This window comes from Esox lucius, chromosome 22 (assembly GCF_011004845.1).
Source record: "Esox lucius isolate fEsoLuc1 chromosome 22, fEsoLuc1.pri, whole genome shotgun sequence".
In the NCBI taxonomy this organism is placed as follows: Eukaryota; Metazoa; Chordata; class Actinopteri; order Esociformes; family Esocidae; genus Esox; species Esox lucius.
In genome coordinates, this window is record NC_047590.1 from 23,059,124 (window position 1) to 23,131,212 (window position 72,089).

The 72,089-nt window shown below is 42.1% G+C and overlaps 1 protein-coding gene across 6 annotated transcripts; it reads left to right on the forward strand.

Annotated features, from left to right (window-relative positions):
• The first annotated feature begins 30,930 nt into the window (after window positions 1-30,930).
• On the forward strand, window positions 30,931-55,214 carry LOC105006626 (protein phosphatase 1 regulatory subunit 1C). 6 transcript variants are annotated; one of them, XM_010865256.3, is made up of 6 exons: window positions 30,931-31,143; window positions 31,514-31,598; window positions 32,250-32,313; window positions 40,238-40,278; window positions 40,902-40,968; window positions 54,244-55,214. In XM_010865256.3, the coding sequence occupies exons 2-6, from the start codon at window positions 31,518-31,520 to the stop codon at window positions 54,312-54,314; spliced, it is 324 nt and encodes a 107-aa protein (XP_010863558.1). In that variant the 5' UTR covers window positions 30,931-31,143; window positions 31,514-31,517; the 3' UTR covers window positions 54,315-55,214. The 6 variants fall into 6 exon arrangements, with proteins under 6 accessions (XP_010863558.1, XP_019900002.1, XP_019900001.1 ...); XM_020044443.2 differs by lacking the exon at window positions 30,931-31,143 and having other exon boundaries at window positions 31,387-31,598; window positions 54,219-55,214; XM_020044442.2 differs by lacking the exon at window positions 30,931-31,143 and having other exon boundaries at window positions 31,387-31,598.
• The last annotated feature ends 16,875 nt before the right edge of the window (window positions 55,215-72,089 follow it).

Consider the following 72,089-nt stretch of genomic DNA (forward strand, 5'->3'; position numbering starts at 1 on the left):
CCAATTGTGCAAGTTCCCCCACTTAAAAAGATGAGAGAGGCCTGTAATTTTCATCATAGGTACACCTCAACAATGAGAGACGTAATTAGAAAAGAAAATCCAGAAAACCACATTGGAGTATTTTTTATGAATTTATTGGTAAATTCCTCTGGAAAATAAGTATTTGGTCACCTACAAAGAAGCAAGATTTCTGGCTCTCACAGACCTAACTTCTTCTTTAAGAGGCTCCTCTGTCCTCCACTCGTTACCTGTATTAATGGCACCTGTATGAACTTGTTATCAGTATAAAATACATCTGTCCACAAAGACACCTGTCCACAACCTCAAATAGTCACACTCCAAACTCCACTATGGCCAAGACCAAAGAGCTGTCAATGGACACCAGAAACCAAATTGTAGACCTGCACCAGGCTGTGAAGACTGAATCTGCAATAGGTAAGCAGCTTGGTGTGAAGAAATCAACTGTGGGAGCAATTATAAGAAAATGGAAGACATACAAGACCACTGATAATCTCCCTTGATCCGGGGCTCCACGCAAGATCTCACCCCGTGGGTTCAAAATGATAACAAGAACGGTGAGCAAAAATCCCAGAACCACATGGGGGGACCTAGTGTCCCCCTGCTTAAGCCAGTACATGTCCAGGTCATCTGAGGTTTGCTAGAGAGCATTTGGATGGTCCAGAAGAGGATTAGGAGAATGTCATATGGTCAGATGAAACCAAAATAGAACTTTTTGGTAAAAACTCAACTCGTCGTGTTTGTTGGAGAAAGAATGCTTAGTTGCATCCAAAGAACACCATACCTACTGTGAAGCATGGGGGTGGAAACATCATGTTTTGGGGCTGTTTTTCTGCAAAGGGACCAGGACGACTGATCTGTGTAAAGGAAAGAATGAATGGGGCCATGTATCGTGAGATTTTTGAGTGAAAACCTCCTTCCATCAGCAAGGGCATTTAAGGTGAAATGTGGCTGGGTCTTTCAGCATGACAATGATTCCAAACACACCGCCCGGGCAACGAAGGAGTGGCTTAGTAAGAAGCATTTCAAGGTCCTGGAGTGGCCTAGCCAGTCACCAGATCTCAACCCCATAGAAATTCTTTGGAGGGAGTTGAAAGTCTGTGTTGCCCAGCGACAGCCCCTAAACATCACTGCTCTAGAGGAGATCTGCATGGAGGAATGGGCCAAAATACCAGCAACAGTGTGTGAAAACCTTGTGAAGACTTACAGAAAACGTTTGACCTCTGTCATTGCCAACAAAGGGAATATAACAAAGTATTATTTTTCTCATTTTGTCTCTCATAGGTACATAGAAGTGTACCTCTGATGGAAATTACAGGCTCATCTTTTTATGTGGGAGAACTTGCACAATTGGTGGCTGACTAAATACTTTTTTGCCCCACTGTATTTGCGTTGTCGTGCTTGTTGGTCAACAATAAAAATGAACCTTTGGTCAGAGCATGGGCCAAGCCGGTATAAATGTACATTTGTTTTTGCTTTGGGTCACTCTGATTTGGAGCAATTGTTAGGGAGATGCTTTGGTGATCCATGCATATTTTTTTTAATAAAACCAACTGCATTAAGTAATAGCTACATGTACTTAAATGTTTATTGGATATTACCTGATTTTGTGCCTAACAATAGGCTCAAATTATGTATAATCTGTGGATGAAATGTATCAATAACTTGTAACACTACAATGCATATCAATTGTTTGTGTAGATCTTGTATTGCCCTTAAGAAGCAAATTAGTTTTAGTAAGCACCGAACAGACAAAATGAAAGATTCAACAGCATGGTAATGTAATACAGAAGATATACATTTATTAATAAATATGAACTGTTATTTCTTGAACTGTATAAATGATACACATTAAAATGTATTCTTCATACAATCCATATTAGCTTTTTCTTTATGGGAACACTAATACTTGAACATCGGTTCCGCTACATGGTCAGTGGATGTCTCCCCTGGTACATGGCAAACCTCTGGGAAATGTGAGGATGTTATTCTCCTTTTCCTAAGGTGATGCCATTCGGTGCTACAGCTCTGTTCCCTTGTACCAGCCTGGATTTTGTCTTGGTGTCGTGGCTTTGTCGTGGAGCTGCTCTTGATGAGTAAGGACGTAGACACAGAGAAGACTGAAGCCTGCAGCAATCTAATGGAAGTGTTGGTGTAGAAGGGACATTAGGTATCTTCACAATTTCATGGGTTTTTGGCTGTGAAGGTTGATAAGACAGTACACTGCCAGCTGGCACTGGCCCAAAGGCAGACTAAACCAAGGAAACGTTGGCTGGCATGTCCACGGTTGTCACATGAGGGGCATTAAGTGGAGTAAAGTTAGCATATGTTTCTGAGATGTGGAGAAGGTCGATGTCAGGCATTTGTCTGTGGAGTGCTTTGTAGAGGGAACTCCAGCAAAACATGTTAAGCTTTTTTTGGCATAATTGATGGCTTAAAGGTGTAAAAGCAGTTATATGATAATCTAGTGATTAAGATTACATATAAACACTGTTTCCTACATATGTTGACCAGAATTACAGTGTCCTACAGAATAGGTTTTCTTAGCAATGTTGCTAATATCTTAAGTATCTATCATCTTTCCCTACTCACATGCTGTGCAGCTTTATTCTCTTCCTCATGGTCCTGCGACAGGCAGCCTTTCCTGTCAGTGTATATTTGTTAGATACTGTGCAGAATATATGAAATAAAACGTATTGTTATGATTATAGCTCGCTAGCATAATTATACTGCAAGCACAAATACAATCATTTTCAGCTAGATTCCCTGTAAGATAGTTAACATGAACTAGCTAAAATATATGTTACATTCACTGACTAGTTTAGTAGTTGAATGTATGATTGCAAATCTGTCATCACCCGGCACAGCCAGAAGAGGACTGGTCACCCCTCTGAGCCTGGGTCCTCTCTAGGTTTCTTCCTAAAATTCGGCCTTCTTAGGGACTAGCCACTGAAATTCAACACTACTGTTGTTTGCTCCTTGGGGTTTAAGGCTGTGTGTCTCTGTAAAAGCACTTTGTGACAACTGCTGTTGTAAAAAGGGCTTTATAAATACATTTGAATGATTGATTGGCACTTACCTTCATTGTTGTCTATGTAGTTTCCTATATAGATCTTGAACCCGTTTTCCTTCCTGCTAGATGGAGTCTCTGAGGCAGATTTAACTATTCGATGTACATCATTAATGTTAAGTTTAGGCAAGCCCTGGAGACACCTTGTAAAAAAAGCTGCGACATAGTGCCAGCAATATTATCTCTACTGGTTTGTAATATGCGGGACCGGAAACTGGCAAACTGGTAGGAAGATGGCATGGAACATTTGGTCATGCAATGTGCATAAGGCCTATGTGAAATAATCCCAACCAAAAAGAACGCAATTTAAATTCAATAATGTATGTTTTTCTATTATAGTTTATTAGAATCTTACGTTGAGTGACTTCACTTGATTTTTAGACCAAAGGTAAAACCCCCAAAACATCCCTTTCCACTGCCCCTAGTGGTCTGGAGCGCTTCTGCTTTGAGCAACTTGAAATGCAGCATTTCTGCAAATGTTGCTGTGTTTTGGGCTAATGCTGTTGTGTTCTGCGCTGATGCTGTTGTGGTATGAGGCAATTCTGTTGTGTTGTAAGCTAATGATGTTGTGTTGTCACTTAACGTTATTGTGTAGTGAGTAGTTAATTGTTTTCTGAAATGCAGCGTTTTTATAAAGGTTTCATTTAAGTTAATGTTGTTGTGTTTTCAACTTTTGTTTGCATCGCTAATGTGGTTGTGTTTCTTTTTTTTAATGTTGTTGTGTAGTGTGTTAATGTTGTTGTGTTTTCTACTTTTGTTTGCATTGCTAATGTTGCTGTGTTTTGCACCTGTGGGCCACCGTAAAAAGTTCAAAATCTTTTTCTTGAGATGGGGAAAGAAAGTATTGGACACCCAGATGAAGACACTGTTTGAATACACACCCAGATGTGCTTCGCCATTGTTCAAAACAGAATCTGTGAAATAAGGTGGTATATACCTTGTTGCAGGTGTGTTGGCAGCATCTTTATAGGCCAGATAGTTGTGCAGTGCAACACAGGCCTTCACAACACCTGTACATTTGTCTGATAGGAATTCCAAAGGTCTGCCTATAATTCTCCATGAATGTCGCTAGTTGTGCGTCCTCTTGCTGTCGTCCATATTAGGACTTGGTAAAATTGAAATTTAAAGTAACATAATCTAAAATGTTTTCTGCTGATGATTTATCCCTCCAAATATTTTGAGAATATTAATAAATAATCGCTTACTTTGAAATGGCTTCATCAGATTTACATGCAATGGAAAAGCAGCATCTCCAGTGATGACTTGGTGGATGGTGACTCCTGTGCCGGGGAGGTTTGTAGGTTGAGGGATAGCAACTGTCCCCTGAAGCAGGATTGCGTGAAGTGGGTGGCTTGATGTGTAATAAAGGGTTCCAAGCAAGGCAAAAGATTGTTGAAACAATTAGCAGACATCCTAAAAAGAAATGTAATGGCCGCACAACTATAAATGCTGAGCACGTCTCCGCGTACCCACACATTAACAACGGTTTGAATATATTGTTTGTATAGTGGTTACTTTATCAAGAACGTACTTCTTATTAAGACCTTTATTAAAAGCCTCGCAGCAGATTTGTCTGATGTTACATGTTCAATCGAACTCACTGTAAAGATGATTGCTAGCGGTTATATTCATTGAAGGGCGTATCTACCTAAGAACCCCATACTAAAATGTAAACATTCCACATTCCTAAAGTTGGCAGAGCGTGACATACAAAGAGAGAATCTAAACACAGAGGTTTCTCATTATCTAGGCACAAAATAAATAAATAATTGAAACTACACAATGCAGATCTGCAGTATAAGCCAGGTTTTAGATATGGCAGACATGGCATTCTAGCCTCAGTAATGCACAAATAGCCCAAATCATCAGTTTCTATTAAGTAGAATGTTCAGTTGGGCATCTCAAGCAATAAACAGTCCATAGAACAAGCTAACATACTTGAAATGTAGCTCTCACATTGTAATGCAGTGTTATAACATTGCATGAATAAAAAATATTTAAGTTGGTGCGTACGTTTATGTGTTTGCAATAAATGGGTTTGAGAGATTAAAGTTCTCTTCTGTTCCACTTCTTTTTGGAGAGACCTTCAATAGATAACCAACTGCAAGTCTAAATCCCCTCACTCCATTAATGACCTGTGACTTGCCAATGACCTGAATGAGTTCTACTCCAGATTTGAAAGACAAAAGGGCAGTCCTGACAACATACCTTCTCCCTGTGTGTCCAGCCATCAACACCAACCCTCCACCATCAGGGCTCATACACAATCACCCATCCCAATCATCCCCACCTCTGCCACAACAATGGAACTTTCAATCCAGGAGGGGGACGTTAACAGACTATTCAAGAGACAGAACCCCCGAAAAGCAGCAGGTTTAGGATAGCTGGGGAGACGGCCTGTCTGTGTCTCCCCAGCTATCCTAAACCACACTGTGCAGAAAAGCTTTCTGCTGTATAGGCATACATCTTCTAGACCTCACTGGAGACATGCTGCATCCCGGCCTATTTCCTCCATCATCATCTCAGTCCCCAAGAAGCCAAGTATCACAGGACTTAACGATAACAGACACGTCGCCCTGACCTCTGTGATTATGAATTTATTTCAGCACCTTGTGCTGTCCCACCTCAAGACCATCAGCGACCCTTTACTAGACCCACTGCGGTATGCCCACAGAGCCAACAGGTCTGTGGACGATGCGGTCATGGCTCTTCACTTCATCCTCCAGCATCTGTACTCCCCTGGAACCTATGCCAGAATCCTGTTTGTTGACTTCAGTTCTGCATTCAACACCATCCCAACTGGGATTGCCCGAGTTCACATGCAGGTGGATCACAGCCATCCTGTTTAAAAGGAGGCAACATCTGTCTGACCCCTTGACCATCAGCACTGGCTCCCCTCAAAGTTGCGTCCTGTCCCCTTTACTCTTCCCCCTGTACACCAACAGCTGCACCTCCAGTCACCACTCTGTCAAGCTCCTGAAGTTTGCAGATGACACCACCCTCATCTGACTTATCTCTGATGGAGACGAGTCCACCTAGTGGTGGAAGATTGGCCATTTGGTGTCCTGGTGCAGTCAGAACAACTTGGAGCTCAACGCCCTAAAGACAGTGGAGATGATAGTGGAGTTCAGGAGAAGCCCAGCTGCCCTTCCCCCGATCGCCCTGGGTGACTCCCCAGTCAACTCTGTGGAGTCCTTTTGCTTTCTGGGCACCACCATTGCCCAGGACCTCAACTGGGAGCTGAACAACACCTCACCCACAAAAAAAGCTCAGCAGAGGATGTACTTCTTGAAAAAGATAAACCTGCCAAAGTCTATGATGGTGCATTTCTAGACTGCCATCATAGAGTCTATCCTGACCTCCTCCATCACTGTCTGCAACTCTGCAGGCACTGCCAAAGACAAAGGCAGGTAAGCAGTGCATCATCCGCTCGGCAGAGAGGGTGATTGGTTGCAATCTGCCATCTCTATACGACCTACACCTCTCCACGATGCGGAGGCAAGCAGCAAAGTTTGGGGCTGATCCCTCTCACACTGGAAATGTACCATTCAGAACTCTCCCTTTTAGTAGAAGGTTGAGGTTTATCAGGACCAAAACCTCTCACCAAAAGAACAGTCTTTCCTACAGCAGCAGGCCTCAGTAACATGCCTCAGGAGCCAAACTAACAATAGCCTGCTCCCCACATACACACTCAACCATCAACTACACAAATCTATGACCCCTCCCCACATATACACACAACGACATCTGGACAAATCTATAACCCCTCCAAACATTCTCACACAACCCTCAACTGGACAATTCTTGCACCTTACATATTTTTTGGATATATTAATAATTTATTAATGCTCAGTGTGAGGTTATGTTTGGTTCTGTGTGCTTCTGTTTTTGTACATAGCCTATTTTGTTTGGTTTTTGTCTTTTGTCTCTGAATGTGTCCTGTCCCTTTAGGTCCTGATTGATTTAATCTGTTTGTTGTTTAGACCTCATTAGCTCCCTATATAGTTTGCCCTCTTCTGTTAGCCCTTTGTCAGTCATTGCTTTGTGTGTCTTTGTGTTGATACCTGCCACCAGTCCGTGTTTTTGCCTGCCTGCCATTTTCTTGTTTTTACTTGCCTTCCTATGTAGTTAGATATCTGCCAAAAGGTTAAGTGTACATATTGTTAGGATTGTAAGAAAATCCATATACGTAAATTGGCGTGACCATAAAAAAGTAATATGTAAAACATGAAATGTAAGCGTGAAATTAGATCTGTGAATGTACAAACACCCTGTTACGAAGACGGACTAATATTTTTTGCTTGTACAAATCTAGTTTTACAATTCTAAAATACAGCATCACGGTCTGGAGTTTTGGCAGTTCCATCTCATCCTCCCAAAAAACGTAATTGAAATATTCCGGGATGAGTGCTAATATAACAAGCAAAGGCATTGTGAACAACAGGGAATCAGGGAACTGGAAATAGGTATCCTGAGAAGATTTAAATTTAAAAGTCTCTTCTTCCTTCATGCATGCATAGTGAATGCTGATTTTCATGTGTGTAACTGCTTTGTTTGTGCAGAAGTTTCATGTGTAATAAAAATCACGTAAACATATAGAAATTGTATTATTGTGTAGGCTTACACACTTGTTGTGATCCTAAATACTCAAACAGCGTTGCTTTATGGGTCTTCGATTTTTCCCTCTGGGTTGTTGCTGTTAAAATACTGAATAACTGAAACTAAATGTTAAGCAATTACTAAAGATGTCCCAGGCCACACACAGCCATCATAAATAGAATGGACAGCTATTAAATAGCACATGCCAGACTGTAATAGAATATCTTGAAGAATATCTTGACTTAAATCACGTCTTAAAATTTTACAGCTCAGAAGGATATTCTAAGCAAGGGTATACAGTGTCCTTGTCATTTTCACAAATTTATTTTTACCTAACGCCCAAATGCTTGTTAGCCTACTGGTGTAATGTCATTATGCAGCCTTAAAATCCAGCTATGAACTTTTTTTTTAACATAACATCCGGAATGGCCATGCTATGGTTGAACACTGGGTAGCGGTCCAATCTATTGTTGCTAGCTTTACAGTTTCAAAGAGCTATGTTCGGGTGATATCTTTGCAGATGCCAGATCACTGACAAAAGTTTGTATGTAGATCAATGATTTGTAAACAAATAAACGGATACGTATTGTAAGAATTTAACGTGTGAAATGTCATAAAAGGGTGTTTGTACGTTCACAGATCTTATTTCACGCTTACGTTTCATGTTTTACGTCTGACCTTTTTTACGATCATACCAATTTACAAATGTATTTTCTTACGATCCCAACAATACGTACGCTTAACCATTTGGCAGATATCTAACTCCATACCTTCCGTTCCCTCGTTAAAGAATCTCTTTGTTGCATTTCGTGTCCACGCTTGGGTCCTGGCTATCCCAAATCATTACGCTCAGTCTACTGTTTTTTTGCTCAGTCTGCCTTTCTTATTTGTTTTTATTTCTTTTGTACAAAATTGCTGCGCTAATGGACACAAACAAATTCCCAGTTTGATGTGAAACTTACTTGGCAATTGAACTCTTTCTGATTCTGTGGATATCCTCCACTTGTGGCCTAAGGAATGATAAACCAGCAAATACTTAGACGTTGGTTTCTACTGTATTTTACAGTGCAAACACATTCAGAAACAAGTATAATTTAGGAACCATATTTTAGACTTAGATGTTGTGATGTGGTAAACAACAATAATCTGAAAATCCTTAGATTGTTGTCTTTGTTTTTATAATTATGTATACTATTAACTTTCTACAGTATGTAAATATTTTCAATACAGGGCATTAGTTACAGTATACTGTAGCAATGTCTTTGGCAATATTTTTATGTAATGATGCAAATCCTTCAAAACACTCTGGTTAGTTTTTTACCAACATATTATGTTTATTTGTGTAGAACAAAATCGGCAGGCAATAACCCAGCAAGCAACACACCAGTGGCCCACCGGCGGCCCACTAGCTTTTTGCTGCTGTAGCCACCGAGTGTTTCTGCAAAGCGTCCGGCCAGTGGGCCGCCATTTTTTTTATAGCGCATGTTGCAGGCCGCTGGTGGGCCACTTTCATGACAATGCCTTCTAACAATACCCTGATCAGCGGCCCGACGACGGCTAGCCGCTTTTTTTAAACCCAGCGGGATGCCTCACGCCCCAATATTAGGTTTTATTTATAATAATCCTTTATAATAATTTTGGTCATATCACAAATGACAATGAACTGAATAAAATCTAAATTTATTTCAAATAGTGCAAGATGCATACAAAAAAAACATGTATTATACAACAAGCATACAAAATAATCAAAATACATCAGTGCAATAAGCTTATGAATGGTGGAGCTATAAACATTCACACAGAGCTATAAAAATATTAAGAGGACAATGCAATCATATATATAACATTGTACATAGCAGCAGTAAAAAAGAAATAAAAAAAAAGAAATACAGTATTGCAGCTTAGCAGCAATATTGTTTGTGTTGGAGTTGTCATTCATATTCACGGCAGGTCCCTTGAACCGCCGCGACATCTCCTGCTGGCACGGTCAGCTGCCCCTTTCTGGTACCTGGGGACCTGATTCTGGACAGCCTCATCAGTGGCATCCCGATTGGAAGGAGTCTTCCTTATGGCTCCTGTAATACAGTAATCAGATATTGTACTTAAATGGTCTGACATGATTCTGAGAATTGCATGACATTCAAGACAAATGAAATTTTTCATGAAGACAACATGCTAGCGCAACTATGACATTCTTTTCAGTCAGACGTTTATCAGAAGCTAGAAAGCCCAACGAAATGTCAATAGCTTAACAGTGAAATAAACAAAACTGCCATATACATGTAATTTCAGAAAGGCTGTACAGTATTGCATTTCAGTAAAGGGCACACGTTCAGACAAATGCAGTTTCATTAAGACAAGATGCTAGCGTAACTATAGTCTTGTTTTCGCCTGATTGTAGAGCCAGCTGTGCCCTCAGCTCGACCTTCTCTTCAGTCAGCCACTTGATTTTCTCCAAATGTTCTGAAAGTAAAGACAAACAGTTAATTATTCAGTCCTAAATATCTGGTTATTTTACAATCAGAACTAAAATCGCAGTGTCCGCCAAAATGTTAATTATTATCTTCATGTGCAGAGCTAAAACTTCCCCCTACCTCTGCCTTCTTGCCCTTAAAAAATTAAAATTGGAAGCAACATGCTTTAATAACAAGTTAAGCATCTGGGTTAAGTGAATGAACCCACACTTACTTATGTAGCCATTTTCTGCATGGTGACGTGGAGTACCTCTGGTGCCTTGGAGTACCAGAGAAAAATAAACATAAAAGTTGGTGAACAGATAAATATGGTGAAACCAAGTAAACATTGCAGCAATTATGAGATCAACATGTAATTCACATACCTGGCGTGGAACTACTGCCACACAGTCATCCGCCTCCGGTAACAAAACTACAGAAAATGTCATCACCTGAAAGCAGTGTTTAGAAAATAAATTTTTAAAATGTCAGCATAAGACACACACATGCTAGCTAAGAACAATGTGGATACACAGACACCTCAGTAACGGAATTGCAACCCTTCGTTACCCTTGACTCTGACCTCTCCTTTGAAGAACATGTAGATGTAGTGATTGTATGAGTTAGTGAACTGTTGTAAGCTGTTGTAACCAATGTAGATGTATTGATTATATAAGTTAGTGAATTGTTATAAGCTGTTGTAACCAATGAAACAAAATATTAAATGTTTGTGATATGAGCTGAAACTGAAGGAGCAAGTAGGAGAATAGGAAACCCTGTTTAAGCAGTTGCCGGGGAGAGAAAGATTTAGTATGTCTGTCTTTTGAGAAACAGGACACAGGTTAGAGACACACACACATAGTCTGACAGGCCAGACAGAAACCAGGAGGGGACAAGAAGATGTTTGCGTTTATCCTTATAAGGAATAGAACTGGAACTGGACCAATAGCACACTTGTTCTGTGAATTTAACGACTATCTTTTGGAGCGTAGTAGAAGTATAAAATGATCTGTTGAATGTTAATCCTTAGACATTGTGTGGCGACACGTGTCTCCAGAAGCTTCTGTAATAAATGGACATATGATACGGTAATTGACCTGACTCCTGGTGTTTTATTCTCCTTTCCAACAAACCAACTCGGGGAAGTGTTAGACTTCAACAATTTTGGGGGCTCGGTCCGGGATTGGAAAGAGGAGAAGGAATTCGATCTGGTCCAGACAACCTACGCGAGATTCACAGGTTCCGAGCCGGCTCATGATAAAGGTAAGCAGAGCCTGTTATATCTAAATCTGCATATTGGCTGTGAACTAAATTGTGGACCTGTGAAAAACGTAGTGGGACTGGTTTAAATTCAGGGGGTCAGAGGAACGGTCTGTGAGTTAGAGTCTCACTATAAGTCGGGTTAGAGGCCCGTTACCGGTGTGTGAGTTAGAGTCTCACTGTAAGTCGGGTTAGAGGCCCGTTAATCGTTCTAGGGTTGACTACCCTACGCCACTTCACGATGGGGACGGTGGAGAGTTGCGAGTTAGAGTCTTGGCAACCAGTCGGGTTAGAGGCCCGAGGACTTAGGGGCACCTTGAAATACTTATTGTGTGTAAAGGTTCAGCTGGGTTAGAGGCCCAGGGAGTTCGGAACTCCCCGAATTTTTATAAGAGAACTGGGTTTAAGTCCCAAAAAGTGTTGACCCGTTAATCATTTGTTAATTATTCTGAGTCTGGGACTCACAGTAACGTAAGTCAGGTTGAAATGGACGAGGAGTTTGAGAGAGAAGTTGATGACGATGGGTGGGGTCCAGGCACGGGAAAGTGGAAACAATTGGGGATACAGGTGGCAAATGTAATGACTGTTGTAGGCAGGATGGACCCAATTCAGAAAGAAAAAGAAGGGATAGAAGAGAAATTGCGACAAGTGGTGAGTGAGGCAGGATTAAGGATGGAGGAAAGGAGACCATTACATGTTATTTTGTGGAATAAGGAGAAGGAGTGTTCCAAAAATCGAGATGGAGTTAGAGACAAGAAGGAAACAGCAAATTTGGTCAAGAGAGGGAGATATAGAGAAAAGGAGAAGGAATGGGAAAAGCACAGAAAAGAATGGTGTAAATTAGCAGTGTGGTGTCAGGGCGTAGACCATTTGAACAAAGAGAAAAAGGGACAGAAAATTAAGGAGGAGAAAAAGGGAGGAGAGATAGAACCCCCAGCATATGAAGATGACTTGAGGCTTGGTACAGACCGGGGCACCATTATATCCAGTGTTACGTTTAGAGAGTGGTATATTGTCTTTAGACACACAGAATAGCAAGCCCATGGAAACTCAAGTCACAGGAAAGCAATATAAGAGAAGGTTGAGTAGCAAGGCGGAGTCACAGAGCGAAACAGACACTGAGGGGGAGGTGAAACCGTTCAAGGCAAGGGCAGTAAGAGAGTACGGGAGATACGAAGAAAGGAGTGAGAAGGGGAGGCGACTAGGAAAGAATAAACAGGATGAGATTACAGGGGCCATAAAGAGAAGGTCAGGCCGTACTAAAGGCAGGTTAGGTGAGGACTCAAGGTCGGGGTCGGACGATAGTGACACAGTGAGAAGGACCAGAACTAGGCAGAACAAAGGGAATTCACATAGAGGACGGGTGGTACTCACGGGCAATGCAGTAGGGAGATGGACTGACTCAGACGAAGACCCCGACGCAGACAGTAGTGGAGACGGGAGTAAGGGGGACGTAGACGTATACCCTCTGCCGCGTACGCCCCCACCAGAACATAAACTACACCATGACGCAGTAGAATCAATTCAAAAGACGCAAAATAAAATGTATACGCGGTCACAAGCAGGGGAAGCTGGTTGTGCTGGGTTTCAGCTGCCTCTCTTTAGAGTGGGAGGCGGGGAACCGCGATATAAAATATTGGGGCTGGGAGACGTACAGGCACTGGTAGATAAATTACCCCCGATGGGAGAGGGAGGTGGACTATGGTTGTCACAATTTGATAAACTCACAGCTGGTCAAATGTTGGCACTGGGGGACTGGAGGGCAGTAGCCACCCGAGCCGTGTCCGCCCAGGCTATGACTGAGATAGAAAAAGGGGCCGCCACTAGGCGGAGCCCTGACGACACTCCTTTCAGTCAGGTGGTCGGGCGCATAGCCACGGCCCTCAGGGAACGATTTCCCTTGCCCGCTGGGGCCCCGATGCCCAAGTTACCTTGGGAAAAAGAGCAACACCCTAGACAGTATCTAGAAGCATGTAAAGAAACATGGGCCAAACACACAGGGCACCACCCGGGGAAGGGGGGTCTGTAGCAGGAGTGGTTTAGAAGGGCGGTCTTAGAGGGACTTCCAGAGAAAATAAAAGAGGCAATGATGGCAAATCCTGACTTGCCGGGTAGCGAATCACATGTATGGGAAAGACACATAGTGTATCATTTACAGAGGGCTAAAGATGAGGAGACAGAGAAAGACAAACAGATACAGGGACTGAAAGAGAACCTGTTGCGCTTACAGCTGGGTGAAGCCAAAGGGAGGCTCAATGAAGGGAAAAAGAAACACAGACAGATGGCAGCCCTAGGCTCAGGAGAACCTGACACACCCGATTTATACCCTGTTCCCACATGGGCACCCCAACCTCACAGTGGACGGGGGGCATTCACCACGCCCAAATTAATCAGGGAGGGGAGGTTATGGTAGGGGGAGGGGGCGGGGTAGAGGCAGAGGGGCTCCAGGAGCCTAAGTCCCATACGGAGCCTGCTTTACGTGTGGTGACCCGAACCACTGGTCCAGAGAGTACCCACAGAACACTGCAGGGGGCAGAGGATACCCAAACCAAGGGGCAGCTCCAGTTCCCAACCCACACGCCGTCCCACCACCTAGCGCACCTGGACAATACCCACTCTCTTATGAGGGAGGGTGGGACCAGGCATGACGGTCTACAGGGAGGGGAGGGGACAGCGGGGGAAGGGCAGACCCTATGCTGTCCCTGAATGTCGACGGGAAGGACTTCCCCTTTCTGGTTGACACAGGTGCCACTTTTTCCACCATCACCGCCCCTCCCGTCACAGGACTACTATCCTCCAAGACAGTGGAAGTTGTGGGGTTTGAAGGAGTGGGACAGACTTTGCCAGTGACATTTCCTCTTAAAACGATACTGGGTAAACAGGCCCTCAGCCATCCGTATCTGGTGTCGACAAACACACCAGTGAACTTATTGGGGAGAGACTTGTTGATAAAACTGGGGGCTAATATCTTATGTTCTCCAGATGGACTAACTGTCACGTTACCAGACGGGACATCGGCGGTGTGCGGACCTGAAACCACACGCAAAGGGCAGTACCTGGTACAACCGGTGAAGGGTGAAATAGCAGAGATATACTGGGGACTATTGACACCGGAAAAGCCGGACAAACAGGGTATTTTGTCCCAGTACTTCAAATGGAGGCCGTGGATCTCCCTCCTCGAGCCGTACTTTCCTCCGCCAGACCCCCCACATGTAACCCTATTTTATGATAGGCAGGGCGATGAGGTGTATAGAGAGGGGTTTGGGGATGTAGTGTGTGGGGACACGTGGCAGGTCGGGTCTAAATTCATATATGTAGGCCCTGAAGGGGTTGCGTCAGATGTACAGTTGACAGAGGAGCAGGATCAGTGGTACATGTCCGTCCCGCATGTGTCACTGGCCCTGCATCCTAAACACCAAGCAAAAGACCTGGGGCCCATGGTTAAAAGGGCGGTCAAATGCACTGATTGGACTCTCACTCAGGCGCCAAACGTATGGTACTCACCCAGCTGTAAGACGTATGGGTTAGAAGCACCAGGGACGGATTGGGTATGTTTAGAGCGAAGGGAGATAACTCGGGATCATGGGAGGGAAAAGATGGATCACCCTGTAGCCACAGCCAGACTTAATGAGTTACCTGACTCACTGTGGTCCAAGGGCCCCACGGACGTGGGGCTCACCGATTGCCCACCGGTCACCTTTAAAATCGGACCGGGAGAGCCCGTATGGCTGCCCCAATACCCACACAAACCAGAGGCAGAGGAAGGGTTGGATGTGACATTGAATGGTTTGTGGCCCACAGGGGTGTTAGAGGAGTCAGGTTCCGCGTGGAACACACCTATCCTCCCGGTAGAAAAGAAAGGGACAAGGAAATACCGTATGGCCCATGATCTCAGAGCTATTAACAAAATTTTACTCACACCCACTATACCGGTACCTAACCCGTATGTAGCACTCACTAATTTGACCCCGGATCAAAAATGGTTCACCTGCATTGACCTGGCTAACGCTTTTTTCTGTCTCCCACTAGCAGAGGAACTTCGTGATATTTTTTCTTTCACACATAGGGGTCGGCAATGGCGATACACGAGACTACCACAGGGGTTCGCGCTTTCCCCTGGTATATTCAACCAGGTACTGAGAGAAGCGCTGCAGGGATGCTGCCTGCCGACAGGGGTAACTTTGGTCCAGTACGTAGATGACCTGCTGCTGGCGGCCCCGACGGTGGCCGCCTGCATCCAAGCTACAATGACGGTCCTCACAAGGCTGAGAAAGGGTTCAAGGTGTCAAAAGAAAAGCTACAGCTGGTAAGGACGCAGGTCTCCTTTCTGGGCAGAGTAATCTCGCAGAAGGGAGCGGGGCTTTCCCCAGCTCACCGCACAACCATCCTCCATCATCCTAAACCCACTACTGTACAGGAAATGTTATCATTCCTGGGGCTCACGGGGTATAGCCACAATTACATTCCAAACTATTCAGGGCTCACAGAGCCACTTAGAGCGCTAGTTAAGGAGCAGGGAATGCGTAAACTTAAAGCCACTCTCAATTGGACTTGCCCGGCCGACCAGGCCTTCATTTTGCTGAAACAACAACTAGCCACCGCAGCTGATCTGGCCATACCTGACTACACAAAACCCTTTTTTCTAGATGTTTCTGAAACAGGACAAGTCATGAATGGGGTCCTGTTTCAGAAAAAAGGGGGAGATAGGAACATCCTTATGTACATAAGCGTAGGATTTGACAAAACCGAAAAAAGGCACCCCACCTGCACACAGCATGCAGCGGGGGTAGCGAGACTAATTGAAAAATGCGCACACATAGTGATGGGGCATCACCTTCAGATACTCACAACACACAGTGTAGTGGCGTATGTAAATTCACAGATGTTCACTATGACTTCCCTCAGGCAACAACACCTAAGCAAAATTCTCGGGGCTCCAAATTTGATTTTCACACATGAAGGGATAAATATTGCAGACCGAATGGGGACGGGGCTACCACATGAGTGCGCGCAAGAGGTAGTGAGGGAGAGTAAGACCTGAACCGATCTGGAGGCAGAACCCCTCCCAGGGGCAGAGGACCTCTTCACTGATGGGTGCTGTTTCAGACACGAACAAGACGGGCTGAGGGCGGCCTTTGCGGTAGTGAAACTAACACCAGAGGGTTTAGTCACACTGAAAGCAGAGAGGCTCCAGGGGATGCAATCAGCCCAGAGAGCAGAAGTTAGAGCACTAATAGAGGCCCTCAGACTGGCCCAGGGAACAAGAGTAAACATTTACACAGATTCAGCGCACATGGAGCTAGGACAGTGGTTAAAAGCGGGGTTTAGAACAGCAGGAGACAAACCGATTAAACACGAGGCAGAGATGAGAGAACTAGCTGAGGCCCTAGACCTGCCTGAAAAGGTAGCCATCATAAAATGCAAAGGACACGATAATTCAAATAGTGTAGTAGCTCAGGGAAACCAAGCGGCAGACACAGCAGCAAAACAGGCAGCAGGGTACACTCCGCGAGTGATGGTGGTAAGAGCAGAAGAGGAAGTGGGGTGGGGAGAAGGCCCTGAGAGAGACGGGCTAGTGAGACATCAAAAGGGGGCTTCCCCACAAGAGAAAACAATTTGGCAACAGAGAGGAGCAACAGAGACGAGCGGGCTCTGGAGAGGGCCAGACGGTAGAGTAATACTTCCACCAGCCATGCAGGGAGATAAATTCGCAGAAGCCCACAGGTTGGGCCATGTAGGGCCAGCACAGATGTTGAGGAACTTGTGCCATTGGTGGCACCCATTTATGGTAGACATGGTACGTAACTACACTAGGACATGCACCATCTGCACTCACCACAATCCAAAACCGACGATCAAACCTGAGATGGGGGCGTTCCCCATGACGACGAGACCTGGACAAGAGATAGTGATAGACTACACGGACATGGGGGAAACTGTACGGGGGTGCCGCTACATGTTAGTGTGTGTGGATATGTTCACAGGGTGGCCAGAAGCCTGGCCGGCAAGAAGGGAGGACAGTCAGACAGTGATCTAGTGTTTAGTGAACCAGTACATTCCCAGACACGGCTTCCCAGAGAAAATTAGGTCAGACAATGGGACTCACTTTAAGAACAGTGATTTACAGAAGGTAGAGAGCTTGTTGGACCTAAAACATGCTTTTGGCACTGTGTACCATCCACAGTCCCAGGGAAAGGTAGAAAGGATGAACCAGAACTTAAAAAACAAGTTGGCTAAGATACGTGCACAGACTAAATTGAACTGGGTGGATGCACTGCCACTGGCACTCATGACGATTCGATGCTCGTTAAATCAGACCACTGGGGTTCACCCCATACGAGCTGCTGACGGGGAGACAGTTTCCAGGACCAGCCGCGGGGCCTGCGGTCCCGGAAGGGGAAAAGTGGCCCAAAGACCATAAAGTGTATTTTGATGAATTGCGAGCTCTCGTTTCAGAATTCACCAATAGAGTCGGAGAACGGAGGGACCTGCACCCGCTGGACCAGAACCTGCCCCAGGCGGAGTGGGTGTTGCTGAAGGTCATCAAGCAAAAGTGGTCGGAGCCAAGGTGGATGGGTCCTCATCAGGTGGTGGAGAGAACGAGTCATGCGGTCCGCCTGAGGGACAAAGGAGAGACCTGGTACCATTGGAGCCAGTGTACACCAGCGCAGGAGCCAGGAAGGTCGCTAACGGACCTCATCCAAACCGAGAAAAAAAAAAAGCTTTCCCCAGCGTGGACGGAAGAAGGACCAACACCAGCCGGACCGGTGCCAGGAGCGGACCCCAGGACACGGCGGGACTACGAGCGAGTGAAGGAGACAGAGGACGGCGTCAGGGGAATAGACTCTTAGGGGAAAGAATTGAAGAATACTGTAACAAAAGGGGGTATAGGACACCGAGTGGCTACCACTCGTACCAAGATGACAGGGTTACAGAGAAAGGTCCGGGGAGATGATAGTAGAATGAAATGGTATATGGGAATTGGTGGAATAATGATATGTGTGTTGTATGTTGCTACAGGTTTTCCTGGCTGGCGTCGAGTCTCCATTTCCACAGCGAGAAGGCAGGGGACACAAAAAGAGGACGCAGGGAGGGGGTATTGAATTGGATTATATCAAAGAGTCATATACTGCTTTCACGTTTGACTTATGCTCGGTCATAGCTTGCGGGAGATATAATGGCTCGTGGAGGGATTACAACCTGTATGTGTGTCACACTCCAGATGTAGATAGGATGTGTGGCCTGATGGGACGTCTGCCGGGTGAGAGGTGGTGCCCGGGATGGGACGAGGTCCGAGCGTATACGGGACAGTGGCAGCCCGGAGTCCCGTGGGGACCGAATGCCACTATGTGGAGCTCGTTTAAGTTCCGAGATTTCAGCTCCTCCCAGAATCCACTTACCTTGTCTGTCGGAGGTTGGGATACCTCTCCATACAGAGGCGCGGACAAGACATATTTGGTTCTCGGAGTGGAGCATGCAGGGACTGACACCAAAGCGTTTATTAAGATTAACATTTGGGCGCTGACCACTAGCTCTCCAGCTGTGGCAGTCACGGGGACTGTGGACACCTCAGCAGGTAAGGTGCAACCTTATCGGACCCTGGGCCCGGTCTGGCCTGTATTACTATTGTGGGGGCACCCGACTCCTGGTAAGAATCCCAACAGGCACCCAGGGGGTATGTGCGATGGTACGGTTAGCAGCACCCTTAGTGCTGATAGGTGACCGAGTTAAAGCACTCCAGGCAAAAAGGAGCGATGCCCTTACTCAGCGCCGGCATAGACATGTAATAGGCCGTCGTTCATGTGATACATTCGACCTCACTGTGGACTCCCCAACTTATATAGATGCGATAGGGGTCCCTAGAGGGGTCCCCAAAGAATTTAAACTCGCAGACCAAGTCGCGGCAGGATTTGAAAATATTCCTATTCTGTCCGCTTTGTTCCCCGTCACTCCAAACAAGAATGTAGACCGCATTAACTATGTACATTATAATGTCTTACGTCTCTCTAATTTGACCCGTGATGCGGTTGAGGGCCTGTCAGAACAGTTGGGCCCCACCTCGTTGATGGCGGTGCAAAATCGCATAGCCCTCGATATGTTATTGGCATAGAAGTGCGGGGTGTGTGCGATGTTTGGGGACATGTGTTGTACTTTCATTCCTAACAATACAGCTCCGGATGGGTCGGTCGCTAAGGCGCTGCAGGGCCTTAGGACTCTCTCGCGAACTATGCACAAGCATTCTGGGATAGATAATCCGCTGGAGGAATGGATGATTTCGATGTTCGGCCAGTGGAGAGGTTTGATAATGTCTGTTCTTTTATCGCTTGTTACATTTGGTGCTATAATGGTTACTTGTGGGTGTTGTTGTATCCCATGCATAAGAGGGCTTGCCATGAGAGTGATCTCTACAGCCATTGAGAAGGCTCCAGGATCGCCATCAGGGATGCTGATGCCTCTACTGGAGCAGCATGACCCGGGAGAACTGGAGCTTGGCGAATAGGGGTTTTTCCTAGCCACTGAAATCCAACACCTCTGTTGTATGCTCCTTGGGGTTTAAGGCCGGGTGTTTCTGTAAAGCACTTTGTGACAACTGCTGTTGTAAAAAGGGCTTTATAAATTTGATCGATTGAGGTCCAGGTTTAGCTAGTCTATCTAAATTTACTGCCAAGAGTAACGTTATCCACATCATGTGGATAACGTTACACAAAGAAACACAATTTAGCCAATGTTACGTATCAGTTGATAAAAGTTACAAGGAATAAGCACATATTATAACATTCTAACTTATTGATACCCTAAGAAACACGTTAGCTAACAATGTTACCATACCTGTTCAACTGTTGATATGCGAAGAAGCACAAAACATCCGAACTTGAGGATAAACGAGGAAACAAAAAATAGTAATCAACCAAACTTGTGGACACACGAAAAACAAGGGTTCCTGTAGGTATTTAATCTCAGGCCAACGCTGTTTTTTTCAAGCTCAGTTTCTATAACTTGGTTTCCCGGAAATGGTTTAGAACTTGCATTCAGCTACCAGTAACTTGACTAAAGAATTTGAATGTTAATAGAATATTGCAAACAGTCATTGTTTAATACAAAACAGTCATTACGTTCTTACTCAGTAACCTAACAACACTTAACGCTAGTTATTTATAATAGAACAGAACTCACCATAGATGTAGGTGACTCAGCGTTAACAATTTCAGTTTGATGTCCAAAAAATCCTTGATCTTCGTTTATTTCGGGAGTTCATCAAATTGTAGTAAAACAATGTGATAATCCACATGTTGTATTGTCCAATTCAGAGCAAATAGTTTATACCTTATACTCTTTGAACAAGAGTTGAAGAGAGAACCAAGTCGCTAAAATGAACGTTCCTTCAAGTTTTCACAGTAAAACAGCGTGGGATCCAAATGGCGACTGTCTTGCCCATAGACATACGTTCTTGCCTTACACATGTGCAATTCGCTATAGCGCCATCTACGGACACGGCAGTGTTTAAACACAGTAAAGAACTGTCCCCCATGAAGCACTAAAGTCGAGGCTATAGACGAGTTGAGCCGGTACCATGCAGTGGAAAATGGCCATTAGTTTGGGAAAATATTATGGTAAGCAATGGCGAGATGTGTTTACTGTACATGTCTACATAAAGGTCCTTTACACAAGCAATAGTGCAATAATCAATGTCTATTTTATTTATAAACTACCAATGTTGACCAAAATTCTGTACACTAAGATTTTACAATATTAATATAAATCAAATAATCAGTACTAGAATAACAGTACAATAGCATCTCTGCAGGAAAAATGGCAACACAAGCAGATACAGCAGACTAAAGCGTAACGCAGTCGGGCCGCTGGTGGAAAGCCACCTGAGATGCAAATTAGCTTATGCAAATTGAGATCAGGAGAAAAGCGGCAAAAGCTGGTGGCCCGCTGGCTGTACGACATTATAGCCGGCGGCGGCCAGCCAGCAGCAAAATGCTGGCGGCGTGCCAGCAATTGCTCACTGGGAATGAGACAGCCAGGTCAGGTCTACGACGTGAAAGCAAGGGCAGCAACAAAAATGTGTTCTGAGATAGCAACTGAAAATAAAGTGTATTCTGGTGTCTCTTAGCTGACTTAAAAGATTCAAAATGGTCAGAGCACTCGGTGGTTAGACAATCTAGGAGCCAGGCCAGGAAAGCAAATAATTTGGACATTATGCATACTTACAACAAAGGCAGTTGTCATCCAAAGTAGTTTTGTCTGGAAAATCAGAGACTCTTTTTCAGACCAAAATAGATAACAAAAATGCCTTGAGCCAAGACGACTAAAACAAAAGAAAGTGTTGATTTCTTTTATAATTTAGTTTTATCATGGGTATAAAGTTATATGTTAAAAAAAAATCCTCTAAACTATGTACTTGTACAGTAGTTTAATTAAAACTTTAAGTAAAATAAAAAATCTACAATTTTACTATACAAAGCAGAGTAATTAAAGCTGAATCATTTTCCCAATATACTCAATATCCTACATTTCCCTTCTGATAGAGAGATAAAACAACAACTCAACTGTGGCAAGCACATTTTCCCCCAACACATTTAACAGCTAAGTCAGTGATTAAAGCATTATCTTTTGCCAGGCAGACCAGCAGAATGTTTTAAAAAACGGATTATTACCATACATTCCATGTCAGTGCTCTTACATTGGCCTTTTCTCAATAACATACTCCTCCCATCTTTATCAACTCCCATTTTCTCATCCAAAGGGTTTTGAGAAAGAAGAGCGACAACAATACATTGAAGGCCATTGTGTGAAAAAGGCAGGCTGTAATCAGACTTGAGACAGAAAAACAGGACCAATCGTCGCCAGAGGTACAACCACCCCAGAACCTGGGCACGCTCTCTGTATGTCAGTGCGGCTTAATTTATACAGTAGACTGGCAATGTACACAGATCCCTGTTCTGAGCACCACTGGGAGATTAACTGTCCTGCTGGTGTCTAGGTTAAAGATTAGGTTGATCCATCAGTGTTCTCATCAGCCACATTCAAACCATACTCTCCTTTGGGCTTCTGTAATTCCTTTTATATTCGCTCCGCCAAATTCTCCTTCTACTACTTGTTGCTTTCTCTTACTCTACAACCAACAGTATGGAAAGGGTTTGGGGAGAGGAAGCAGATGGAATTGCAGAAGCCCAAAGCAGAGGCTGTTTTCAATGCAGCTGATAAAGACTGATGAATCAACTTCATCATTACCCTAGAGGACAGACAATCTTCCAGCAGCACTCAAATTGGGGCTCTCTGAACCTTTCCATTGTGCTGAGTGAGTTAAGCCATAGTGACAGAGAGAGATGGTGACTTAGACTTGGACATACATTGACTAAAATATGCAGTGAACATTTGTAAGGACAATGTACACTCACCTAAAGGATTATTAGAAACACCTGTTTATTTTCTCATTAATGCAATTATCTAATCAACCAATCACATGGCGAGTTGCTTCAATGCATTTAGGGGTGTGGGTCCTGGTCAAGACAATCTCCTGAACTCCAAACTGAATGTCAGAATGGGAAAGAAAGGTGATTTAAGCAATTTTGAGCGTGGCATGTTTGTTGGTGCCAGACGGGCCGGTCTGAGTATTTCAAAATCTGCTCAGTTACTGGGATTTTCACACACAACCATTTCTAGGGTTACAAAGATGGTGAGAAAAGGGAAAAACATCCAGTATGCGGCAGTCCGGTAGGCGAAAATGCCTTGTTGATGCTAGAGGTCAGAGGAGAATGGGCCGACTGATTAAAGCTGATAGAAGAGCAACTTTGACTGAAATAACCACTCGTTACAACCGAGGTATGCAGCAAAGCATTTGTGAAGCCACAACACGCACAACCTTGAGGCGGATGGGCTACAACAGCAGAAGACCTCACCGGGTACAACTCCTCTCCACTACAAATAGGAAAAAGAGGCTACAATTTGCACGAGCTCACCAACATTGGACAGTTGAAGACTGGAAGAATGTTGCCTGGTCTGATGAGTCTCGATTTCTGTTGAGACATTCAGATGGTAGAGTCAGAATTTTGCGTAAGCAGAATGAGAACATGGATCCATCATGCCTTGTTACCACTGTGCAGGCTGCTGGTGGTGGTGTAATGGTGTGGGGGATGTTTTCTTGGCACACTTTAGGCCCCTTAGTGCCAATTGGGCATCGTTTAAATGCCACGGCATACCTGAGCATTGTTTCTGACCATGTCCATCCCTTTATGACCACCATGTACCCATACTCTGATGGCTACTTCCAGCAGGATAATGCACCATGTCACAAAGCTTGAATAATTTCAAATTGGTTTCTTGAACATGACAATGAGTTCAACGGGTGGAACGGGAGCTTCGTGCCCTGGATGTGCATCCCACAAATCTCCATCAACTGCAAGATGCTATCCTATCAATATGGGCCAACATTTCTAAAGAATGCTTTCAGCACCTTGTTGAATCAATGCCACTTAGAATTAAGGCAGTTCTGAAGGCAAAAGGGGGTCAAACACAGTATTAGTATGGTGTTCCTAATAATCCTTTAGGTGAGTGTATATATATTTATTCGCTGTCAACATATCCCCAGTGCTATTGGTCTTTAACAACTTGCTATTACGTTGCTTCTTAACATTTTGCTATTATGTTGGTCCGGAAATTAATCGATAATAAATGAAAAACCTCATGTTATTATCGATTTACGATTTGTAATTAGTTTGACTTAGGTGATAAAGTTAGGCATCACAGTACTGAAGATTGGGTTAGAGTGAAGGTTAAGGGTAAGTTTACCAGACAGCAAAATGCCTGTCTAAACATCACAATTTCTTAACAAAGAAACGTTTTTGACTTTTGATAGAATCGAAGTCCCAACAATTAAAGTCAGTTGAAGAAACACCCACCCACAAGGGCCTCCATAACTTCTGCTAGAGGTCTGGTTTCCGATGGTAAACAGCACTTCTCATAATGTTGAGTAATAGTGAGTCATTAAGGACGAACTGCACTGGGATATGTTGTTCTTAAATGTAATCACATTTTCCAAAATAGTTACTTATGCACATTGTTTCTGCAATTATGTTTTGTTCTTTCCAAGGTGTCTCCTAGTTAGCTCCCCTCAGCCAGATGTCAGCCACTCCCTCTCAGTTGACATCTGCTGATAAGGAATGTACAGCTCTAGAAAACATAAAAGACCACTGCACTTTTTTCTTTCCTTTCCAAAAAAGTTGAAAAAAAAAGTTTGGAGTGAGAAACAGAAGCAATCAATTTGAGGCAGTCTCTTAATTTTAACCCTTCTGTTCCTCACTCAAAACCTTACTTTCCAACTTTTTTGAAAAGGAAAGAAGAATGTCTCTTAATTTTTTCCTGAGCTGTATGTGCATTCCTTTTCTGCATGAACTCTCCATTGTTGTTTTTGTTGAAATGGCCCCTGAAATGGATTATAGAACCTATGTGAAAAAATCTGCTATACACCATAAAAATATTATACTCACTAAAAAGTCACACATACCTAGAAAGTGAACTAGTAAAGGCTGATAAAATGTTTATCCCAATAACCCTGACAACACGTATATGACACATTTTAATTCAATTGTGTGTGGGTTAATAAGTTATTAATAATAATTATACAGTGGGGAGAACAAGTATTTGATACACTGCCGATTTTGCAGGTTTTCCTACTTACAAAGCATGTAGAGGTCTGTAATTTTTATAATAGGTACACTTCAACTGTGAGAGACGGAATCTAAAACAAAAATCCAGAAAATCACATTCTATGTTTTTTAAATAATTAATTTGCATTTTATTGCATGACATAAGTATTTGATCACCTACCAACCAGTAAGAATTCCGGCTCTCACAGACCTGTTAGTTTTTCTTTAAGAAGCCCTCCTGTTCTCCATTCATTACCTGTATTAACTGCACCTGTTTGAACTTGTTACCTGTATAAAAGACACCTGTCCACAACCTCAATCAAACAGACTCAAACCTCTCCACAATGGCTAAGACCAGAGAGCTGTATAAGGTAATCAGGGATAAAATTGTATACCTGCACAAAGCTGGGATGGACTGTGAAGCATGGACCAACCGTGAAGCATGGAGGTGGAACATCATTCTTTGGGGATGCTTTTCTGCAAAGGGGACAGGACGACTGCACTGTATTGAGGGGAGGATGGATGGGGCCTTGTATCGCGAGATCTTGGCCAACAACCTCCATCCCTTAGTAAGAGCATTGAAGATGGGTCGTGGCTGGGTCTTCCAGCATGACAATGACCCGAAACAAACAGCCAGGGCAACTAAGGAGGTGCTCTGTAAGAAGGTCCTGGAGTGGCCTAGCCAGTCTCCAGATCTGAACCCAATAGAAAATCTTTGGAGGGAGCTGAAAGTCCGTATTGCCCAGTGATAGCCCTGAAACCTGAAGGATCTGGAGAAGGTATGTATGAAGGAGTGAGCCAAAATCCCTGCTGCAGTGTGTGTAAACCTGGTCAAGAACTACAGGTAACGTATGATCTCTGTAACTGCAAACAGGTTTCTGTACCAAATATTAAGTTCTGCTTTTCTGATGTATCAAATTCTTATGTAATTCAATAAAATGCAAATTAATTACTTAAAAATCATAGTGTGATTTTCTGGATATTTTTTTTTAATTCCGTCACTCACAGTTGAAGAGTATCTATGATAAAAATTACATGACTTCTACATGCTTTGTAAGTGGGAAAACCTGCAAAATCAGCAGTGTATCAAATAATTGTTCTCCCCACAGTATTGTAATTACATTAACCTTTTAGCCTTCGTATGTGGCATTGGCCTATCCATGTGTTGTATGTATTCCAGGGCTGCCAACATGGTTATGAAATGATAAACAGTGAAGTGGCCATCAGCCACTGGCTATGGACAGTCATTTATTTCTTTGAGCATGTCCGTCCTAGTTTTTGTGGTGGCTAAGCTACAGTTTATATCAAATATCCCTAAATATAGTGCTTTAACCTGTGCTTTAAGCATGTTGGGCAGATAGATGCCGGCGGAGGGTCGACAGCCGGCGGAGGAGCAGGAGCCGGGGGAGCCGGCGGAGGAGTAGGAGACGGGGAAACCGGCGGAGGGTCAGGAGCCGGCGGAAGAGCCGGCGGAGGAGTAGGAGCCGGCGGAGGAGCAGGAGCCGGGGGAGGCGGCGGAGGGTCTGGAGCCGGCGGAAGAGCCGGAGGAGGAGTAGGAGACGGGGAAACCGGCGGAGGGACAGGAGCCGGCGGAAGAGCCGGCGGAGGAGTAGGAGCCGGCGGAGGAGCAGGAGACGGGGGAGCCGGCGGGGGAATAGGAGCCGGTGGAGGAGCGGGAGCCGGCGGAGGGTCCGGAGCCGGCGGAAGAGCCGGCGGAGGAGTAGGAGCCGGGGGAGCCGGCGGAGGAATAGGAGCTGGCAGAGGAAGAGGAGACGGGGGAGCCGGCGGAGGAATAGGAGACGGGGAAACCGGCGGAGGGTCAGGAGCCGGCGGAAGAGCCGGCGGAGGAGTAGGAGACGGGGAAACCGGCGGAGGGTCAGGAGCCGGCGGAGGAGTAGGAGCCGGCGGAGGAGCAGGAGACGGGGGAGCCGGCGGGGGAATAGGAGCCGGTGGAGGAGCAGGAGCCGGGGGAGCCGGCGGAGGAGTAGGAGCCGGGGGAGCCGGCGGAGGAATAGGAGCCGGCAGAGGAATAGGAGACGGGGGAGCCGGCGAGGAATAGGAGCCGGCGGCGGGTCGGCAGCCGGCGGAGGAGCAGGAGCCGGGGGAGGCGGCGGAGGGTCAGGAGCCGGCGGAGGAGCGGGAGCCGGCGGAGGAGCGGGAGCCGGCGGAGCTGGCTGCGGCTCCCAGGCAGCGGGGGGGCGCTGGCGGTGCTGGCTGCGGCTCCCAGGCAGTGGGGGGCACTGGCTGCGGCTCGCGGGCAGCGGGGGGCACTGGCTGCGGCTCGCGGGCAGCGGGGGGCACTGGCTGCGGCTCGCGGGCAGCGGGGGGCACTGGCTGCGGCTCGCGGGCAGCGGGGGGCACTGGCTGCGGCTCGCGGGCAGCGGGGGGCACTGGCTGCGGCTCGCGGGCAGCGGGGGGCGCTGGCGGCGGCTCCCAGGCAGCGGGGGGCGCTGGCTGCGGCTCCCAGGCAGCGGGGGGCGCTGGCTGCGGCTCCCGGGCAGCGAGGGGCGCTGGCGGCGCTGGCTGCGGCTCCCGGGCAGCGGGGGGCGCTGGCTGCGAGAACCGGTACGGCGGGTCCCGATAGCCCCACCAGTCCTCACATCTCCCTACATCTGGGAAAGCCCTCATAGGCCCCACCGGCGTTGTCGCCCGACGCCTAGGAGCTGGCACCGGGCAGGGCTGGGGCACCTGGACCACCCCACACGTGAGCATGGGTGGCACGGCCACGTCCTTCCACTCCGCTTGCCCCCACGGCACCCCCCCAAGAAAGTCTTGGGGCGGACACACGGAGGTTTGCTTCCGTCGCCTCTGTCAACGTCTCCTTGTGGGTGGACGCTGTGTTGGCCCGGTGTGCCGCAGGGGACGGTAGGGGTTCTCCTCCTCCTCAGTGTCGCTGTCAGGCCAACCGAGGAGTTCCCCTACCGTCCATTTCTGCTGTGTCTCTTTGTGGTGGTTCATTCTGTCACGGTCGTGGGATGAAAAGGACACAGGCGCAGAGTAAAGTAGGGAAGGTAATCCATATTTAATGAAAAAGTAAAGAAGGACTCCAACAAAACAAAATGCAGCAACCAGTGACATGGGTATTCCTTACACAGGATAACAAAACCAAAATGAACCACGCCTTGGGGCCTACAAACTAAACTTAAATAGGGGTCCCCAATTGAGGCAATAACTAACACCTGCCTCCAATTGGGGAAACCAAAAAAAGGAGTAGAGGTGGCTAAAGGCCACCTCCTGTCCTGTCCTGGCTATGCCCCGAGCCCAGCGCAGAGATGGCTAGGGGCACAGCCAGGACGTGACAGTCTGCCTTAAAGATATTAAGTGCTGGATGTTTAAAAACGTTATCCAACTTAATGAAAGATGGATGTTATACTATATGGCACCCACAAATTAATTAAGGGACTATCAAAAAATGTGGGGCCCTTGTCCACAAATGTGCACGCCCTTGAAAGAAATTCAGGTCTTATCTTTGATTCAGCTCTAAAATTTGACAAAAAAATTACAGTAATTGTGTTGTCAAAGGTAGCTTTTTTTATCTGAGGACTATTGAAAACTAAAATCCTTTTTCTCTCTTAAGGACTTGGAAATTGTTATACAAGCATTTATATCGTCTCAAATTGATTATTGCAATTTTTTGTACTATGGAATTTTTCAGTCATAATTATCACGCTTGCAGCTGGTCCAGAATGAGGCTGATTGTTGAGTGGTACCAGGAAGAGGGACCATATGTGCCCAATATTGGCCTCCCTTCACTGATAACCAGTCAAATTTAGAATTGATTTTAAGGTGCTTTTACTTGCTTTTAACTCCTTGAATGGGGTACCTCTGTTACTTAATAAAATGCAGTCTTATATGAGAATGGTAGGCCCTATCTGGGTATCCAAGGTGTCTGCTGAAAGCTGAGAGTCTAGTCTTTCCAGCAGTACCTCACAATCTTTGGTGTGACTCACCAGCACAGAAATGTACCATGTTGTTATTACACATAACCTATTACATACTTAATTGGGATAATTGTGTGTACAGTATACCTCAAATTCATTAAAATAGTAGAGCAGGGTTTTGTTTCACCAGGGCCCCATATTGTACAATGGATACACCCCCTCCCTGAAAAACAGAAACAACTCTCAAACCACAGTTATTACCAATGTGCTGTAGCTTCTGACATATTTTGAGGGATGAGGGGAGCTTGACTGGCTTTTGCAAGCAACGGTTTAACTGACAGTCAGTACAGTTCAGTTGGATTGGGAGGACAGTTATGGCTGAAATCTTATTAGTCCATTTACATCAAAGGCGTTTTTAAGCATTACCTGGATTGTCATGTCAAATCAGTTCCTTTTAGCCATTCCACAGTCTTGGATGAAAACAAAAGATGATTGTGCCTTGGTTGTGGCCCCTAGACTGTGGAATAAACTGCACATTTTATTAGGTCAACCTCCAACACAGAGACATTAAAGTCTTGTTTAAAAGCATATTTCTATTATTTGGCATTCGTGTCAGTTTAGGGACATTTGTGCTTAACTGTCTTGTTTGTCTCTTGTTTCTATTTCTTGTTGTTTATTTTGATAGATTGCATATCTTTGTACAGCACTTTGTTCATCACAGTTTTTTTTAAATGTGCTATAGAAATAAATGTACTTGGCTTTTATTGAATCTAATTCAGGTACGAAAATTGCAATCTAAACAAGATCTCTATGTGTTTCTAAAAGGCAACTGCATTTTGAACATGCAACAATAATTGTTATATTTGATTTGTTTAAAATAAGTAAATAATTTTTCATTTTCACCATGTTTTTTAAAGACCTTCTGTATAGACCCTCCATAACACAGGACATATTCAGCTACTCTGTTGGTGCTTCAACAATGTTTGGCCTGAGTAGCTGTAGTAATGAGTAGTGAGTGTTCAGGGATTGAAAACCTGCTCTCTATCAAAAAAAATCTGTCAAAATGCACTCCAATCTGGAGTAACTGCCTGTAATGGTTCAATAGAGCACTTCCTCCACCCTCTCCTGCCAGGTAGTAATTACATTAGCAGCTCTCACAGAGATGAGGGTAAATGACTGTAATCCCACACACACACACACACACACACACACACACATGCACGGATGCACGCATGCAAGCAAACACAAGAAGTACTGCAACAGGTCATACATACACACGCACACACACGCATGCACACGCACTCACACAAACACACAAAAAGCATTTCAGTTGTCTTTACTGTTCCTTAGCTATCACTATACAGACGAGTAGTGGTGGCCTCCAAACTTCTCAATTCATTGTGTTTAAATGTCAAATCCTTCAACCACCATTAGTGAAATTAAAAAGAAACATTTTCTGAATGTTGTATTGCTTTTCAACATTGGTTTGAGGGTCATTGTCATCTAGCTGTGCCAGGAGCTTAATGGAATTAGGCACAACAATAGCAATGCAATCGTTAGACTTTGTTGTCTCTTATAGGTCAAACGTTTTCTTCATTGACGTTGCTGTACATTGAACAAAGCTTAGGCTAACAAACTACATGTTGAATGAATAATACCAGTAACAATGTATTCAAAGTCTGCACAACACTTTGTTTAGATAATATTGTAAAGGATTGCAAGCCTAGACATAAGCTTATATGACCTCGCTTTAATGGATGTTTCAATAACACTGACTATATACCAGCCATTTTGAGACTGTTGAAAATGTGTTTACAACAACATCATGCAGGTGATTTATAGAAAGAACGAACAAGAGGCAATAAATAGAATGAAAGAAAGGAGAGGAGGAGCAAAAGGTAGGGAGGAAGGAAAATAGGATTGAGAAAGGAGACAGTTACTAATCTTAGTTTAGTGGCTAAGTGGCTGATTGGAGCTTAGATTGCACTCGTCGGTGGGCTGACGGTCATACTCAGAGCTGTGAGGGCTACCCACACATTCTGGTGGATCAGAGGTCACCTTATTAAGATTCAGTCTTTTTTTAAAAGCATTTCTTCATTTTTCTTTTCACTTTTATTGAAATAACATACGGAAACGTAGGAGGTTAGAAGAACACATAGTGAGGAAAGTGGAATCTAGAATTTCAACTTTCCCAGAGAATTATACATGTGAGTAAAACTGGGTGTTTATCCCTTGGTATTATGGCAATATCAACCGTTTTAAGGTAGTCCTACCTTCACTAGCAATAGTGATTCATGCAACGCAGAAAGGAGCTCTGCTACACTAAATAAATATCAGATATTGACTAACGGACAGAGGCTCTCTCTTAGTCTCTCTCCCATGATACAACCTTAACTCGTTGAGAAGAGAAGGGAGGGCTATCCACTCCAGCATAGTTAGAGGGAGGAAACGGAAGGAGGAGAGTGAATACTGCTCCATACTTGTCAACACAGCCCCCTCCCTCCCTATCTCTGTCAACATTCCCCTTCTCTCTTTCTCCCTCTCCCTTGCGATCTCTCTGTTTGTCTGGTGTGGTAGCACTATGGAGCCCAACAGTCCCAAGAAGATCCAATTTGATGTGCCACCCTTTCAAAGTCAGTTGGACCCTCAGGCTGCTGAGCACGTAAGTTCATCCAGCTGAACAATTGGTTTGTTGGGGTTTGGTGGCAGGTAATGTGCATGGGTGACAAAGATATTTCGTGATTTGTACCAGTGGGTAGTTGGCTAGTTGAGTTTGTTGCATGTTAATGAGCTGTGGTTGTATATCAAGTGTTTCACTTGATATGTAGGACTGCTGATTTTCTATCAGTTAAGCCTTTTAGATGATAATGATTTACACTCCATGGACGGGGTTACCATGTATACTCTTGATCATCTTTATAGCTGATTTTAATATGTGCAAGAAAAAAATCGCACAATTATTCTATGAAATATTCACAAACGTAACACTTAAGTCAGCACTGGATGGCCAATATTACAAAGCCATTTCCTTTAATCCATTACTGCAACCACTATCAGCTCTTTCGGTTAGTAATGGATGAAACACAAGTAGGGGATTAAATGCTGCTGAGTGGAGGGCTTGCTTTGTGTGAAGTTACAAGTAGATGTACATGCTTCTTTGGTAAGTTCTTCATTTCCCCTATTTATAGGTAAATTCAGCATTTGGGCAAGGTCAAAATTATCCTTAACTCCGAAGTGAACTTTACTTAAGTGAAAGTTCCCTTTGGAGCTGTTCCATAAGGTATCCTTCACACCCTTTCCTTCCTTCTCTCAGATTCGTAGGAGAAGACCTACCCCTGCAACACTGGTCATCTACCATGAGTCTTCTTCTGGTGCAGGTAAGATAGCCCTACAGGGGAAACTCTATCCATCACAGAGTGTGTGTATGTGCATTAAGTGTGTCTCTCTTGTGTGTAATGTTGCAGAGTGGCATACACCACCATATAATTTGAACAGGCTTTTACAGTGCAGTTTCACTCTCACACAATAAACAATTTATCTTCCCTACATTATAAAGTATTACAGCATTATGCTGAGTGAAGTCAGGGCATTCACTCAAACTCACTTACAATCATATACTTACCTTTTATAAAATATCTGAGTGGCAATTTGGTAACAAATCTTGCCTCTTCTGTTGTCAGTTTACTTGAATATATGAATGGAATTCCAACTGAATGTTTGTCATCAATGTGAACATAAGATTACTAGCCCATAGACCAAGGCATCTGCATTTACTATAGTAAAGAGCAGTATACTGTTTAATAAATATACTGTTCGTATCCCATACGCAACTGGAAGAAACGCATTCTGGATACAGACCCGACCCCATCACAGAGTCAGTATGGAAAATGGGTCCAGACAAAACCTTTTTTAGGAAGTTGTTGGGGTTTGACTTAAATAATTGTAATATAAGAATGTAGCATGTCTCACTCCACATAGCCACATATTTATTTTATATTATTTTTTACATTTTTCCACTCTGCTCTTCCTACTAGGAAGTAACTTGTGTCAATGCATGTGAGAGCATGCTCACACAACTGATGACCTCCATGTCCTCTGCGTGAGCGTGCTAATACTAGGAAATCCTTGATAATGATGACTCAAAAACACACAGTAATTCTTGCCAATTTTATACAATTGTGTGTATCAGGGAGACCAGATCTTTACAGAAATTCACAAATTTAAATCAAGTATTTTGTGGATTTTTCAGCATTTTTGTGAGACCAGATTTGTGCAAAAATGCATCTTTTTACTGAAACAGAATGTAGTGCAATTGAAATTTAACCTAATCTATAGTTCTTGCTTAATCCATCCTCATGTTAACCCTAATAAAATGCAGGAATGTCTGAAATGTATGGGGTGGACAAAACAACAGAAACACCTGACAATATACACTATATGGCCAAAAGTATGTGGACACCCGTACTAATTATTGACTTCAGTGTTTCAGCCACATGATTTCATACAAGTGAATAAAATCCAGCACATAGCCATGAATACTCCATAGAAAAACAATGGCAGTACAATGGGTCATACTGAAGAGATCAGTGACTTTAAACACCACCTTTGCCACAAGTCCGTTTATGACATTTCTGCCCTACTAGATCTGCCCCGATGAAATGTAAAAAGCATGGAGGAGCAACAACAGCCCAGCCATGAAGTGTTAGACCACGCTAACTCACAAAGCGGAGCCACCTAGTGCTGAAGCCCGTTGTCTGTAAACATTGCCTATCATCTGTTGCATCACTCACCACAGAGTTCCAATTTGCCTCTGGAAGCAACATCAGCTAAAGAACAGTGCATTGGGAGCTTCAGGAAATGGGTTTCAATGGCCGAGCAGCTGGAAGCAAACCTCACATCAACAAGCACAATGCCAAGCGCTGGCACTGGAGTCTATATCCAAGGCTGGGTTTATATTTGGACAATGCCAAAGGATGCCTTCAGGCCATAATGTCTGCTCCCAACTGTTGAAAATGGTGGGGGATCATTAATGGCATGGGAAGTCATCTTTTGGGACTCATTGGGTTTAAGGATTTCTCAGCAAGATCGTATAAAAGCCAAAGAATATGGACCAAGTTCACCCTATGGTGCAAATGGTGTTTCCTCCTGATGTTCCAAAATTCAGGATGCTCCCATACACATAAAGGAATTCTATAGTGGTTTTATGGACACTAGGATGATGTCCAATGCCTTCAGTGACTTCCCAAATAATTACATCTGAACATTGTTGAACATTTATTAGAAGTCCTGGGGTGCAGAGTGCGTAGAAGATTTCTACTGCCTTGATTCTTGAAAGATCTTAAGGCTTTTCTTCTTGAAGAGTCTCGCAATATCCCACTTCATACATTTCAGAACTTATATGACACAATTCCAAGAAGGACTGGAGCTGTTCTGATGGCCCTACTCCTATAAACTGTCAATCCCTGTCAGTCAGCTTCAACTTGCAACCCCTGTTCCTCTTTGCCGATGCAATTTGTCCATGTTCGCCATATGATTTTTCAGACCGTTCCTTTTGACACATTGAATAATTTATCAGTGTTTGTGACAGTTGCACCTACATTTTGGGCATGGACTATTTGGCCACTTTGTAACTCTCAACTGCCCCATGTTGCTTTGAATACTCAAATATCAAAGTGCTAATAGTCAGACCTGTTTTATAGCTGACACATACCGATCAGCCATAACATTATGACCACCTGCATAATATTGTGTTAGTCAAGGCATTGACTCCACTGGACCTCTGAAGTTGTGCTGTGGTATCTGGCAGCAATACGTTAGCAGCAAATCCTTTAAGTCCTGTAAGGGCCCCATGGATTGGACTTGTTTGTCCAGCACATCCCATAGTTGCTCAATTGGATTGAGATCTGGGGAATTTAGCGGCCAATTAAACACCTTGAGCTCATTGTTGTGGTCCTCAAACCATTGCTGAACCATTTTTGCTTTGTGGCAGGGTGCATTATCCTGCTGAAAGAGGCCAAAGTCATCAAGGAATATTGTTTCCATGAAAGGGTGCACATGGTTTGAAACAATGCTTAGGTAGGTGGTACGAAGTAACATCCACATGAATGGCATGACCCAAGGTTTCCCAGCAGAACATTGCCCAAAGCAAACTTCTTCCATTGCTCCGCGGTCCAGTTCTGATGCTCACATGCCCATTGTAGGCGCTTTCGGCAATGGACAGATGTCAGCATGGGCTGTGGCTACATAGCCCCATATGCATCAAACTGTGTATTCTGACACCATTCTATCAGCACCAGCATTAACTTTTTCAGCAATTAGACCTACAGTAGATCGTCTGTTGGATCGGACCACATGGTGGATCAATTGCTCCCCACGTGCATCAATGAGCCTTGGCCACTCATGACCCTGTCGCTAGTTTACCATTTTTCCTTCCTTGGACCACTTTTGATAGATACTGACCACTGCAGACCGGGAACACCCCACAAGAACTGCAGTTTTGGAGATGCTCTGACCCAATCGTCTAGCCATCACAATTTGGCCCTTGTCAAAGTCGCTCAGATCCCAGTTTTCCTGCTTCAAGCACATCAACTTTGAGGACAGAATATTCATGAGATGTATAAGGCAATATAGTTAACAATCTGATCTTAGAAAAAGAACAGACAAGAATAACATTGGAACATTGGAACGGACATTAAACATAAAATGTACAGACTAGATTGTTAACTATATTACCTTACATATTTCAATTGTGGCTTTTATTTTGAAAAAGAAAATATGAGTTAGCACTGCATAATATCCTGCTGCTAGAAGAACGGTAATGAAGCCTCGAATGGCTATCACTGTTGTCACCTACACTCACCTCAAGGATTATTAGGAACACCTGTTCAATTTCTCATTAATGCAAATATCTAATCAACCAATCACATGGCAGTTTCTTCAATGCATTTAGGGGTGTGGTCCTGGTGAAGACAGTCTCCTGAACTCCAAACTGAATGTCAGAATGGGAAAGAAAGGTGATTTAAGCAATTTTGAGCGTGGCATGTTTGTTGGTGCCAGACGGGCCGGTCTGAGTATTACACAATCTGCTCAGTTACTGGGATTTTCACGCACAACCATTTCCAGGGTTTACAAAGAATGGTGTGAAAAGGGAAAAACATCCAGTATGCAGCAGTCCTGTGAGCGAAAATGCCTTGTTGATGCTAGAGGTCAGAGGAGAATGGGCCGACTGATTCAAGCTGATAGAAGAGCAACTTTGACTGAAATAACCACTCGTTACAAAAAAAATGCAGCAAAGCATTTGTGAAGCCACAACACGCACAACCTTGAGGCGGATGGGCTACAACAGCAGAAGACCTCACCGGGTACCACTCCTCTCCACTACAAATAGGAAAAAGAGGCTACAATTTGCACAAGCTCACCAAAATTGGACAGTTGAAGACTGGAAGAATGTTTCCTGGTCTGATGAGTCTCGATTTCTGTTGAGACATTCAGATGGTGGAGTCAGAATTTGGCGTAAACAGAATGAGAACATGGATCCATCATGCTTTGTTACCACTGTGCATGCTGGTGGTGGTGGTGTAATGGTGTGGGGGATGTTTTCTTTGGGATGTGGTGGAACGGGAGCTTCGTGCCCTGGATGTGCATCCCACAAATCTCCATCAACTGCAAGATGCTATCCTATCAATATGGGCCAACATTTCTAAAGAATGCTTTCAGCACCTTGTTGAATCAGTGCCACATAGAATTAAGGCAGTTCTGAAGGCAAAAGGGGGTCAAACACAGTATTAGTATGGTGTTCCTAATAATCCTTTAGGTGAGTGTATATTGATAGATACTGCATCAATGTCATTTACAAATGTCTAATTAGCTGTTAAAATGGCCATTGGTAAAAGAGGATTTGTTTAGAATAGACAAAAACTTTGCTGGCTACAACCTTGAGTAGATATGTTATGGGAACCCTAAAATGAAACTGTTTACCATATTGCGACTATTTCTGGTGGATTTTAAAATTATGTCTCAGGATTTGTTCCAGATAGACAAACTGGCAATATTCACTTGTCAAAAAAGTCTGTTATCGTCACCTATATTGATACAGTAGTTATTGTATCAATGTCATTCATAAATGGCTAATAAGCTGTCAAAACAGCCAGTGGCAAAAGCTATAATGTTCATAGATGCTATTTGTGGTGGAGATAAAATTAATAAGAAACGTTACTCAGTTTAACACAATATAATGGCATCTGGCATAAGCTTTTAAAATGGCCAGTGGCAAAATTCATACAGTTTACAGATACTATTTGTGGTGGAGGTATACTTAATAAGAAACGTAACTCAGTTTAACGCTAGTTAATGGTGTCTAACAAAATATTCAAACTTGGCGTGATGTTAATGAGTGAAAATAATATAATGCGAAGAGGCTATACTAATGCCTGGCATGTGTGCAGTTCGGTGGTGTAGTGGTTAACGGCAATGCCTTTCAGGTGGGCGACCCGGATCGATTCTCGTGAGGGCAGCCACCGTTAACATGTTTTATTGCAGGCCAGCTGAACTAGGCTTGCTTGGTTTCTTTTTTCCCTTTATGTGTAAAAGCTGTTTTTACTATTTAAGATTTCTTGAGTGCTCAGATAGGTGTCCGGCAAATAACATGTATTATTATTAGTCTTTCGTCTATGAAACACATCAGCGGATATTGTTAAAAAATACCATTTCTCAATTGAACATTGTATTTAAACATGATTTAACATTTTGTCTTTCTTTTGACTGACAAGTTTAGTTTGTTTGCATTTTAACTAAACATCAGTTGTCTTTCCCATAAGGGTAGCACTTATGGTAAATAAAAAATATGCCCTTGTCTTATGTTATATAGTTGCTTTGTCAACTAATTTAATCACCATTGAAATATACACTTTAATAACATGTGGGTCAAATCTATTTCCTTCAAGTTCAGAAAATTGACCAATCCATATTATTGTATTAATTCACTTAAAAGTATATTTTTAAACACTATGTCACAATATTGAACTGTCCCAATACTTTTTTTATGCCAGACCACGTAAGCAGAGCCAGCCAAGAAGAGTGAATGTCTCTCACTGAGTGACTGACAGACTGACAATCCCATGTTAAATAGTATAGTGGTTAGAGACATGGACTGCCATGTTAGCAACTGGTGTTCAATCCTCACCACGGACAGAACAAATAGCTAAATATTCAAATTTGGCGTGATGTTGTATGATAAAATGATATAATGTCGAGATGCAATTTTCTGACGAGGTATGTCCCAATCAGTTCCAATACCTGCATACTCAGTTTCTATATAGAAAACAGTACATACTTCACCATCATCTACAAAGTACATACTTGTTCTACATAGTATGTGATGTGGGATTCAGCCAATGCTATTGATCTCCCTGTGGTTCACATAGTGTAGTGGTTAGCTATTCAGCTGTTATAGTATGGATGACGATTTACAGTACATTTTAGTTCCATGGGATAAAAGTTCCATTTCGAGACTATACGAAGGTGGAGTGACTACCAGCAAGCTCTCTGGTCTTGTCCCAGACTTTCACCATTTTGACCCAAGACAATTTCCCCTTATCATAGGTACACTTCAACTGTGAGAGACGGAATCTAAAACAAAAATCCAGAAAGTCACATTGTATGATTTTTTTATAATTAATTTGCATTTTATTACATGACATAAGTATTTGATCACCTACCAGCCAGTAAGAATTCCGTCTCTCACAGACCTGTTAGTTTTTCTTTAAGAAGCCCTCCTGTTCTCCACTCATTACCTATATTAACTGCACCTTGTTTGAACTCGTTACCTGTAAAAGACACCTGTCCACACACTCAATCAAACAGACTCCAACCTCACCACAATGGCCAAGACCAGAGAGCTGTGTAAGGACATCAGGGATAAAATTGTAGACCTGCACAAGGCTGGACAATTGGCAAGCAGCTTGGTGAGAAGGCAACAACTGTTGGTGCAATTATTAGAAAATTGTAGAAGTTCAAGATGACGGTCAATCTCCCTCGGTCTGGGGTTATCCATGCAAGATTTCACCTCGTGGGGCATCAATGATCATGAGGAAGGTGAGGGATCAGCCCAGAACTAGACGACAGGACCTTGTCAATGACCTGAAGAGAGCTGGGACCACAGTCTCAAAGAAAACCATTAGTAACAAACTACACCGTCATGGATTAAAATCCTGCAGCGCACGCAAGGTCCCCCTGCTCAAGCCAGCGCATTTCCAGGCCCGTCTGAAGTTTGCCAATGACCATCTGGATGATCCAGAGGAGGAATGGGAGAAGGTCATGGGGTCTGATGAGACAAAAATAGAGCTTTTTGGCCTAAACTCCACTCGCTGTATTTGGAGGAAGAAGAAGGATGAGTACAACCCCAAGAACACCATCCCAACCGTGAAGCATGGAGGTGGAAACATCATTCTTTGGGGATGCTTTTCGGCAAAGGGGACAGGACGGCTGCACCGTAATGAGGGGAGGATGGATGGGGCCATGTATCGCGAGATCTTTGCCAACAACCTCCTTCCCTCAGTAAGAGCATTGAAAATGGGTCATGGCAGGGTCTTCCAGCATGACAACGACCCCAAACACACAGCCAGGGCAACTAAGGAGTGGCTCTGTAAGGAGCATCTCAAGGTCCTTGAGGGGCCTAGCCAGTCTCCAGACCTGAACCCAATAGAAAATCTTTGGAGGGAGCTGAGAGTCCGTATTGCCCAGCGACAGCCCCAAAACCTGAAGGATCTGGAGAAGGTCTGTATGGAGGAGTGGGCCAAAATCCCTGCTGCAGTGTGTGCAAACCTGGTCAAGAACTACAGGAAAAGTATGATCTCTAATTGCACCAGTACCAAATATTAAGTTCTGCTTTTCTGATGTATCATATACTTATGTCATGCAATAAAATGCTAATTAATTATTTAAAAAAATCATACAATGTGATTTTCTGGATTTTTGTTGAAGAGTACCTATGATAAAAATTACAGACTTCTACATGCTTTGTAAGTGGGACAACCTGCAAAATCGGCAGTGTATCAAATACTTGTTCTCCCCACTGTATGTTTTCATGGAAAACAAGGCAATTTCTTTGTACATACCATGTCATGTTCAAAGTATGAATTACTCTTTGGATAACACAATACATTTATTTTATTTTATTATATTTATATTTATTCTTATGTTATATAGTAGTTCTACCAGTAAATAAACACTTTTCTTCCCAAAATGTGCTTCTCTTTACGCGTTTGTCATAAAAAAAACAAAATGTTTTCTCTTTAATTCCAGAAGCAGATGAAATGCGAACAACAAGTAGCAGTATGAGCGATGTAAGTTAATATATAAAAATACAATGTGTAATAAAAATACCAAACAGATTTCATAATTGGAAAAGTCTCCTTTTCCTTGTAATATCAGATTGTTCAATAGCTATATTGTTACACTCAAAGGGAAATGCCCTTTCAGATAATGTAATAGCAAATGTTTATTATTGTAAGATACTTTTTAAATCTTTCATTGTCTACATGAAGGGAATAGCATATGAGTTCATATGCTACAGAGGGCTCACCTCAGACAGCAGGGCTCCTATTTTGTCAACAGGGCTGTTTTGCTATTGTTTGTTTATGTGTTATTTTTTATGAAATGAGTAATAGACATCACACACAGATCATTTATTGAAATCTTTATAGAGATCTTGATCTTACACAGGTAATTGTGTGTTATTGCTTTTAAACATTTAAAGAAACCTTCTAGTGGTTGATGTACCATTATTTTTTAACCATTGCGTAATACTACAATCTGATAGACTTCCTCATGTTTTAGTACGCCATAGAGGCCATGTTTGCTTATGGAGGCAAGTCTGACCCAGTTAATATTGATTCTTGACCTCTTTGAAAGTGCTGCATTGAAAGTGAAAATATTTTTGTTTTGTTTACTTCTCTCCACCCAACAGCTCAAGGAAATAGATGTTTCTCCAGCACAGAGGAAGCAGAGCACATTCATCCCACCCAGCATGAAAGGTACCACAATAACCTCCTCCAATCAGTCATTGCATGAGCATCCTCATATTTGCCACGCATGAGTAAAGCATTTTGAGAGTATCAAACATTTGCATGTCATTAATCTTAATTATTTTTTATTCTGTGTTTTTTATTATATATATACACTCACCTATAGGATTATTAGGAACACCATACTAATACTGTGTTTGACCCCCTTTCGCCTTCAGAACTGCCTTAATTCTACGTGGCATTGATTCAACAAAGTGCTGAAAGCATTCTTTAGAAATTTTGGCCCATATTTATAGGATAGCATCTTGCAGTTGATGGAGATTTGTGGGATGCACATCCAGGGCACGAAGCTCCCGTTCCACCACATCCCAAAGATGCTCTATTGGGTTGAGATCTGGTGACTGTGGGGGCCATTTCAGTACAGTGAACTCATTGTCATGTACAAGAAACCAATTTGAAATGATTCGAGCTTTGTGACATGGTGCATTATTCGGCTGGAAGTAGCCATCAGAGGATGGGTACATGGTGGTCATAAAGGGATGGACATGGTCAGAAACAATGCTCAGGTATGCCGAGGCATTTAAACGATGCCCAATTGGCACTAAGGGGCCTAAAGTGTGCCAAGAAAACATCCCCCACACCATTACACCACCACCACCAGTGCTCGTGCAAATTGTAGCCTCTTTTTCCTATTTGTAGTGGAGATGAGTGGTACCCGGTGGGGTCTTCTGCTGTTGTAGCCCATCCGCCTCAAGGTTGTGCGTGTTGTGGCTTCACAAATGCTTTGCTGCATACCTTGGTTGTAACAAGTGGTTATTTCAATCAAAGTTGCTCTTCTATCAGCTTGAATCAGTCGGCCCATTCTCCTCTGACCTCTAGCATCAACAAGGAATTTTCGCCCACAGGAATGCCGCATACTGGATGTTTTTCCCTTTTCACACCATTCTTTGTAAACCCTAGAAATGGTTGTGCATGAAAATCCCAGTAACTGAGCAGATTGTGAAATACTCAGACCGGCCCGTCTGGCACCAACAACCATGCCACGCTCAAAATTGCTTAAATCACCTTTCTTTCCCATTCTGACATTCAGTTTGGAGTTCAGGAGATTGTCTTGACCAGGACCACACCCCTAAATGCATTGAAGCATCTGCCATGTGATTGGTTGATTAGATAATTGCATTAATGAGAAATTGAACAGGTGTTCCTAATAATCCTTTAGGTGAGTGTATATATACACCGATCAGCAATAACATTATTATATAAGATATCCTACCCACTGGTACCGTCATCATGGTACCAGTGGGTAGGATATCTTAGGTAGCAAGTGAACATTCTGTCCTCAAAGTAGATGTGTTATAAGCAGGAAAAATTGGCAAGCAATAGGGTCTGAGCAACTTTAACAAGGGCTGGTCCTGGCCTGCAGAGGTCAGTACCTATCAAAAGTGGCGCAAGGAAGGAAAACCAGTGAACTGGCTACAGTCATGGGCGACCAAGGCTCATTGATGCACGTGGGGAGGGAAAGGTGGCCCGTGTGGTCTGATCAAACAGATGAGCTCCTGTAGCTCAAATTGCTGAAAAAGTTCATGCTGGTATTGATAAAAAGGTGTCAGAACACACAGTGCTTCTCAGTTTGTGGCGTATTGGGCTGTGTAGCCGCAGACCAGTCATGTTGCCCATGCTGACCCCTGTCCACTGCAGAGAGTGCCTACAATGGGCATGTGAGCATCAGAATGGGACCACAGAGCAATGGAAGAAGGTGGCGAGATCTGATGAATCATGTTTTCTTTTACATCACGTGAATGGCCAAGTGCATGTGCGTCGCTTACCTAGAGAACACATGGCACCAGGATGCACTATGGGAAGAAGGCAAGCCGACGGAGGCAGTGTGATTCTTTGGGCAATGTTCTGCTGGAAAACCGTGGGTCCTGCCATTCATGTGGATGTTACTTTGACATGTACCACCTACCTGAGCATTGTTGCACCCATGACAACGGTATTCCTTGATGGCATTAGCCTCTTTCAGCAGGATAATGCACCCTGTCACAAAGCAAAAATTGTTCAGGAATGGTTTGAGGTACACAACAAGTTGACTTGGCCTCCAATTTGGCCAGATCTCAATCCAATCAAGTATCTGTGGGATGTGCTGGACAAACAAGTCTGATCCATGGAGGCCCCACCTCGCAACTTATAGGAATTAAAGGATCCCCCTTAAAGGGTATAGACTTAGAGCTTGCTAATGTCTTGGTGCCGGATACCACAGCACATCTCCAGATGTCTAGTGGAGTCAATGCCTCGACGGGTCAGGGCTGTTTTAGAGGCAAAAGGGGGACCTGCACAATATTAGGTCAGTGGTCTTAATGTTATGGCTGATCGGTGTATATATACACACACATGGATATAGTTTTATTTATAAAAGTATTATATGTATAATCTTTTACAACATTTAATTACCTTTCGTTTAACCGTGAAATTTTTTCAATGTTTGAATGTGCCTTCTGTAACGTTACCACTATGTGTCATAAAATAGGGCAGTGGATCATGTCTTTTTGAGTTGTATAGTTCAATGGGAAGTGTCAACTGGACACTACAGGCGTGTTGTGGGCCTGTGTTAATGGTCTGACTACATAGATCTAAACAGCAACTAATCCGGCTGAAGTTCACATGGCCTAGTCGTTAAAATACATTGACAAGAAATGGATCTGTTATCTGGATCACATAGTGGCAGACTCAAATACTATTTGAAATAAATGTTTACACTTAATTTTAAAGACTGAGCTTGCCTGGTGCAATGAAACAAAAATAAAAGGGTTGCAAACCCTACCCTTCTTTGGTCCTGACTGGCTACATGAAAGGTTTTTAGTATTTAAATAGCAATTTAACCAATTCATGCTTTGTGCTTCTGGATCCCAGCATGGTATGGCATGATTGTGGTTCCCCACTCGCTGTGAGATACCTGACAACCAGAGGTTCCGGTTTTCAGGGGAAATGGAAAGCAAGTGCCTGTGACACAACTTCTGCTTTGGATTTTAATAAGGTGGCACTCCATCTTAACTCCTTTTAGAACATTTACTGGATTGGTTTATAAGTGCAGAAGAGAACCAACCAGAATGTATTTCCCATTCTCATCAAGAATATTATGTGGGATCTAGTTGCAGGCATTTCTTTGAACACCTCCAATGTTCTGTTAGTGATTCCCTGAAGCTGTCATTGGATGTTTACTGTATAATATTTTTTTCCCCTGGTCTTTTACCTCCCTGTCCCAGGCAAGCAAGTTTCCACACACACACACACACACACACACACACACACACACACACACACACACACACACACACACACACACACACACACACACACACACACACACACACACATATATATACAAACAAACACACTTGCACTCTATAGATCAGCTGGAAAAACATGGCACCTGCCATGTCAGGATATTTGTCTGATTCTTGGGACCTCTGATACATTGGACAATTGCTACTAATTACTTTACAGTAGACTTCAAAATTAATGAATGGATAATTGTGGCCACACTGAACTTGAAATACACAGCTTTGACTGCATTGCCATAGATACAGTGTAAAAAGACATGATTCATAACCATTAAACAGAAATACCAGTGGACTCAATAACTATTTTCTGCAAAGCCATTCACCTTAGCAATGATGCAGAAGGGAGTGTAGTCATTGTTTTGAAGAGGCATCGGGCGAGCTTTAAGACGTCTGTGCTGACTCACTTAAACAGAGCTTCTCATTCCTGGAATAGATGCACGGCCAAATGTTAAATGCATGTTTACCTCTATTATTGATCCAGCCAGAGAGTGGCCATGCTGTAAATGCCTGCAAATGGACTAACAAAGCTCGCCCAAGGCTGAGTTCTATGCAGACACTTAGCTAGGTGCCTTGTGACGCACTGTCACAGAGCTGTAATGAAGTTAAAGTTATTCTCCTACTATGTGCATATCAAGTGCATGAGCACCAGTTAGAAGCAGAGGGGAAAGACTAAAGTTAATTACAAACACTTTGCTGTTAAATGAATCATGACGGCTGTGTCAGGGTATGTGGTGCATTGGTTAGTTTGATACTTGACTTTCCACAAAAATAAATGCAACTGTTTAATATACTACTGAATCTATGTGGACATCATACCCTTAATGTAGATTTTTTTATTAACCTTACTTCCCTTCATTTATATCTTTATTTGTTTCTTTTCTTGGTTTACTTCCAAAAACCCATTAATATACACAGTAACACATTATTACTGAACACATTGTTTTGGATAAACCTTTCAATACATACCATATACTCTCAACTTCAAGATGGCACCTCAGATGGCCATCTTGGATAGCCAGTACACAAATCTGTCAATTTGTGTGTTAAATCAGAGTTCTGTGACAATTCTCAGATGGTTTTCTCAAAAGAGGAGATCATGAACTCCTGTGGATTTATTCCCAGATTTTCTCGCAACATCCGTTTAATTACTGGACCTTCAGGTTACAGCTACATCTGCACATTGTCAAGCAGTGAGACTGCGAGGTAAATGGTCTGGGGCTTATACACTCTAGGCACCGTGGACTATGGACTCCACTACCAGGAATATTCTTCACCAGCTTGCGATCACATAGCAATAAAATGTATGAACTTCACTTGCTGTTGGTGAGATCTCTCATTAATTTCCACCTTGTGTTTCACGGAAATGTGGCTGTGTGGATCTATATGAACTCATGCTGCAATTGCCTGGTTTCTTAATCTTCAGATTATGACACAGAAGTCTTGGGCAAAATGAAGGGAGGAGGAATATGTTTATACATTAACAACAGCTGGGGCAACGATGTGACCGTCATACTACAGTATTGCTCATCTGACATGGAATCATCATTTATCACCTGCAAACCTTTCTACAGCCCGAGGGAATTTTCATCATTTAACCTAGTCAGTGTTTACATTCCACCGTCACCCAACATGCGAGACACAACGGCAGCTTTCCACCCAGACTCCTTAGTTATTGTTCTTGGAAACTTCAACTAAGGTATGCAAAGCCACAAACTTTAAAATATTAAAACCCAGACCAGTGAGGCAAACACTTTGGGTCACTGCTATAAAACAATCAACAATGCCTATCACGCTGTGCCCCGGGCTGCTCTAGGACTCACAGACCACGACATTGTCCATCTAATACCCACATACAGGCAAAAAACTAAGAACAAAAAACTATAAGCCTGTGGTGTGAAGGTTAAAGATGTTGAGCAGTGAAACAACAGAGGATCTGTGTGCGTGTCTGGAATGTACTGATTGGGATATTTTTAGGTCTGCCACTAATGGTCTGGATGAGTGCACTGATGCTGTGACATCATACATCAGCTTCTGTGAGGACAGCTACAGCTGCGTACCAGCATGGACTAGGGTGAGTTACAACAATGACAAACCCTGGTTCCCAGCCAAACAGACGGCTGAGTTTGGAAAAAGAAGAGGTGTTCAGGAGCGGGGACAGATACAGGTACAGAGAGGGTAAGTACAGCTTTGGTTAGACGGTGAAGAAAGCCAAGTGCCTGTATGGAGAGAAATAAAAACAACAGTTCTCAACCAACCACTCTGCTTCTGTATGTAGAGCCCTCCAACAGATGACCAACTATAAGCCTCCATTCCCCCACTCCACTCATGACCTGCAACTTGCCAATGGCCTGAATGAGTTCTACTGCAGATTTGAAAGAAAAAATGGCAGCCCTGATGACATATCTTCTCCCCGTGTGTCCAGCCATCAACACCAGCCCCCCACCATCAGGGCCCATACACCATCACCCATCCCAATCATCCACACCACTGCCACTACAATGGAACTTTCAATCCTGGAGGGGGACATTAACAGACTATTCAAGAGACAGAAACCCTGATAAGCATCTGACGGTGTCTCCCCATCTTCCCTAAAGCACTGTGCAGATCAGCTTTCTGTTGTGTTTACTGAAATGTTCAACATCTCACAGGAGACAAGTTGCATCCCAGCCTGTTTCAAGTCCTCCTTTATCATCTCAGTCCCCTAGAAGCCAAGGATCACAGGATTCAACAACTACAGACCCGTCACCCTGACCTCTGTGGTTATCAAGTAACCTTGTGCTGTCCCAAGACAATTCTTCGACCCTCTACTAGACACACTGTAGTTTTTTTACAGAGCCAACAGGTCTGTGGACGATACGGTCCACATGGATCTTCACTTCATTCTCCAGCATCTGGACTCCCCTGGATCTTACGCCAGAATCCTGCTTGTAGGCTTCAGTTCCGCATTCAACACCATAATTCATGCTTTTCTCCAAGACAAGCTATCCTAACTGGTCCAAATGCAGGTGGATCACAGCCTTTCTGTCCAACGAGGCAGCATGTGAAGCTGGGGAAGAACCTGTCTGACCCCCTGACCATCAGCACCGGCTCCCCTAAAGGCTGTGTCCTGTCACCCCTACTCTTGTCCCTGTACGCCATTAGTTGCACCTGCTGTCACCACTCTGTCAAGCTCCTGAAGTTTGCGGATGACACCACCCTCATCTGACTTATTTTTGGATGGGGATGAGTCCACCTACAGGTGGGAGATTGACCATCTGGTGTCCTGAAGCAGTCAAAACAACGCCTTAAAGACAGTGGAGATGATAGTGGAGTTCAGGAGAAGCCCAGCTGCCCTTCCCCTGATCGCCCTGGGTGGCTCCCCAGTCAACTCTGTGGAGTCCTTTTGGGCACCACCATCACCCAGGACCTCAAGTAGGAGCTCCCTACTTGAGGTCCTGGTGAGAAAGCACAGCCAAGGATGTACTTCCTGCGGCAGCTGAAAAACTTCAACTTGCCAACGAATATGATGCATTTCTACAATGCCATCATAGAGTCCATCCTGACCTCCTACATCACCGTCTGGTACGCTGCAGCCACTGCCAAAGACAAGGGCAGGCTGCAGCGCATTATCGGCTCTGCAGAGAAGATGATTGGCTGCAATCTGCTGTCTCCACACGACCTACACACCTCCAGAATGCAGAGGTGAGCGGTAATGATTGGGGCTGATCCCTCTCACCCTGGAAATGTACTACTCAGAGCTTTCCCCTCTGGCAGAAGAATGAGGTCTATCAGGAACAAAACCTCTCGCCACAAGAACAGTTTCTTTCCTAGCGCAGTAGGCTTCATGGAACCAAATGGAATATAGCCTGCTCCCCACATACACACACACAGCCCTCAACAGGACAAATCTATAACCCTTTCCCACATACACAACCCTCAACTGGACAAATCAATTACCCCTTCCCACATACATAAAGAACCCTCAACTGGAAAAAATCTTGCACCTTACATATACACCTTAGTTTTCTAATTTATTAATACACAGTCTACTATTTTTATGCTGAGACCACTGTTCTTTCCTTTATTTCTTTTGTATAAATATTTGCACTAACATCCAGAAAAAAATCCTTGTTTGTTATGAAGCCTGCCAATAATACTCTTCCTAATTCTGATGTACACTCCGTGCACAATTATTAGGCAAATCGTCTTCCTCAAGATTTATTTTATTGTTGAACAAACACAATGCTCTCAATCAATCCAAAATATAATTGAAACTCAAACCTGGATGTTTAACAAAGGAAAAACGAGTTTTGATCTTTCTCAGGAGAATGCATAAATATGCACAATTATTAGGCAACAATTAGTGTGAAGAATTATTAGACAACTAAATGACAAAAATAATTTCTCCAACTCACTTGATAATTCTATATTTTTAGAGAAGATGAAACAAATGAGTAACACAAAATGAAAATTAAATAACATTTCTGGCCGATATATATTCAGTGACTGATATGGCCACCCTTCTTTTCAATAACTGCCATGAGCCTTCCATCCATGCAGTCTGTCAGTGTCTTGATCTGTTCACGATCAATTTTCGATGAAGCAGTAACCACAGCCTCCCAAATGCTGTTCAAAGAGGTGTATTGTCTTCCCTGACTCTAAATCTCACATTTGAGAAGGGTCCACAAGTTATTTATTTGTGCATCTTTGAAGCCCTTGCTTGCTAGCCAAGCAGTGGAGTACTTGGATGCATGTGATGGATAATTGTCTTTTACCAGAAAATGGCCTTCTTGAATGCTGAGGACTTCGTCCTGTACCACTGCTTGAAGAAAGTATCTTCCAGAAAATGGCAGCAGGTATGGGAGTTGAGTTGGACCTTTTCTTTGACCTTTTTAACCCGAAAAGGTCCAAGTACCTGGTCTTCTTTCAGCCTTCTTGACCTTGGCCATGTCTCTGAACACTTGACATCTTGCACTTCTGGACACTCCAGGTAGGTTGCAGTTCTGGAATATGGTGGCACTGGAGGATAATGGGTTCCTGGTAGCTTCACGTTTAATTCTTCTCAAGTCTTGCAGTTAATTAGCAAATGTTCTTCTCCATAAATGTTTGCACCCCAGCTGACTATTCGCCAAGAAAACATTTGAGGGTCCGGTGGTCACGCCTGTAATAGTTTAGCTATTTCAAGAGTGTTGCATCCGTCTGAAAGGCTTTTTACAATTTATGACTTTTCAATGTCAGTTAAATCTCTTTTTTGGCCCATTTTACCCGAGGTCATGAAGCTTCCTAATATTTATGCACACTTTGATATAAGGTGTTATTCACTGTCGCCACACCCTCCCTCATTTCACAAATACATTTCACCTGAAAATTATTCAATCCAATAAGCATTCAAGTTTATATATTTTGGAGTTGGAAAATGTGCATAGAAATAATAATACGATCAGAATGCTCACTTGCCTAATAATTGTGCACGAAATGTTTGGTATACACTCATCTAAAGGATTATTAGGAACACCTGTTCAATTTCTCATTAATGCAATTATCTAATCAACCAATCACATGGCAGTTTCTTCAATGCATTTAGGGGTGTGGTCCTGGCCAAGACAATCTCCTGAACTCCAAACTGAATGTCAGAATGGGAAAGAAAGGTGATTTAAGCAATTTTGAGCGTGGCATGTTTGTTGGTGCCAGACGGGCCGGTCTGAGTATTACACAATCTGCTCAGTTACTGGGATTTTCACGCACAACCATTTCCAGGGTTTACAAAGAATGGTGTGAAAAGGGAAAAACATCCAGTATGCGGCAGTCCTGTGGGCGAAAATGCCTTGTTGATGCTAGAGGTCAGAGGAGAATGGGCCGTCTGATTCAAGCTGATAGAAGAGCAACTTTGACTGAAATAACCACTCGTTACAACCGAGGTATGCAGCAAAGCATTTGTGAAGCCACAACACGCACAACCTTGAGGCGGATGAGCTACAACAGCAGAAGACCACACCAGGTACCACTCATCTCCACTACAAATAGGAAAAAGAGGCTACAATTTGCACAAGCTCACCATAATTGGACAGTTGAAGACTGGAAGAATGTTGCCTGGTCTGATGAGTCTCGATTTCTGTTGAGACATTCAGATGGTAGAGTCAAAATTTGGCGTAAACAGAATGAGAACATGGATCCATCATGCATTGTTACCACTGTGCAGGCTGCTGGTGGTGGTGTAATGGTGTTGGGGATGTTTTCTTGAATCTAAATTTACAAATAAATGTAATTTAACCTTTCCCCAAATTTATCTCGTAGATCTTTTGAAAGCACATAGTGAAGTCTAAAGATACCTTATCTAAAACGGCCGTCTATTTAAGCCGGTCAGGTACTCTGTCCGCTACTCTGCTGGTCGTCTTGCCCATGGTTGCTAAACCCACCCACCACCCCAGCCTCCACCTGTGTGTTCTGTTCCTTCTGCGGGGGATTGGTACTCTGTACCTTGCTCATTTCCTTCGGTATTACTATTATAATATTACAGTGTTAATGTTACTAGCAGTATTTTATGCACCATCATATGATGGTGGTGAGTTTCTCCATAAGAACAGAACCTAAAGCCAAGATATTGTATGTGTATTGTTTCTCTAACAATGGTTAAACAAAGACGTGGTGTTTCCTCTCTGAACTGTGTATAAATAAAGCTTGGGAAAAAAAGATTTTGTGTTTTCTTTTCAGGCTGTAAGGCAACAAAAGGACAACATTTTGAAAGCGGGTGGTTACTTTCTGTACCCACTGTATGTAAAGTATATATACAGTGCCCTCCAGAATTATAGGCACCCAAGGTAAATAATTATAAAAAAGGCTATATAAAAAGATAATTGTTGTCAATTTGATCATACTCTAAAAAATCTTATGACTACCCTAGGTAATGTTTTGAACAAAATCTAATCGATGTATAATCCAAATAAGACTTTAATTTAATTTTAAAGTTTATCCGAGTCTTCTGGAACCATTAAAAGGTCACCGATGACATCCTGTTTCACTGGGGGTATAAATATGTGACAGACAGAAAGAACAGAGAGGCCAGAAAACACTCAAATGAAATGAGATAAAATGTTGTTCACCTTCACAAACAAGCCAACAGCAATAAAAATATGACATGCTTGAAAATACCCATCTCCACTATTTGGGCAAATATTAAGAAATGTGAAACAACTGAAACTGCGATGAACATGCCCAAAAAAGGACGTGTGTGTATTTGAGAAGGATGATTCAAGTGGCAGAAAACTCTCCAAGGATCTTAGTTGGGGAGTTAAAAAGGTGGTTACACTACCTCCATTTCAACTAGATTTTTGAAAGGGTTGTCAGAAGAAAGCCTCTGCTGTCAACAAACCACAAAACGCACCTGGAGTTTGCTAAATACCAATGGAACTTTGGTTGGAACCAGGTTCTATTGTCTGATGAGACTAAAATGTTGCCATTTGGTTAAAAAAAAAACAGCAGAGGTGGTTATAGCGCAAAAAGAACCATGGCCTTGCCGAAAAGAACATAGCAACCAGTGTGACGTATGGTGGTGAATCTGTGATCTTGTGGGGCTGTTTTTTTCTCCATCCAAAGGCCCTGAGAACCTTTTCAGTATGCATGGCATCATGTACCTGGAGATTGTTGGTCTTCCTCTGCCAGAAGGCTAAAACTAAATTAAATGACATTGTTTTCTTTACACAATTTTCACTGAACACACATTTCAAAATCTTCACTGAAATTATTTTTTCACAGCCTTCATATTTACATAGGGGTCAATAATTCTGGAGGGCACTAAATATAGGTCATCTTCCCACCACATCAGGTGCTTGTGTGTTTCCCTGTTGAGTGCAGAATTGCAGATGGTGGTGGAGCAACAATTTCAGAAGCCGGAACATCATGAATCAGGCCTCTTTGAAAGCACTGACCAACTCAGACCAATTATAGCCCAGTACTATGGCAATACTGGCCAATGGGCCAATCATATCAAGTGTGATGAGCCAAATGGCAATGAAAAATATGCCAGTCATCTACTGCTAGCCAATGGGGGCCTCCCAGTCGCAGACAGCAACTGTACTGGGGGTAAGTTTGGCTCAGGGTCTACTGCTGTCCCCACTCCTCTCACAAACAAGGACATTATTTTAAATATCCATGAGTTCAAGAATTGTACAGTTGCTTTTCACCTGCCCTATCATCCAGAAACAATAGCATCACACTTTAAATAAAAATAAAATAAGGATAAGACTGACAATGCCATTTTTGCTGTACTCCATTCCACTTTAGAATTTTATTTTTCAACATGTTACTAACATCACATTTCTCTTTCTTCCTTTTTTATTTTTATTATTATGTTTTTGTTATTTAAATGATTTGTCATTATTAGAGACATCTTCAAGTCAGCAAGAGAATCTTACCAGTCCCACGTCTATCTCTCGATAACATCACCTCCCAGTTATATCATCCTGTTTGTTGTTCCTGGTTTGTGTTCATTAGGGCACACCATAGCAAAAGGTTTTGCAGCAGTAAACAACAAAGGAACAATTTTTATTGGACAGTTTCAAATAGTATTGGACAATAGATTGATTTTATTGATTAGACTTCAGTTGCACCCGTTGAACATACCCACGGTCCAATACTTCCTCTTCCATGGTTCTTATCACTGGAAGTAATGTTTCCTTAAACTATATAGCTCCAGCTAGACTAATGTACATAGTGTTGCATAACTATAAGACTCAATTATGTTCATTGCCTATCTGACTGGATGTTAGGTCGTGTGTATGTAATTACTATGGTCTGAAACATCATTAAATCATATATATATATTTTTTTTTGAATGCTTGCTGGGTTAGATCTTTATTATTACATTCAATATTTGGTCTGTTAATGTTCTTACTTTTGAAAAAGTGAACATATTTTAAATAAAAATTGTTTTCTTAGCTGCAATATTATTCTCTGGTATATTTAAGCAACACTGGAATGGCACTAGTGGCTTGACTAGAAATGGCAACATGCAAGTAGAACAAAGAAAACTCTAGTACTCTCTTCCACAATTTTCAATCAATACAATAAATGGAGGAGGAGTTATGATGGAGTGTCACCTTGTCAAAAGTCAAAAACATTTTCTTTCTAAATTAAAAACAACTGAAAACTTAATACATACACTTATTTATGAACTCCAACCAGATAATCAATAAAAAGTAAGTTATGAGGACTGCTGAAAAGTATTTTTTAAAGTATATTTTGGGGCAACATATAGTCTAATGATTAGGGCGTCTGAACAGTAACCAAACAGTAATTGCTATCATGTTGTTGCTGTAAATGTGTTCTGTCAACCTACCTGCTAAAATAATACACACAGTACCAGTCAAAAGTTTGTACACACCTTCACATTTATATATATATATATATATATATATATATATTATGTATATTAGTTTGTCAAATTTTTTTAAAAGACACCCATTCAGGGTGGGCAATGCTTTAGCATTTTATTAAATCCTAAAGCCCCTGAATGGTGCAGCGGTAATGTCACTCCCTCACAGTTAGCTGCATAGTTACATGACCAAAGTTTAAATCCTGCCATTGTTTTAGACCAGTGGTCCCACAAAGAGTGTTGGAAATTGCCAGCATCGTCCAGGTTTGAGGGTTTAGTAATCGATTATGTTTGTGTTGCCTTGTTGCACTCTAGATACTCCTGGTGGCCTGAGAATGCATACCCTCTGGCATGTAGGGATTCCGGTATAAATTTCCTGGTTGAGTGAGCAGTGCAATAATACCCAGAAGTGCATTGGATGTGCTTTAGAGGGGACATATCTCCACACTGAGTCCGTTGCTGCCAGGGAGCAGGGTCTTAATCACAATTCTGATTTCATGAAAGTTGTAAAAAGTCCTGACCTTTCCCTTTGGGAGTGTCGAGCAATGTCCCCTTAGTTATTATGATAGTTCTTTACATATGTTTTTACACTAGGGAAAATAACAAAAAGCCAGAAGGCATCTTCCTTACCTGAAGAGGAGGAGGTCACAAATACCCAGCATTGAGATCAACAGCCGGGAAATGGATGCTTCTGCTTCCCATTCACAGCCCAGATGGATGGATGGTGAAATGAGGACAATAAAAACTAGCATTTTCAGCTGAAAAATGCAATGTTCTCATTCCGTACCTAAGTAGGATATGATTTGTCATTATGGTTATGTCTTTCCTGAGTTTTGCTTTGATCTACACCTTGACAAGTTTGAAGATGCTGTTGTTTATTTGCTTAAGAAAATGTAGTTTTTGTTTGTTCAATCTGTTCTATTCAACTGGTCTGAAATCAAACAAAAAAATCAAACAATAATGTATTTTTTATTTTTTATGTAAGGAAAGCTAAACTGCCTTGAAACGTTCATGTGCATGCACACTGAATGGCGGTGGAATGGGAAAAGTTGAAGGTCTGGCTTAGCATGCCTTTCATTATGGTCTTTAGAACAGCCTTGAGAGTGAATCTGTGTCAGCCTCAGTGATAATTGCATACGAGTTGTTAAACTAAACCATCTGAAATGTTTTTTATGTCAAGGTATCAAATCAATTATGATTTTGTGGTTACAAAATTTAAAGTAAACTAATTGTTATGTTTGGAAATTATTTGAATGTACTCCAAATTAAGTAGTTTGGTTAGAGAATTCCAAATGGAACTTGGAATCAGTTGAGAAAATGTTTTATATATACAATAAATATTTGTTTGTATTTGTAAATTATTATGTTTATCCACAGCTGAAAAGTGTTCTAATAGTTTGCAACTTCTAATACAGGTTTGGTTATGATAAAATAAAGCAGTTGGCTTTGGATCATATGTTTTATTTATATACATTTAGGCCTATATGAAAGTTTTTTTGCAACTTGAACTAAATAGTACTTTTTAAAGTGTACAGTGCCTTGTGAAAATATTCACCCACCTTGGCATTTTTCACATTTTGTTGCCTTACAACCTAAAATGTAAATAGATTTTTTTAGGGGTTTGTATTATTTGATTTACACAAGATGCAAAATATTTTTTTGTGTGAAACATACAACAAATAAGACAAACAAACTGACACCTTGAGCGTGCGTAACTATTCACCCCCCCAAGTGAATACTTTGTATGGCCACCTTTTGCAGCAATTACAGTTGCAAGTCTCTTGGGGTATGTCTCTATAAGCTTGGCAATCTAGCCACTGAAATGTGTGTCAATTCTTCATGGCAAAACTGCTCCAGCGCCTTCAAGTTGGATGGGTTGCACTGGTGTACAGCAATCTTTAAGTCATACCACAGATTCTCAATTGGATTGAGGTCTGGGCTTTGACTAGGCCATTCCAAGACATTTAAAGGTTTCCGCTTAAACCATTCGTGTTCTTTTAGCAGGATGCTTATCGTTATTGTCTTGCTGGAAGGTGAACCTCTGTCCCACTTTCAAATCTCTGGAAGACTGAAACAGGTTTGCCTGAACAATTTCCATGTATTTAGCGCCACCCATCAATCCTTCTATTCGGACCAGTTTCCCATTAGCTGCTGATGAAAAACATCCCCCCAGCATGATTCTGCCACCACCATACTTCACTGTGGGGATGGTGTTCTCGGGGTGATGAGAAATGGGTTCGTGCCAGACATAGCATTTTGCTTGATGGCCAAATAGCAAAAATAAATTCTCATCTGACCAGATTACCTTCTGTATGTTTGGCTTTTGGCGAATATCAAATGATCTTGCTTATTTTTTTTTTCGTCCAGCCACTCTTCCGTAAAGCCCAGCTTTTGTCAAGTGTACGGCTTGAAGTGGTCCTATGGATAGATACTACAATCTCTGCTGTGGAGCTTTGCAGCCCCTTCAGGGTTATCTTTGGTCTCTTTGTTGCCTCTCTCATTAATGCCCTCCTATATGTGGGATATATATGTGAATATATACTGAGATCACGTGACAGATCAGATTGTACACAAGTGGGCTTTATTTAACTAATTATGTGACTTCTGAAGGTAACTGTTGCACCAGATCTTATTTAGGGCCTTCATAGTTCAGAGGGTGCAAACATTTTCACTTCACCAATTTGGACTATTTTGTGTATGTCCATTACAAGAAATCCAAATAAAAATGTATTTCAATTATAGGTTGTAATGCACCAAAACAGGAAAAATGCCAAGGGAGATGAATGAATAGTTATGTAAGGCACTGTGTATACACTATTTTAAATTCCCAGGCATACAACAGTGTAGACATAATACAATACACAAGTGTGTATGGGGGGAGTTTATTTTTAGGTATAACCAATCATTGTATCATAGTTTCAATGTAGTTCATAAAAATCAATCACCAATAATAATTATCTATATTACAAGACCAGTCCAAGCTAATTTGTTTTGTATTTACTGCATACTAGCGGAATTGGTGTGCTGCAAAGTCCATACCATCTAATGGGTCAATCAAAGCCAGAACTATCATACCTTTAGTGAATGCTTTTAGCATAGCCCTTAATGGCCAACAAAAATAAATTGAATCAAACTGAGTGCTGTGCTCCTCTTTATTAGACTGGACTGGAGAGCTAGGTTTCAGCTGACAAATCCTTTATAGGTCCATATTTCCATATTATTTTAAAGACAGTCTATATGGAAGGCCTATACCATTATGTCCAGAATAAACATATATAATTTTATGTTTTTTACTTGAACCATATAACAAAAAACAAAAAAAACATAATTGTATCTTGCAGTGCTTTTAATAATTCATTTTTATAAAAATTCCATGAGATGTGCATCACATTAAGAACATATGGGGCGAAATTTCACATATGTGGTGCAAAATGAACACAGATTTTATATATTTTTCTAACCTTTTCTAACTAAACATTTAATGTTTACGTATTTAAAGTAGAGTTTTCAAAACTTAATGTACAATACACTTTCTGGCCATCTTGTCAAGTTAATATTTTTTATGTTTAGAATTTGGCCAGCACATTTGGTACAGATCTGTATTGTGTTTTCTAGTTTGGATTGTACCATATGCATTAACATTTTACAAGCCAACTTTTTAGTCAAACCTGCAAATGCAATAGCTATGAACATAGTAGAGGCCATGTTCCATATTTCAGAAATTCCTCCAAGATGAACCTGGTCTTTCATCCAGTGCCTGAGAACAATGTACTCCTGTCATCATATACTGTGCATATGTAGGTTGTACATATATACCGCACATGAAACAAACAAATATCAGAATAGTTATTTTCAGACATATTCTCAATTAATTTGACAACGCATTGTTAAAGTGACACTGACAGCATTTAACAACATTAAATCATTTCACATTTCCATACTTTCAGAGAATGTTTTCACAGAATTTTTGTGAATGTTAAGGCATTTGTGAGAATTCTATAGCAATGCAATGTGAAAATAAACGTGTTTTTGGACAATGGCACCTTCATGCAGCCATTATTCTCTGGTCAATCTGAGTTTAGAGCAGGTCCATGGGCCAAGTTGTGAGCCCCTCCTACTATTTACTTGCTTTTTTTAAAATCGAAAAATAACAGTTATATTACAATGAAAATGAATATTCATTCAGCCTATGATGGTAATTCCATCAATCAAACATTTAAAGGAGTAAGTACAGAGACAAAATTATCTTGACGCAATTAATAGTTTATTTGCAAATAGAGAGATGCGTCAAACGCTTACAGAATAATCATCTGAGGAGTCTCTGAAGTATATACATGAACAGTTTGTATTTATTACAGTTAAAAGGGGTGTGGTAAGATGGTGCCCAGCTGTCATATGTCAATAAAACACATTCCCTTTGTTCTGTCAATACCTAGGCTTCACACAAGGGGCAAGCTGTCCTTCCCCATATGGGTAACCTCTAGAACTTTAAAGAGCTCTTACAGCATCCGGACAGACAATAGATGCCCGTATGAGTTATACAAATGCGCAGATTAATGAGTAACCTTATAGTCTGCCGATACCAGTCAATGATGCCCCCTAGGCAAATACCAGATCCCCCTCTCCTACATTCCTAAGGAACAAAGGAGAAAAGGAGACTCTTCTAGATGCCCACTGAGGTGAAGATGCATGCAATCCTGGGGACTTAGGCAGTGGATGGCATCTGCCGGAAAGACAACATTCAGAGTGGTGGGTTGAATAAAAACGGCAATGCTTTAAGTCTCATTATATCCTCCTAGGGATCCTATATTTATTTAAGGATAGCCCTTGCTCTTTCGGTAAGCGGCTAAACATTGCTGCTCATTTGCAAATGTGCTAAATGCAAATATATAGTGTTAATTTCCCTTTACAGCCTGACCAATGATCCTTCAAAAAAATCTGACAGCAACTTTAAAGCTTTACAGGTGAGACCTAGGACTTGGCAAAAGAAGAATTAACAAAAATGTCCAAATGTTCAAAGCTGGTACTGTAGACTTATGCAGATAGAATCATGGCTGTCATTGCCGCCTAAAAAGGTGAATATGTATGCAATTTATGTATGAAATTCTATTTTAGTTAGTTTTAGTAAGTTCGTTTTAACAATTTGTATATTATTTCACTTTTTTATGTTGATTAAGGGCGAAATCCCCTGACTCAATCCAGTCTGATTTCGTGTTGTATCACAATAAAATGTGGAAAAATCCAGGGTGAGTGAATACTTTTTGAAAGTCGCTGTAAAACCAATGGTACATTACAATAACTGATTTTGAATGTCAGTGACTTAAGTAAAATATGAATAAAATATCCAATCTAATTCAATTATTATGCTCCATTTGTAATTTGATAAATGAGAGGACAAGTTAGGGGATTGAACACTTCTGCAAGGCACTGTTTCTACACTAACTAGTCTACTTTTCAATGGTCATTAGCTAATGTTAGCTATTTACTGCAAATTTGGATCAAGATGGCAAGAGGAATCTAAGTGACTTTAAAAGAAGCTTCATTACTGGGTCTCTTCCAGGATGACAATGCCAGCAAATTCTGTTCAAATTGACCACTGTTACCAACCATCTGTCCTGAGTTAAAATGGCATGTTGTCTTTGCTAATCCAAGTTTATATTTTGCAATTATGAATTATTATAGCTGAAAACTGTCCATTTTTAAACTTGTTGAGTATCTGGTGAGAAATGGAAGATCTCATACAATGCTGTATACTACACCGTCACAGAATATATTGCAAACTGGCTCTAACAAGAATAGAAAGTAGAGTGGGAGGCCCCAGTGCACAGGACAAATAATAATAATAATTATGGAAATTATGAGGGCATGAATGAGTGTTTCAGCAGCAATTGAAGACAGTGAAGGACGAATCCGGGCAATGTTCTTGAGGTGGAAGAAGGCCGTTTTAGCAACTTGGTAGACATGAGGTAGGAAGAGAGGATGGAGTCAAGGATGATTCCAAGATTGCGGACCTGGGATGGAGTGGTGACAATGGAACCATTGATGTTGAGTGAGAAGGTATGGGTGGACTGGGTGAGGGAGCTTGGGCCGATGTTGAGGATTTCAGATTCATTGCAGTTGGAAAGCTAGGGGTTAATTACATTGGTGATGAGAGGGGATAGTGTGGGGAGGCAGGCCTTGACCAGAAAGGAGGGGATGGGATCAAAGGCACAGCTTGAGGACTTCATGCTGGTGACTATGGGGGAATATTTCAGTGAATTCGCTGAAGGATGAAAATGAGTAGCTTGGAAGTAGTGGGTGGTTGGGTTGAGGGCCAGGGAGGGTGGTGGAAGAGGAAGCAGCCAGCTTATTGTGTATCATGTCAATTTTGGTTTAGGAAAAATTCATTGCATTTGGTGGTGGTGAAGGAGTTAGAGATGGTGTTCATGGGTTTGAGGAGTATGTTGATGGTGGAAAAAAGGGTTTTGGGGTTGTTACAGCCAGATTGGATGATGGAGTAGTGGTGAGAGGAGCGTGCATTGTTCAGAGCATCTTTGTATTGTTGTTACTGAAGTATTTACGCATCCAAGCGGACAGTGAGACCTGGGGCCTGTTGCACAAAAGTAGAATGAAGAAATCCAGGATAACTGAAAAAGCGCAGCTTGACTTAACGTGATCCGCTCATCGCGGCTTAATCGGTTGCACGTTTCCCGAGCCAGGATGAGAAGGTGAAGCTATGTCAAGCCAGGTGTAGATAGTCGGGATAAGTGCACGTCCACGGCGTTCTTAAATAGACCACGGTATCAATCACAGATTCACTGATTCAGAGATGGAGAAGACGCGTGCGGAATATTTTTCACCCGAGGAGCAGCAACTAATTATGGAAAGTTATGAGGAGGTAAAGCATATAATATGCAGAAAAGGAAATACAGCGGCTGTTATTAAACTGAGAGAAAAAGCCTGGCAGACAATAGCGGACCGACTGAATGCGTAAGGATTTAAAAATATCTACTTTCTAGAAAAGTTGTACACTGTTTTAATTGCTTTTAGCTGCAGACTCTGTTGACACAATCTCCCTCGTGGGCCCCTGAGGGGCGTTTAATGCGGATCTGTGTGCAGTCCAGCGCACCAATGACATTAGGGAACTCTGTAACACAAAATAGTCTGAGTATATCCTGTGACTGTTGTAATGTAACACGTTTTTGTAATCTGTAATTCATGTTACCTGCAATCTTGTAGAAATCTCTTTGATGAAGCACATTCTTCTGTGGCCAGCGAAGGTAATAAAGATGTGTGCCAAGGATTTCAGTGCCAAACACACTTCTGACACAACGGCAAATAGTGCCTTTATTTAGAATTTATAAAAACATGCCGCTTCGAAAAAAACGCAGTGCCACACAATAACGGATTCCATCTCCAGTAAATCGATACCTCTCATGCAGGTACTCGTCGGGAAACGCTAAAGGGTCTGATCCCCGCTAAAGGGTCTGATGTCCCGAAACACCCTCTCACGTTTGAAAGCACGTCTAAATATCAGCGCTTCTTCATCCAAAACGTCATTCAGAAATGGCATGCCATGGTGCAGGGAGAAACACAGGTGAATGGGACTTCACATATTGCCCTCATCACTGACTTAATTGAAATCCCCGTTGCAAATTCATCAACCATTTCAAACCATCTAAACTGCATTAGTAGGATTTAAATCAAACTCGTCACAGCAATAGTGACAAGTAATGCGTGTTAATGACAATAAAGCAGAACACATTCAGAAGACAACGGAACGACTGTTAAAGACGTTTATTTCGGATCAGAGCGGCAGCTGATTTAACACAAGACTCCAGGATTAATCTTAGCCTGGCTGTTAGCCTGCTCTGGAGCAGGCTAGCTGCAAAGAATAAATCTCCATGGTTCCTCGGCTGGGTTTAATTCAGCCTGCTTTTGTGCAACCAAGTCAAAGCTAAATTAATCCAGGATAACTTGGATATCCCGGCTTAATCCCTTATCCTGGTTTTGTGCAACAGGCCCCAGTTCTTTTGGAAAGTCATTCCAGTTGATGGCTTTGAGGTGGTGAAGTTAATCGGGGTACCACGGGGAAGAGTGTGTGAAGGAGTTTAGTTTTTATGGGAGCCATCTCATCAAGCCAGGAGGAGAGTGCATCATTGTAGATGCTGACCAGATCAATTGGGGAGATGTTTGGAGAGAGGGCAGAGTCAGAGATGGTGTCAGCCAAGATGGTGGAGAGAGAGGAGGGGTTGAGGGATTTGAAGCTCCAGAAAGTAATGGTGTGTTTCTGTTTGACAAGGGGGGTGGGGATGTTTATGTCCTGGGTGATAGCCAGATGGTCGGAGATGGTAAGGTCAGTGCTGGACAGGTTGTGGATGGTGATGCCAAAGGTGCAGACCAGGTCCAGTGTGTTTCCTTTTCTGTTGGTGGGGAAATGTATATGTCGGGTAATGTTGAAATATTGAAGAATATTGATAGATATTGAGCATGAAAGTAATTGAATTAAGCTTGTATGAGAGTACTAACTATCTCTGTATGGAGGACACTAGGTAGGAAATGTGATGTCCCATTACTGATGGGTCCCAAACATCCTGTCCATACCACATGTTAGGAACTGTGTATGTGACTGTCATAGGACTCTCTGAATAGACCCTTGGGTCATAGGTTGAAAGGGTATTTTGTAGGACAAACTATTTCTTATAATAGTCTGTGTAATGGTTGGCTATGAACACTGACCACCTCCTATGTGTCCTGGTATAAATGACTGTGTTTACGTTGTAAGCATTTGGAGAGAACAATGAAAGAACTATGGAAGGTTATCATCGTAAACGTCATGCTGAATAAAGGCTCTCCCCTGACTTCCGGATGCATTCATTTTGTTCATGGATCACAAATGGACAGAATCTAACAATGTCCAAGAGTTCTGTAGAGTTTTGCAGTAAGCAGAGTCGATGGATGTTGAAATCGTCCAGCAGCAGAACAGATGATGAAATGGCATAGAGCTGAGTTAGAAATTCAGTTAATTCAGAAGGAAATGCAGGGTTTGGCTTGGGGGGCGATAAATGACAGCAGTGACAAGAGATTTAAAAGCAAGGTGCTCAAATGAGGAGTAGGTGGGAATGGATTTTGCACTGGTTTTGATGGTTTGTCGATGCAATGTCATTATTCAACCACCAAGCCCGTCCTGGCATGGTTTTTCCATGTAGGTTTATCCAACAGACGCACATGTGACTACAAACATAGCGATCAGATATGTGACCACAAACATAGTGATCAGGTAGAGAATGTGTCCTGGCAAAGTATGACAAAAGCTAAAAACGGTTGAGCCAAAGGCAAGATAAAGCTAGAACACAGAAACTAATGAAATCTCAGGGGAAGAAGCGGCTAACAAACAACGCCAGCATCCTCTCTTCACCAACATTCCTTCTTCCTGATTTAAGTGTCTATTTTGAGAAACAGAAACCTCACAGGTCCTCAATTGGCAACCTCATTAAATAGTACCCATAAAACACCAGTCTCAACATCAATTGTCCAGAGGCAACTCGGATCACAAAGAAGAATATTTGTGAGACGCAGGCCAAATGAAAAGATGCTGGAGGTGTGCTTGACGCCATCTGTCATGGTGGAGGTAATATGATGGTCTGGGTTGCTTTGGTGGGTGACTTGTACAGGTTAAAAGTGATCTTGAAGAATGAAGGCTATTAATCAATTTTGCAACGCCATGCTAAACAATGTGGATGGCACTTGTTTGGAGCCAATTTCCTCCTACAACAGGACAATGAAAGCTCCAAACTATACAATAACTATTTAGGGAATAAACAGTCAGCTGATATTCTATAAATAATGGAGTGGCCAGTACACTTGGATCTCAACCCTATTGAGCTGTTGTGGGTAGTGATGGGACACACAAAGCTGATGCTTCGAAGCTTGCTTAGAAATTACAACCCAGTCTGCTCGAAGTGAAAGGGTCAAGGCTTGCAACCAAGCAACAATATCATGTGATTGTTGACGTTTGTAGCTTCAGACATCACATAAGCATCTGATAGGGTTGTAAAAGACATGGCGCTTTCCAACCATGCTTTAATACATATTAAATTAAATTAGGCAACAGTCTAATTATCAAGTCGTGGACTAATGTAATTCACAAATTAACGGGTGAATGTCCAAGCATTTGTTCTACCCGTTATTCATTATCTGGCGGGTATCCACAATACCGTAGATTTACAATTGTCTTACAAATTTGAAAAGGATATTAGCTGGATAATAACTGCTTTAGAAAGCCTGTTTCAAGTCCCAATGAGTATTGTTTTCATATATTGTTTTACTCAGAGATGGGCAAAGATACATCAAAATATATTTAAAAATACCAAATACCTTAATTTTAAGTGTATCATAATAAACTACAAAATACAGAAAGCCAAACCATGTAACAAAATTAACTATTGTGTTTTTGTTTATTATAAATACTAAAAATACTTTTACTAGGCAGCATGAAATGCTTTGATCTATCCAGTACACTGACTCAGTTGATTAAGTAAAAACTTTTGATAGCAACAGCTTTTCTCTGCCTAATGAGTCATGCGATAAATCTGACATACAGTTAGGTCCGGAACTATTTCGACACTGGCACATGTTTTGTAATTTTGGCCGTTTACCAAAATATATTCAAAATACAGTTACATAATGCTGAGTTTGCTTAAATAATCCAAACTGGAGGAATGGTTTAGGAGTTACAGCTCTTCAAAATGTATTCCCCTATTTATCAAGGGACCAAAGGTAATTGGACAATTGACTCAAAAGCTGTTCCTTGGATAGGTGTGGGCTATTCCTTTGTTATTTCTTCATAAATTAAGCCGGTAAAAGTTCTGGAGTTGATTCCAGGTGTGGCATTCGAAATTTGGAAGCTGTTGTTGTGAACCCACAACATGCGGTCATGTCAAGCTTTCAATGCAAGTGAAAAAGGCCATCCTTAAGCTGCAAAAAAACTAAAATCAGATGAGAGAGATAAAAGGAACATTAGGGGTGGCTGAATCAACAGTTTGGTTCATTCAGAGAAAAAAATATGCATGGGTGAGCTCTGCAACACAAAAAGGCCTGGACTTCCACGGAAGACAACAGTGGTGGATGATCGTAGGATCCCATCCAAGGTAAAGAAAAACCTCTTCACAACAGTGAGCCAAGAGAAGAACACTCTCCATGAGGTTGGCAAATCATTATCCAAGTCTACCATAAAGAGAAGACTTCACGAGAGCAAATACAGAGAGTTCACCACAAGGTGCAAACCATTCATAAGCCTCAAGAATAGAAAGGCCAGATTAGACTTCCAAAAAATATCTAAAAGTTCTGGAACAGCATTCTTTGGACAGATTAAACTAAGATCAACCTGTGCCAGAATGATGGGAATAAAAAAGTATGCAAAAGGCTTGGAACGGCTCATGATCCAAAACATCTGTAAAAGACGATGGAGGCAGTGTGATGGCATGGGCATGCATGGCTTCCAATGGCACTGGGTCACTAGTGTTTATTGATGATGTGACAGAATACAGAAGCAGCCGGATTTATTCTGACGTGTTTAGTGATATATTGTCCGCTCAAATTCAGCCAAATTCATCAAAATTGATTGGATGGTGTTTCACTTTACAGATGAAAAATGACCCAAAACATATTGCGAAAGCAACCCAGGACTTTTTTAATGCCAAGAAGTGGAATATTCTGTAATGGCCAAGTCAATCACCTGATCTTAACCCAATCGAGCATGCATATCCCTTGCTGAAGACAAGGCAGAAAGACCCACAAACATAAAACAACTGAAGACAGCTGCAGTAAAGTCCTGGCAAAGCATCACAATGGTGGAAACCCAGCGTTTGGTGATGTGTTCCAGACTTCAAGCAGTCATAGCCTACAAAGGATTCTCGACAGTATTAAATATGAATATTTTATTTGTCCAACTACATTTGAACAACTGAAATAAGGGGATTTTGTATAAAAATGGTTGCAATTCTTAAACGTTTCATACAATATTTTTGTTCAACCCCTTGAATTAAAGCTGAAAGTCTGCAGTTCAATTGCATCATGGGTTGCTTGATTTCAAATCCATTGTGGTGGCATGTAGAACTAAAATTATGAAACTTGTGTTAGTCTCCAAATATTTCCTGTAGGAAGTGTGTTGCTCAGTTCAATAAAATATCTAGTATTGACTGTTATACACAACCATTCAAAGGTTTGGGGTCACTAAGAAATGTCCTTGTTTTACTTGAAAACATACATGAAGTGTTTGAATAGACAATATAGCAACATTATTAGTCAAATATAGTGAAAGTATAGTGATAGGAAATGGGCATGAGAAACATAACTCTGAAAGAAGGACCATATATAATACATGTTGTCTGTTACTGATGGGCCCCACACATCCTGTCCATACATTCTGTCCATACCTCCTGCTAGGAGTTGCCCATGTGCCTGACATAGACTATATGGATAGGTCCATTGACCATAGGTTTCAACATACCATACAAGGGTCTGTTGTAGGACAAACCTTTCTTATTGGAGAGTATTGGAATGTGTAATGGTTGGATATGACCACTGGCCACCTCCTATGTATCCTTGCATTAAAGACTGTGTTGCCTCTGTAATTATGGAAGAGATAGAAATGAGAAATGGAAGGTCAACATCATAGACTCATGCTGAATAAAGATGGCTCTCCCCTGACTTCTGGTTGCATTTATTTTGTTCATGGATCAAATTTGGACAGAATCTAACAATAGTCACTGACAGGGTTAGCTTAAATAATAGTTGTCCTTCAAACATTGCTTTCGTCAAATAATACTCCATTTGCAGCAGTTACAGCCTTGCAGACCATTGGGTCATTCTAGTTGTCAATCTGTTGAGGTAATCTGAAGAGATTTCACCTCCCACAAGTTGGATGGGCTTGATGGGCACTTCTTATGTACCGTACAGTCAAGCTGTTCGCACAACAACTCAATGGGTTTGAGATTTGGTGACTGTGCTGGCCATTACATTATAGACAGAATACCAACTGAATTATTCTTCCCTAAATACGTCTTGCATAGTTTAGAGCTGTGCTTTGGGTCATTTTCCTGCTGAAGAGGAAATTGTCTCGAATAAAGCGCTGTCCACAGAGTATGGCATGGTGCAGCAAAATGGAGTGATAACCTTCCTTCTTCAAGATCCCTTTTACCCCTGTACAAATGTCCCACATTTCAACAACCAAAGCTCCCACAGACCATCATATTGCCTCCACTAGGCTTGACAGATGGCGTCAAGCAGTCCTCCAGCATCTTTTCATAACATTAATTTTCCAATGTTCCTCTGTCCAGTGTATGTGTTCTTTTGCCCATCTTAATCTTTTCTTTTTATTGGCCAGTCTGAGATACAGTTGTGCTCAAATGTTTGCATACCCTTGGAAAATTGATAATATATGTACCATTTGTAGAGAAAACCTGAGTGAGCAGGCAAAACACATCTTTTATTTGTTATGGGATTCATATTCAACTGTATGTCATAATAGAATGGCACAATCATAAAACAAAACATGGCACCCTGAACTGACCCCTGTTCTAAAGTCAAGTCTTTGGTCATCTTGCATGAACCACATATTGGAGATTTCCGCAAAGTGGCTTGATGATATTAAGGTCAGAAGACTGTGATGGCCACTCCAGAACCTTCACCTTTTTCTGCTGTAACCTCTGGAGGGTCAACTTGGCCATAGGGTCATTGTTCTGCTGAAAAGTCCAAGAGCATCCCATTCGCAGTTTTCGTGCACATGAATGCAAATTGTCTGCCAGTATTTTCTGATAACATTAATCTTGCCATACATTTTCACAAGATTCCCTGTGCCTTTAGAGCTCACACACCCCCACAACATCAGTGAGGCACCACCATGCTTCATAGAGGGGATGGTATTCTGTTCATTATAGGCCTTGTTGACCCTTCGCCAAACACAATGCTTATGGTTGTGACCATGAAGCACTATTTAGTTCTTGTCACTCCAAATGACAGTGTGCCAGAAGCTGTGAGACATGTCAAGTTGTTGTCAGGCATATTGTAACCAGGCTGTTTTGTGGCATTGGCGCAGTAAAGGCTTCTTTCTGGCAACTCAACCATGCAGCTCATTTTTGTTCAAGTATCGTTGTATTGAAACAACCACATCATCTTTTTCCAGAGCAGCCTGTATTTCTTCTGAGGTTATCTGTGGGCATTTCTTTGTATCCCGAACAATTGTTCTGGCAGTTTTGGCAGAAATATTTTTTGGTCTACCTGACCTTGGCTTGGTATCAAGAGATCCCAAAATGTTCCACTTCTTAATAAGTGATTGAACAGTACTGACTGGCTTTGGATTTCTTTTTATATCCATTTCCATTACCTTGTTACACAGGTCTTTTGACATTTCTTTTCTGGTCCCCATGGCTCAGTATGAAGCCTGCTCAGTGCATCCATGTGAGACTATAGTTTGGAGCTGAAGGAAGTTCTTTGTTTCTGGACATTTTGAGCCTGTAATCAAACCCACAATTGCTGATGCAGATCCAGATATTCAACTAGAAAAATAGGACAGTTTTATTGCTTCATTAATCAGTACAGTTTTCAGCTGTGCTACCATAATTGCAAGAGTTTTGTAATGATCAATTAGACTTTTAAAATGATGCCATTTGAACACAACGTGTCACTTGAACATAGGACTCATAGTTGATGATCATGGGCCTTTATATGCCCACATATAGTGGGGAGAACAAGTATTTGATACACTGCCGATTTTGAAGGTTTTCCTACTTACAAAGCATGTAGAGGTCTGTCATTTTTATCATAGGTACATTTCAACTGTGAGAGACAGAATCTAAAACAAAAATCCAGAAAATCACATTGGGTGATTTTTAAATAATTAATTTGCATTTTATTGCATGACATAAGTATTTGATACATCAGAAAAGCCGAACTTAATATTTGGTACAGAATATTTTGCATTTACAGAGATCATAAGTTTCCTGTAGTTCTTGACCAGGTTTGCACACACTGCAGCATGGGTTTGGGCCCACTCCTCCATACAGACCTTCTCCAGATCGAGGGGGAAAACCTGCAAAATCGGCAGTGTATCAAATAATTGTTCTCCCCACTGTAGATATTACATTAAAAAATCATCCGATAGTCAATTTAGAAAATGAACACTGTATTTCTAATCAATTTGATGTTATTTTTATGGACATAAAAATGTGCTTTTGTTTAAATAGCAAGGAGATTTCGAAGTGACCCCAAACATTTGAACAGTCGTGTATATTTCATTAAAAAATAAAATACTAATTGCACAGAGTTTCCCTTAACCTCATAAACTTTAGTCTGGTGACTCACCTAACATGCCCCTGTTAGATTTTGTTTTTATTCGGTTTAGATTTTTCTTTTGTTTGTGAACATGGCCTGTTCTGTTTACAGCGTAGCTTGTCCTTTTGTATTATTGTTTACACCTGTGCCTTGTTTGACCGTCATTGTGTTCCTATTTAAGATTATCCTGCCCCAGTGTTTCTGGTTGGTCATTGTGTGTTCGTGTTCATGTTGACGAGCCTGTTCAGTAAACCTTGATAATCTCTGCACCTGTGTCCTGACTCTAAACAAAAATGTCACAGCCCCCTTATAGAAATCTGGGTGTGCTCAGATTTATGCTAAAACAGCCACGGCAAGGCACTTCCTAAGAAACTTTATTGTGGTTGTTAATTTTATGGTAGAAACCAACATGCACTATTTAACCACATTGCTAGACACTCCAGCAATGTGGTTCTCTGATTATTATATAATAGATACTAAAAGGAAATATTTTGTTTTAGCTATAAGTGATTGTTTGTTAATATTTCCATTATTAAGTGTGTAAGGAATTACCAAAGGTGCCTGATGACGAAAGATGACTCACTTCAGAGTAAGTATCAAATCACTGATCTCACAAATGCTCTTCTTGCTGAATAGAAATAGAAACAATTTCCCACAGAGGCACTCCAAAATGTTGTGTAAAGTCTTCAAAGAGGCAGTTACAGCCACAAAAAAAGGGGGGGGGCATGTTTTTTTTTTTCCAATGGCCATGGTTTTAGGGATATCCAACATGCTCATGTACGTGTGATGGTCGGGTGTCAACCTTTGGCCATATGGTGTATATTAATCTAAAGTTTTTTCTTCCAAATAACATACAATCATGGTTTCATCGATTACAGTAGGTGGTTGGGAAAAAACCCATTATGAAGCATGACATACGCGCACTGTAATACATTTATGTAGAGCTTATGAGGGCATTGTGAAATGTATAAGCTCAGTGTCATTTGAAGACTTACCCACATTTTAAAGTATATTTTCTGATACTCTACATGTGGCAGAAAGAAAATATTTCAAATGTAATACATGTAATACATTTTGCATGTACATTTTTCAGGCAAATGCAGTCTTCCTCTTTCCTATCCAACCCAATGATAATCATATTTTTAAATCAATTAAGCCTTTGCACATGCATTCTCATTCTGTACACCAGTGGTAGATTGGGGCTTATTACTTGCACATGTTCTGGGGCCCCAACTCCCAGGTTCCCCTAGCCCAAGTATTATTATTTCTCTAACTAAAACTTAATAAGGGCCCGAAAAGTTCAGAGCTGGTCCAGTAGCTCATCATACATTGGGGAACTTGAAATTTAAATGTTTTAAAACCAGTTTAGCCAATGTATAATTGATTGCGGAATTAAGTGTTCTGCAGCATAGTAATTACCCAACCTTCAATAAATATCCAAACATTAAACCGAAAATTATGCATTGACAAAATTAATAGAACTGATATTGAACATGGGAGAGAGAAGTTGCAAAAGTCTGGATCAAGGGTTCTGGTGCTTCTAACTCTCTTCGTTTATATCTGCACTCCTTCCTGTAGAAAAATATCATAAACCAGTTACAACAATGCCCCTCACATCCACCTGTCACCAAGGTAACATCCCGTTTGTCTCAGAGTATCTGGGGAACAAGGAATCAGGGTAATTTTGTTGGTATTATAGTATTATGGATTTGAAACTACAGATTAATCAAAATGGTAATTGAAACCCTGGAATACAAAAGCAAAAGTGATGTGTTGTTTGCAAACAAACTGCTGTTTTTGAATAGCTCTTTTTGGTAGATGTTGGACACATTCATTGTGGCCCTGGATTTGGTACATTATTTGCAATGGAGTTGCACAATTATTCATGATCGATTTCATATCTGCACTGCAAGAACAATTAATGTTTGTGCTGTATGCAAATCTTTTTGAGTATGGTAACTTCAGGTAAAATAAAATGTAAGCAATGCAGGCAATCTAATCTAAGGACTGCATCTTCTGGGTAGATGTTTGTAGCATTCACTCATGTTGACATGCGCACAGTGTAGCTGGGTGGGGTTGGTTACAAGTGTGTGTTCATGGGAAAATGTGTTTGTGTACTTGGGTGGGTGTGCTCGTTCAAGTGATGAGCTTATTATCATTCCATGACAGGGGCCCAGGGCTGTGTATCCTTGGGGTTAAATATTGGAGTGTTTCTAGTAGCATTTCAACCAATTTGTCAACAGAGAGCAAGCTGGTAAGGCATTCTGGTTGTCATCCTGTTTATTCAGGATGTATTCAGTACCTTTTGTATCTTCAGTATCATCACTCCTCTCCAAAGCTGTCTGTGTCTGCAAAACATTTGAACCCTCTGTGAATGTTGTTATCTGGTCACGTCCTGGCTTCTTTCTGTGACACAAACTCTCTTTGCTGGCCAACTCTAGTCACCAAGAAACAAACAAACAACAAGCCGAGACGCTTAAGACTGGTGAGATATTATCGCGTTATTATGACACATGCATTACAAGCAGGGATTTAAGTGGGCTTTGACCCGCCTGGAGTGACCCTGGCACCTTTGATTAGAAAAGTTCAGCCAACAATGTGATGAAAATGTAATTGGCTAATCAAATGCCATAATGAAGTATGCTTGAAAATAAATGTGTTCCCTAGTCACTATCATGTATTTGGAGACATAACTCTGTATAATGTTCAAGATCCTATAGAGAGATCATGCAATGAACAGATTTGCAGATTAATTTAACAAATTATTAGATTTTTGCCAGACTGTGAAAGCGGAGCTGGCCAAGAAGATTTAATATCTCTTACTGAGTGAGTGAGTGAGTGAGTGACAGGCTGACACCCCCTTGTGAAATAGCATAGTGGTTAGAGAACCAGACTCTCACACAGGGGACCAGAGTTCAAGCCTTGACATAGTCAAAATAAACCTTCCATTAGGATTTGTTTAGGATAGACAAAAATGTTGCTGGCCACAACCTTCAGTACTTACCTTATAGGAAGCCTAAAATACAAACCCAATTCCAAAAAAGTTGGGACACTGTACAATTGTGAATAAAAACAGAATGCAATGATGTGGAAGTGTCAAATTTCTATATTTTATTCAGAATACAACA

Bases quoted from the DNA above. Each gene is read 5' to 3' on its own strand.
- LOC105006626 (XM_010865256.3), top strand. From the start codon at position 31,518: ATGGAGCCCAACAGTCCCAAGAAGATCCAATTTGATGTGCCACCCTTT. The intron at 32,314-40,237 runs GTAAGATAGCCC...CTTTAATTCCAG, and splicing joins TGAGTCTTCTTCTGGTGCAG to AAGCAGATGAAATGCGAACA. The intron at 40,279-40,901 runs GTAAGTTAATAT...TCCACCCAACAG, and splicing joins CAAGTAGCAGTATGAGCGAT to CTCAAGGAAATAGATGTTTC.